Source organism: Mixophyes fleayi, chromosome 10 (genome assembly GCF_038048845.1).
Source record: "Mixophyes fleayi isolate aMixFle1 chromosome 10, aMixFle1.hap1, whole genome shotgun sequence".
Classification (NCBI taxonomy): domain Eukaryota; kingdom Metazoa; phylum Chordata; class Amphibia; order Anura; family Limnodynastidae; genus Mixophyes; species Mixophyes fleayi.
The window spans coordinates 94,920,152-94,992,240 of NC_134411.1; the positions used below are offsets into that span (position 1 = coordinate 94,920,152).

General features: G+C 42.3%; 2 protein-coding genes across 2 annotated transcripts; one reads left to right on the top strand and one right to left on the bottom strand.

Moving 5' to 3' along the window:
- Nucleotides 1-298: 298 nt before the first annotated feature.
- VPS35 (VPS35 retromer complex component) lies at nucleotides 299-45,037 on the top strand. The gene is made up of 17 exons (XM_075189220.1): nucleotides 299-408; nucleotides 7,371-7,466; nucleotides 11,420-11,516; nucleotides 12,721-12,844; nucleotides 13,046-13,228; nucleotides 13,609-13,843; nucleotides 15,078-15,161; nucleotides 15,916-16,025; nucleotides 16,567-16,663; nucleotides 17,484-17,632; nucleotides 24,108-24,315; nucleotides 24,596-24,751; nucleotides 36,479-36,601; nucleotides 38,469-38,648; nucleotides 39,126-39,365; nucleotides 42,092-42,235; nucleotides 43,940-45,037. The coding sequence occupies exons 1-17, from the start codon at nucleotides 406-408 to the stop codon at nucleotides 44,117-44,119; spliced, it is 2,409 nt and encodes an 802-aa protein (XP_075045321.1). The 5' UTR covers nucleotides 299-405; the 3' UTR covers nucleotides 44,120-45,037.
- An 11,077-nt stretch (nucleotides 45,038-56,114) lies between these two features.
- Nucleotides 56,115-64,805, bottom strand: LOC142104510 (histamine H3 receptor-like). Its single transcript, XM_075189222.1, has 4 exons — nucleotides 64,283-64,805; nucleotides 63,360-63,884; nucleotides 62,978-63,144; nucleotides 56,115-57,520 (listed from the first exon to the last, which is right to left on the bottom strand). Exons 2-4 carry the CDS (start codon nucleotides 63,646-63,648, stop codon nucleotides 56,630-56,632), a joined length of 1,347 nt encoding a protein of 448 aa, XP_075045323.1. The 5' UTR covers nucleotides 63,649-63,884; nucleotides 64,283-64,805; the 3' UTR covers nucleotides 56,115-56,629.
- Between the last annotated feature and the right edge of the window lie 7,284 nt (nucleotides 64,806-72,089).

Here is a 72,089-nt window from a genome sequence, read left to right on the forward strand (position 1 = left end):
CATCTGCTTAATTCAAATTTGCAGTTATTATAATGTATTATAATCCTATAATATATATATATAATGATTTGAATGAAGTTTTGCACTTTATGATGAGCACTTGCTGTGTAATAGGTTATATGTTAGACTATGCCAGGGTCTGTCAGCTCAGGGGGTCACCAGCCGGGTCACCAGGCCACACACACACTGATAGGCCCTCTCCTGACAGGACACTGTCAGCCTGACGTGTCACTCCTATCTGTTGCTCTGTGATTGGTGGCCGCCGCCGCTCATCATTCCGCCCCACAACCAATCGGCTTAGAGCGCCGAGAGCTGCCGGAGTCGACCAATGAGGAGCGCGGTGTGATAGAGAAGGGCGGGGCGGCGGCTGCAGGTCACATGACTGGAAGGAGAAGCTGAGACATCATGGTGAGGTCCTGGGGTCCGGGGCCCGGGGGGCCACGGGGGGAGCTGGGGTTGTGTGACCTGGGCTGTGCCTGGAGGATGGTGGGCACTGCTGTGCCAGGCGTAGGGGGGTGGAGGAAGCTGCAGGACGGTGCTGGGCCTAACCTGCTGCAGTGCTGCTGGCCTGTGGGCAACCCTGGTGCTTCCTAGTTATAGAGGGTGTGCACAGTGCTGTACTGTGTGTATATACACCTAGTGTACTGCTGGGTGTGTGTGTATATATATATATATATATATATATATATATATATATATATATATATATATACATACACACACACACACATATATACATATATACTGCTGCTGGCCTGTGGGTAACTCTGGTGCTTCCTAGTCATAGAGGGTGTACACTGCTGGGGATGGATGTAATGCAGTGTGTGTGTATACACACCTAGTACACTGTTAGAGGTGTCCTGTATGTGTTTATCCAGATACACATGCAGACCTTTTGCAGTACTGAATGTATGTACATCATGTATGTTATATATGCACACACCCATATGCTCTCTGTTTACAGCAGTGGATATCTGTATACAATTACAACTAGGGTTTGTATATAGACCCAGGCATCCTGTACAATGCTAGTAGTGTCCAGTAGGTAATATATTGTATATACACATGTTGTTGGACACTGCAGGGTTTCTGGGTAATATATTGTATTTACACACCTTGTACACTGGGGTGGTGGTGGGGTCATGTATGTTATAAGTGTATGTAGATACATTGTACACTACTGGGAGTGTCAATTATAAGATATACTGTATGTCCACATGCACACTCCCTTTCTCTGCAGCTGTGGATGTCCTGTATATAACTGCAATGAGGATTTGTATATACACCCAGGCATCCTGCACATTTCTTGTAGGTAATATATTGTATATACTCACATTATACTCTGCTCATATCTGTAATAAATGTTCATGTGGACGCACACATCCTCTCTGTTTACAGCTGGGGGTATCCTGTACATAATTTCAATAAGGATCTGTATATACACCCAGACACTTTGTCCTGTAGGTACTATACTGTATATATACAGCCCTAGGCTAGATTTACTAAACGGTGGGTTTGAATAAGTGGAGATGTTGCCTATAGCAACCAATCAGAATCTAGTTTTCATGTATTTAGTACCTTCTACAAAATTATAACTAGAATCTGATTGGTTGCTATAGGCAACATCTTCACTTTTTCGAGACCGCAGTTTAGAAAATATACCCCCTGGTGTATTGCTGGGAGTTCTGATCTAAACAGACTAATTCCAGAATATTCAGCACATTTGTTAGTGTGTTTTACAATGATTTCTAGTCCCCTCTTGTGCTTTTCCCGTATACCATTTCAATCAGGCCTGTCCAACCTGCGGTCCTCCAGATGTTGTGAAACTACAAGTCCCAGCATGCACTTCCAGCTATCAACAGGTTGTCTACTGGTAAAGCATGCTGGGGCTTGTAGTTTCACAACACCTGGAGGGCCACAGGTTGGACAGGCCTGATTTAAATAGTCCTTATCTGCTTTTGAGGGACGGAACAACAAAATAGTTTCAATTCACAATGGTGCTAGTTGAGTAAAATACACCAACATCTGAGGATCACATATAGATCAGCTTTAAATGTATCATCAAAACTGTCAGGACATGCTGGAACTTGTAGTTCAACCACACTTGGATAGGCCGCAGGTTACCTGTGATTTGTAGATCCAGTGCTAGACGTAAAGCAACACACTAACCACTCACTATTTTGTTCTCCGCCACTTATTCGTTATTATAGAATCAAAACACAATTGATACTAGGTAAGTGTAAAAAAAAACTTTAATATAAACAGATCCAGACTTTCACTCACCCACTGACATAGCCATGGTCGGTCCATTAGAATCTTCATAGCATATCACTGGTTCCAAGTGATGATACATTGTTTTATCTTTGAAGCTTCTGTACTTTACAGCAATGCATTTATATAATCGGCCAGATATTTATTGTCAATGCTGTGGGATATGACACCAATGTGGCTCTGTAAATACAGTTTGTATCCAATGCCCTAGGACAATGCACATAAAACAAACGCATTTAGTTAAAGTTGTAGGATGGCACGCACAAGCCAATAAATTAGGCAACTGAAAGTGGAAAACCTGTTATGCTAAATCAACTGCCTGCTAACTTCTAGTATAGTGCCCCATAACCTGACAATCAATTACTCCAATACAACTGCCCACCAGGTATATACAGTACCTATAACAGGCTGTGGATAGCCAGTAATGTTGCTGCCATACCTGATGACTGCAGCAGGCTTAGGCCATCATACTGACTCTGCATAGTGAATCCCATGATGCCAGGATAATGACGTGGTGGATGGTTCCCTGCACCAGCAACTTGGGGTTCCTGAACTCTGGCATGACTCGCTGAGTGGTGGTAGCACTGGGGTGCTAGAGATTGGACAAGGCATCCAAGGCCTGATTATCCAATAGGCTGACTAGGCTGCAGCCTAGGGCCTGAGGCATTTGGGGGTGCAAAATTGTGACAGGGAGAGGTATAAAGTGAAATTCATTTTAAAATATAAGAATAATTCTCCAACTTAAAAAGAAAATCTGAAAGAAAATCGTAGTAAGGTTTTAATCTTCATCATCATCATCATTTATTTATATAGCACCACTAATTCCGCAGCGCTGTACAGAGAACTCATTCACATCAGTCCCTGGCCCATTGGAGCTTACAGTCTAAATCCCCTAACATACAGACAGAGAGACTAGGGTCAATTTGATAACAGCCAATTAACCAACTAATATGTTATTGGAGTGTGGGAGGAAACTGGAGTATCCGGAGGAAACCCACGCAAACACAGGGAGAACATACAAACTCCACACAGATAAGGCCTATGACATATTCCCATGGTAAAGGCTGAAGACACTGAGCCTTCCATGGGTTGGAGCTTGAGGCTATGTTATTCGGAGAGACAAGGATGGTGGACTGACGCTGGGGGAACAGGCCCCTCTCCTGCTTCACATCGTCACCCTTCGTAACGCTCAGTCATGTCTCTGTTTTGCTATAAAGTTCTGGTTTTAACGAAAGCCGAAATGAGTGACAAAGATTGTTGTGACCCTTCTAAAAAGCCAAGTGCAACTAAGATTCTAAAAAACACAGGCACATAAACATCGGGGTGGAGGGGCCTTGTTTGGGTGGTGGTGAAGGAAGCTGGATTTTAAATTACGGACGAGTTATTTACCTACCGCATTACCTGTCATGAAAGGCGATGGAGCGCTACGAGCAAATTAGTCTAGGGCGGCTTCAACCCTGAACGTTCTGGATGCCCTTTGTATCTTTTGCTTTGCCGTACCAACTGAGTGAGGGCAACAAGCGAACTTTTAGACTCTGTTATGCATATGCTTTCTTGTATATTTCTGCTTGTGTGTGTGTATGTGTATATATATATATATATATATATATATATATATATATATATATATATATATATATATAGTGTGTGTATATATATATATGTGTATGTGTGTGTATGAAGTTTAGGGTGGATTTTGTAGACTCTGTGGCTTACTTTCATTATGATTTAGCAGTTGACTCGTGCTCTTACCCACTGCTCCATCCCTACTCGCCCTGCTTGGCATTCTTTTGACTCTGCTTTGATTCACTATTTAGTGACAAGTCTGCAATGTTTCTGAATAATGTCACAGTAATTTTGATGTCACAGATGAGACACTAGTGTTACTTATATTGAGGATAATTAGTTTAAAGGACTAAACCTTATAAATATTTTGACTGTTACTCAGTTCTAGCATTAATACATTGGATATTTGTGTTTTAATGTGGACCTGTCACCTGCCCAACATGGATATGATCATCGTTATGTGGTCTGCAGGAATATACAGACTGTGCAGTCACTAGAAACTAATGACGTTACTGAGGAATCATCATCATTTATTTATATAACGCCAACATATACAGTAGTGCTTACATAGGAATGAGACACAGGACTTCCAGTGGTCCTAAGTATTATACACAAATATATTCACGTTTTTACCCAACGCTATTTTGGTGGCCGAGGGACCATGTGAGATCTTCGTAATAGATTCTTATAAGAAATGGTATGTGTAACTATAATTATTAGCATAATTGGGGCGACCGAGCCAAGGAATTGATCTGCTCTGCCATTTTTGGGACAGGAGGTATTTTTTCCCCCTATATGGTTAAATTGGCAGCTTTTTCATTAGATCTTTTGTTTTCCTAAAGGCTGGTTACACACTACAGTGATTTCATGAAATGATCGTGCAGATCACATGATGCACAAACCATTTGGTCAGATAATGCAGGAATGTATACGCTCCCACAATCATGTTTAACCATACCAAAGCATGTCATGTCGTTTGGGTTTATAAACTTCCTAAAAAGCATGATCAACGATGGAACGATATCGTGCAAATGTGGAAGTGTGTATGCCCTCACGAACAGCATCGTAGGCAGATATCTGTAGAGGGAACAGAGTCAGGGTATTATGAGAGATGAAGATCACAGATCTGAAGGTAAATCATGAAGGTGTGTACACAGGAATCTACATGCTCATCGGGACTTTCAGTCGTTGATGAAATCACTACAGAAATCGCATCTGCAGTATTTTTCTGTAGTGTGTACCCAGATTTACGCTTGGTCAACACAGAAGTTTTTGATTTTTAAAGTCCAAAGGGACCTGTTATATCTATTTTCCAACCTCACTTATTTAACTATTAATATGGGAAAATAATGGGGTCATCTTTGTTTTTACCACGTCATCTACTGTAATAGATGAAGCAGATTTGCACCTTAAATCAGTTATTATGATATGGCAGCCTCCATGCGTATATCAAGTGCACAAAGCATAATTCTTCATATTTTTATAGTTTTATATGCATGTATTACACATTATAGTATTCATCTCTTACTTTCCTGGTACTTTAGAGTAAGATAGTGGCTCCTTATATTTGGAATATACATCAGTTATTTCATCCTTTGGTTTAGCTGGCATAGCTTCAGTTCTTTTTGTTTCCAGGTAAGTGCTCGTAGCACTTTCCAAATGGAAATAGCACCCCCATGTCCCCAGGGTCAGTGATTCACTCTAGGTCCGGTTCAGAGGAGTTTTGGTCGTGGGCAATGAGTGGCAGACTCTGCTTGTCTACATATAGCTCTGTATGTTGTATACTTGGTTGGTGAAAAAGTCTGACGATCTTTGTATTTAAACAGGTAAATCAAATGATGTCATTGTTAGCAGCCAGTCTAGCGATCTCATGAGCTAGGTACACATGTAATCTTACTGCATTGTCTGTAATAACTTCACCAACGACTGAAAGTCCTGATGAGCGCTCAGATTCCTGTGTACATACTGTTATGTGCGTATTGTCGCTAACCAATAACGATTGTCGAACCTCGATTTGTGTTTCCAATCGCACAAAGATTTATTCGCAACAAGTAGAATAATATGCTCAAGCGAAGTAATAATAAATACAGCCGTTACTTATCGCAGGCGCTCTGGATCCAGTGCAGTCATTCAATCCTGAAGTCTGGGGACAAGATGTCTGAACACTAGATGTGAAGCTGCTGCTTATATACACACAGAAATACAGTAACACAATGAAGATGGTATAGCTTGCATCTATTGGTCCAGGTCTCAGGAAGGTCCAAGGGGTTGTCAATCATTGGCTAGTTCATCCTAAGGAATCCAAAGGAGGGGGTCACCTCTGCAGGGGGTATGCTCTGCTCTTCCCGCCAAGATTCCTTAGTCTTAAGTAGTTCATAATTCCCTATCATTCATAACTTGCGTATGCACTCTGCGATTACCTCGCAGAGTGAACCAAACAGTAGGATATGTAACGAGGTTCATTATGATACCACTCATGATATGATTCCTTCAACCTGTTCCGTATATTTCACTAATATGCATGTAACTCTGATATAACATATAAATACTACTATATTTCGACATAACTGACTATTTGTTGCAACTACCATTAATGTATACTATTTTATAAGTATGCGTGTTTGTGCGAATGTATGGTAAAAGACCAATTACTGTTGCTGCCACGTGTAGTGGATGCGTACGCCCTTTCACGCCGTAGCGTGCCCTTGTACGTCGTAGCGTACCGTACGCATCTTTTCAGACAAAGACAACCAAGTTTGCTAGACTTTAATTGAAATGACTTTATCCAATTTGCTGACTTCGACAATACCTACAGGATGTACCTACAGAATGTACCTACAGATCTGTGATCTTCATCCTACAACCATCTGCTGAAAAGATCATGACTCTGTACACACTACAGATATCTGCCTACACTGCTTGTCATGAGTGCGTGCACACTTCCACACGTTGTCTCACATTGTTTCATTGCTGGTTGCGATTTTTAGGAAGTTTAGAAAACCGAATCAACAGATGCGATGTGATTTGGTAGTGTACACAATCTTGCAATATCTGACCAAACGGTGGTGAATCATGTGATCTGCACAATATTTGTGTTGATGCGTACCCAGCTTTAGTCGTGTAGTGGAGTTAAGGAGCATTTATTTTAGCTATATAGGATTGCACCATAGTTATGCTCTGGGCATAGATCCGGGACTTCCCTAGTAAACACCCATGGTGATCTTGTCTTGTGATCTCTTACCCAGCAGTTCACCATAACATGGAGATTCAGTTCTGTTTTTGTTATGCCTTTTTTTTTGGTTCATTCTCCTCTCCAGACCAGCAGATGGCACAGCCCCTTCTGGTATAAAGGAAGGGGTCATGTAACTTGTAGACGTTGGTGCCACTTCCTCCATCTTGCTGCTAGAAAGCCAACTTCCTGCCACTGCTTCCTAATGTTTCTTACAGCATTTAGTTTTCAGTAACCCAGTGAATAATGCTTTGCAGAATGTGCATTTTCATTATGTTTGTTTTCCCCCCCTCTCTCCTCCCAGCCTACAACACAGTCCCCGCAGGATGAGCAGGAGAAGCTTCTGGATGAAGCTGTCCAGGCCGTGAAAGTGCAGTCGTTCCAGATGAAGAGATGTCTGGTGAGAGACGCCCCTTGTGTCACTGTGATTATTGTCTCATGGCCCATCTAGTATCATTGTGTTATAGAGACCTTGGGGGAGATTTATCAAACCTCCTAAAAGGAAAAGTGGAGGTGTTGCCCATAGCAACCAATCAGAACCTAGCTATCATGTTCTAGTATGTACTAGATAAATGATAGCTAGAATCTGATTGGTTGCTATGGGCAACGCCTCTACTTTTCTTTGGAAGCTAAAGTTGAGTTGTTATCTTGTCTTGATACAATGTTTCAGTTTATTGTTTGGAGATCCAGCTACTATTTCTTTCCCCTTTCTTAGGGGGGTATTCAATTGTTAGCGAGATCGCTGAAATACTCGCGCTCCAAAAATATTACCGTTAATACAGTAATATCTCGCTGAAATCCAGCGAGTAAATTACCGTATTAACGGTAATATTTTTGGAGCGCGAGTATTTCAGAGATCTCGCTAACAATTGAATACCCCCCTTAGTGTCTTGTCACTTTTCACTGTGCTACAAACAATAAGTACTTAGTATTTTGTCTAATTAACAGATTGTGTTGCTATAAGGCAGTCTAGCTGTGTGAGTGTATGGAGAATGAGAGGGATTCAGTGATTCCAAACCAATAGGCAGGACAGTTTTAGGATTGGAGATTCCAGGAAACAATACTCTATATTTAAAAGTAAATAACTACATGTAGCTGTTTCCACCTCATGACAATGTCATTAACATGCTTTTGAAAAGGTAAATGTATCAGAACTTATAAACGGGAGAAGTTAAGGTGTTGCCCATAACAGCCAATCAGATTCTAGCTTTCATTTGTTGAGTACAGTCTTGAAATTGATTGCTAGAATCTGATTGGTTGCTGTGGACAACACCTCCCACTTTTCGTTTTTTTAGAAGTTTTGATATTTTAACCCCTGGGTCACCATCGGTGTAACCCACAGGCCGCCAATCCAACTTGCCTGGATTACCACAGCTTGTCATTCATATAGTGGCTGCTGTGCATTTTCTTGCAGGTGTATACTTTTTTGCCTCAAGGCTGTTAAAAGTTTAAATATATATATATAATATTTATATTTTTATCCATCAAGAGCAGTTATGCCCAGTATCTTCTCTATCTAGTGTAATTTATATGGGATTTTCCCTGAAAGTATACCTTCTTGGTATTCCCAGTTCACACAAGCCATCAGGCAACCCAGTCCATCTAGCGCTACCCAGGAAACAAGGATGCACTCAGTTTTCTGTATTAACTCCTTCTTTTCCACACGGAACTTTTAAAAACGTGGTTCTTTAGTGTAAGAACCATAATGCCCTCCCCGATTGTTGGGCTCTGTGGAGAGACAGAATTGAAACAGGGAAAACACTGTAGAACATTCCCTTACCCCCATACCCAGCGACTGTGTGTCCTGACCTTGCTGTGCCAGTATCGCCGTGTTCTCTGTTCTTGTGTAAAAAGACAGGAATGGCCTCAGTCTGGTTTCTGCTCCTCACACGGCCGTGTATAATATCAGGAACTTCCTTATTTATGTTCTTGTGCAAGACTTGACTCACGCAAGGGCCCAAAATATTCTTACATAGGCCCAATTTTAACACCGTGAAATAGCTACTGGGTTTAAAGAACCAAGTAAATTTAGGTAAAACAAGTAATTTATCTGCAGCAAGTAACATACCTCTGTTTCTAATCTGACAGTAAATGGGGGCCGCTGTATGGTGTTCAGATCTCCATAGATGAGTACAACTGGACGCTAAAAGGGATATATACACAATATTTACTTCTCTTAATGATGTGCTGGTAGATTTGTTTATTTTGTATGTGGATCTACCAGATCTGATGATTTTAAAAATCTTGATTTTTCAAGACTTAACTTAATGGGCAGCATGGTGGCTCAGTGGTTAGCACCTCTGCCTCACAGCTCTGGGGTCATGAGTTTGATTCCCGACCATGGCCTTATCTGTGTGAAGTTTGTATGTTCTCCTCGTGTTTGCGTGGGTTTCCTCCGGGTGCTCCGGTTTCCTCCCACACTACAAAAACATACTAGTAGGTTAATTGTCTGCTATCAAATTGACCTCAGTCCTCTCTGTCTCTGTCTCTGTCTCTGTCTCTGTCTTATAAAATTTAGACTGTAAGCTCCAATGGGGCAGGGACTGATGTGAGTGAGTTCTCTGTACAGCGCTGCGGAATTAGTGGCGCTATATAAATAGCTGATGATGACGATGATCTGATGGATGCTCTTTAAACATGTTCACTTCTTCCCTCACCCGCTTGGCTCAGGTGCCTCTTAGAAAGTGGTTTAAAAAGTAGAGAATAGCAGATGAGTGTCAGCTCAATGGGCTAATGAATAGGAACTTGGTAAACACCAAACTAACTTCAGTCGTGGCATAGATCTTATACCTGGAACAATTTCTATAACTTATAGCCCTTTTTATTTCTTTTCACACACATGTGGATCTTTCCTAATGGTGGCGTTTAGCCTTTTTGGTCCTTTTAGTGGCTCACCATTAAATAAGCATGTACGCCTCTATTTTGCATTGTGTGTTTCAGTTATTGTCCTGATAGGAAGCGTTCATTCTTTGTTTATCCTCCCATTTACTTTGCACAGACCTGTGGGGATAAGTGCTCCTATCATTATCTAACATAGGAGCAGGCAGAAAACCTCTGCGGGAGAATGTGTTAGTACTGCATTAATAGCTATCTCCGTGGCGTTACTCTGCGCCCCGTGCAGGACCCAGCCGGCCGTGGCTTCTGTTATTCTGTTACTCTGATCTATTATACATCCGTTATAACATGTGCACCATTTATTCCATATGTTGTAACAAGCATTTCACTGCATACAAATCAATAACCAGACCGCGCACGGCATCGTTGCTTTTGTAGGGATAGTTGCGGCAGGGAGACGACATCTGTTCTCTAGGTTTCAATTTAGAATTCACTGGACCTTTTATAACGCAGCGTAAAACAATACCCGGCCTATTTTTTTTTTTTTTAATAGAGAGCAATGAATTAAACAGCAAAACATATTGAAATTTATGCCGGTCGTATAAATCCTCATCTGCCTAATTTCCCGTGGGACAGGGCTGAAAATTGGTCCCCTAATCAATGTAAATGGCTGTTCTTGTCTGGACTCGGTGTCGTTGGCAGGCTATTAGCTGCCGCAAGATGAAGGCAGCGGACAACCCCGTCGTCGCATTCCGTTTCCTAATAGTTCTTCGTTACTTTGTTACTGTTTGATTGCAGGGAAAGTTTCATGCACCAAGTTAATGAAATTCACAAAATGAACCAGAAATATTATGTCTATGTCGATGTTTGTAATGTTCAGGTTTAGGTAGAGCTTTACATAACAAACCAGCCACGCCATGAAAACTGCAAGTAGTTTAAATTGCTTTTAGTACATTAACATTTATTTAAAAAGCGCCATCAAATTCCGGAACACTTTACAATTGGGAACAAACAGTAATAAAACAATACTGGGTGATAGTCACAGAGTTAAGAAGGTCCTGCTCGCAAGCTTACGCTCTATGGATATCATTATATTATTTTCTATCTTTATTAGTAACTCTGCAAACAATATAGCATGGAGAGATTCATCCTATGGGCTAGTAGTTAAAAAAAAAAAAGAGCTTTGTACTGCTGCTAACTGATGTAGACTAGAGTTAGGCACTACAAGTTCCAGCAGACCAGAGCCTTTTGGGGTATGTTGATTTTTTTTTTTTTAACAATAACACTTAACGGGGTTGTTTTGACCACTTGTGCTAATCTGCCTTTCCGCTTACACAAGGAATATGTTGCCATATATTATTGATGGTGTAGAACTCTTATGCAGGACTGTGTGTATAATATAATCTATAAGGCTCGGAAATACAGTTGTAAAGGCTTCAGAAATGGAAACTGGATGTAATTAAGCTATTGGGCCAGTGAGCTTATATTTGATGTTTTTGCATTTCCCTTCTTCCTTAGGACAAGAACAAACTGATGGATGCGCTGAAGCACGCCTCCAACATGTTGGGAGAACTTCGCACCTCTATGTTGTCTCCAAAGAGTTACTATGAGCTGTGTATCCTTTACATGACACCTCCTGAACGTGCGTCCTTCCTATAGTGGTCTCTGCCAGCTCTTTGTAACTCCTATATTAAGTATATGTGGGACGGGGTGGGGATCGCCCCCCTACTTGCTGAGTGGTCAGGTTTAGAAATAGGGGCGTTCTAGATAAGCAATGAGTGAGCGGACTGAATGCCACGTTTGTGTACAAGTTACTAAGGTTGCTGTAGCAGTATCTTGTACTCCTATGAAACATATGAGTTACTGTGTATGTATGATCTTGTGAGATGTTACTGTAATGCGTTTGTTTTGCTTTATTAATATTTTGTACTATTCAATAATGAAAACATATTACAGTGAAGTTTCTTTGAGATCAGCCGGTTCCACCCATGAAACTTTCCTCTCGATATCTCCTCTCTGCTGTAAGCATTTGACGCAGATCTCTTGAAAGTGGGTAATTTGTACGGTCTCTGCCTCTATCTGATGTGATTGTACATGTTGTGCTGGGAGACAAACCCTTCATGCTGATTGCAGCAGTGAGAAGAGCGCAGTGATTGCTACTTCAAGACACTAATCAATAAACTTGTTTGTGTGTCTGGTAGAAATCTGCCCGACAACAAACTATCAAGCGCCTGAAAACTGGCGTCCTACAAATCGTCCTTTTAATTTATTTTTCAGCATGTTACATCCATATAGTCCTCCTTGTGTCCGACTAGTGTATTCATTACCCTAGTATTATCTCTCTTCGTCCCATACGCTGCGCAGTACCACCAGTCGGCAATAACTGAGATTGTAGACCTCTCATAAGTATGTATATAGCTGTAGTTGGCTTCAGTGCCCATGTTACTATGCTCTTATCGATGGTGCCCCTATAATAGCAATGGAATGCATGTTAATGGCCTCTCATAACGTGGCAACAAAGTCTGCTCCATCTGTCTTGCCATTCCAGATGCTTCTTGTATAAAGTGTTACAATATTACTTGCAGAGAATATTTACCATTACTGGAGCACTGACAGGGGCAGTGATGTCCTACTTAAGTATTGAACAGCGCCACCTCATGGCCACATAACATGGAAGTTTTAGCTAAATAACAGATCACACAAACAAACTAATATATTTAAGCAAAGCATCTCGGACTTGGTACATTTATTTACTCACCATGGTCAATTTTACGAACAGTCTTTAGAATAATGGATTTCCTTAGCGTGTCCTACGACAGACATGGCAATCTCGGATGAGCTACATTACCTGGAGGTGTATCTGACTGATGAGTTTGCAAAAGGAAGGAAAGTGGCTGATCTATACGAGCTTGTTCAGTATGCTGGAAATATCATCCCCAGGCTGTAAGTAAAGCAGTTTACCTCTCTACCATTGGGGTTCTAGTTGTTTTTTTTCTGCAGACTACTCAAATCTTTGTAGCTTTAAATATATTTCTCTCCCTTTTTTTGATTTGCACAGCAGTGATTGAAGTCTTTAGCTGCTATGGGTCACTGCACAACTACACTGTTATATAAACGCCTACTGACCAATGCTTTCTCTGACAGTTACCTGCTGATCACTGTCGGCGTCGTCTACGTGAAATCCTTTTCCCAATCAAGGAAGGACATCCTAAAGGACATGGTGGAGATGTGCCGTGGTGTTCAACATCCTTTAAGGGGTCTCTTCCTCCGTAATTACCTCCTACAGTGCACACGAAATATCCTGCCGGACGAAGGAGAACAGACTAAGTAAGAATCTTTGTGGCTGAACCGTAGAGACTAATAAAAGAAATGGTATAAATGTATCCTGTGCTGGGGGCCTTTGCATTGTGTCCCTGGCTTCCAACACTATAGAGAAAGATGGCGTCTGCCACTGTAGCTTTGTACAGGGAAGTAGGGGGTTTTTAGCACCCAAAAGTGGTTGATTATTCATTATAATGGCTTGGTAATAATCGTAGTATAATTACATTTTAATATTGACTGTTGTGCAAACACCTCTGTATTATATTTAATATTCCACTCAACGTATTTGGTTTCACAGTGTGGGTGTTGGAAGTGGGGTTTCGCTGATCTGGAGGTCTGTGAAGTGTTATGGTGAAAACTGATCTATTGTTTGGTGTTTTCTGCAGTGATCTGACGGTGTCCGGCAGTGAGGAAATTACAGGAGATATCAGCGACTCCATGGATTTCGTGCTGCTGAACTTTGCCGAAATGAACAAACTGTGGGTGCGGATGCAGCACCAAGGCCACAGCCGGGATAAGGAGAAGAGGGAGCGGGAGAGGCAGGAACTCCGTATTCTGGTGGGGACCAACTTGGTCAGGCTCAGTCAGCTGGAAGGAGTCAATGTGGAGCGGTACAAGCAGGTGTGTACTGTGCCTTCTAGTTTAGTGCCACCCCAGTGTTACGGTATCTCTGCATTCATGATCGCGTGCCAATTCCCTAATAAACGACAAATCTGAATTGAAACATTGGGCCGCTAGCCACATCGATATCTCGAAACAGGATCTCCCGCCAGGTCATGGTACGATTAACTTTCTGCCAACTCCTCTTTCTTCTGTCCTAAAAACTTGAAGACTTTAGTTCTTTCCAGTTCCCCCCCCCCCCCCTCCTGTATAAGTGAGGGATGAAAGTGTAATAACAATTTTAGGGCATTGCTCTGCCTGTAGTTATAAAATCTTTATCTGTATTTCCTTGCGGTCAACCCTTGTAACATTGTCCCTTGAGTATGTCTCCATAGTGGACAATTATTCCTACTCTGCATACAGAATGAGCGCTTGAATACAGATTAAACTTACAAACCACAAACACGGAGCAAAGACTCCTATAGGCAGCCTTATAGGACTTTACCTAGTTTCTACAGTTGTGCAAATAAATTGGGGTTTGGTACAGTTTCCATTGGTTACCTTCTCTTCCCATCCTCCCTTTATCTCCCTCTAGAAGTCTTCTGTCAATCTAATTAATGTTATAATTCCCTCAATACAGCAGCAAGTGGTAATGTTACAGTTGTGCATGGAAAATGATTGATCACTCTTTATAGCAGAATGTTGTTTAGTCCTTATCACTCCCCTCCTTCCTCTTTGGCATTCCATACATATGCCTGATACAGGGCACGTTCTAATTAAAGATGACCCTGCTCTCGTAGCTTTAGGGAGATTAACGAACAGGCAATTACAAACGTTCCTTTATGTTCTTAACACTGTTGACCACACAGATTCCTTCAGCTTATATAAAGTCTCTGATGTGTTCTGTTGGGGTGATCTGTTCACTTTAAAGTTTGTGTTTTCCAGTTATTTTTCTGTTGTCTCAGTGTTAATTCCTTGTTACAATTAATTTCCTAGCAGTTAACTGTTTTCCCGAGTAGCCTAGTTAATTCTCCTTGGATAGTACCGGTAACGTTCTGCGACGCTCCTTCCGAGTCCGTCAAGTTTCCGGTGGACAGGAATATGATCTTAGTTTGGATGAATCTGGCTCCTCACTATGGGGATAGTGCTTGTGGTGTATTGACGTAATGTGTAATCAATGGTAATTGACATTCGAGCATCACAGGAGTGTGTACAAGTTACGTCTCTTTTTAACCGAGTTCTCGTCCTCTCTCAGATTGTGTTACCTGGGATCCTGGAGCAAGTTGTGAACTGCAGAGACGCGTTGGCTCAGGAGTATCTCATGGAGTGTATCATACAGGTGAGCGCAGACATTGTCTTCTACCGTCAGCCCGCTCGCAGTTCTGATCCTGGCATTATGACAGCTTGTTGGCTGCCGTTTTTATGTGGTACTCATTGCAGCGATGGTTGGCTGATTATCAGTCTGTGGCCGTGGCTTTAGTTTATTTTTATATTGTCAACGTTAATTTATATAGTACCAGCACTTAAAACAAGTCGGAGGCAAGCTTACAACCTATAGGAACATTAGAGTTTGATATATGAGGATTAGTGATACATATTACATATTGGTCCAGCCAGATTTCAAAGATAAAAAGTTGTTAGTGGGCTCTGCCCATCCCCATCTGGGTATAGAAGGAGAATAAATGCAAGTTCTCTGTGAGCTGTGCAGAGAGGCGGTAATAGGGTTGAATATTTTAGAGAGGTTAATAAGGTGGTTTGGGAATTTTATAAGATTGCCTGAAGAGGTGAGTTTTCAGAAAACGCTTGAAGGGGGAAAGATGGTGAATACAGAATGTGGATGTAGCAGGTGAAGATTGTTCTCAGATATGGTTCAGAGCTTCATAGTAAAGAGAAAAATAAAGGACATTCAAGAGGCGTAAATACACAAATAGCAAGAATTTAAGCAGAACAATATACATTAGGTATAATAGGATATATATGTAATTAACACGTGTCGTACAGAACATAAGAGGCGTGATACATAGGAGAGGGGACTCCACTCGTTACAGCGAAGTTGGAAATTCTTCCTTAGTTCCGTTTTTCCTTCTTTTCAGGTTTTTCCTGATGAATTTCATCTCCAGACACTGAACCCTTTCCTCCGGGCTTGTGCCGAACTCCACCAAAATGTCAATGTGAAAAACATCATTATCGCTTTAATCGACAGGTAAACGCGCCTGTTCCACTTGCGCCCATCACCCGCCTTCTCTGTGGGGGGTTATTTATTAACAAACGGCAAATGTGCAGCAATCCATGGCAGCCTATAGTCAGCTATGGGGCCACTAGCCGTAAAATACAAGTTGACCTGTGCAAAATCACTGCGTGTATTTGTCCAAAGACCGCAGATCCCAATCAGAGTCCTGTCCTCGGAAATTGGATAAGATTTGGATGGACTGTGTTTCATACCGTTGCTTCATTGTCTAATTCTTGTAAAGTAATCTCAATTTTCTTGTCATTATGCTCACGAGTATTGCATTGTAGCTCAGTGATGTCACTGGCTCTTAGTGAATTATTGGCTGCATTTGAATAGTGGTTCCACGAACAAAATGGCTGCCTCCATTATTGCCGCTAGTTCCATTGAATGGATGGGTTACATTGTCGTTATTGTGAAAGTTTGCGTTTTGAAGATTCATATTCAGAATGGATTCACTTCAGCTATGTACAGTGGTAGAGGCTGGATTTAGGACTGTTTCCTCTGTCCCTCACAGGTTGGCGCTGTTTGCACACCGAGAAGATGGCCCCGGGATTCCCACAGATATAAAACTCTTTGACATCTTCTCTCAGCAAGTGGCCACCGTCATACAGGTGAGGAACACGCACGACCAGAACTTCATTGCGTAGTGACGGTCCATTGTACAATAATGACTGGCCTAACTTATTAGTTCTGTATTGTCGCCATGGGAAATAGCATTGTCTTGCATTTCCTTGTATGTCAGGACCGTTGTATTTACTCTGAAATTCATTTTGAAGGTGCTCCATTCCTGCTGTCCTATTTCAGTGAAAGTCCATCCCACAGCCCAAGTCGCTGACTTGGATCCATAATTATTCTGTTCTGTTAGCTGTTCTGTTAGCTGCTTTTACATTGCAATCTATAACCTGTTTATACAACTTTTTGAATTTTTTTTTACCCCCAAAAAATATACAATCTGAGCTTCCCCTTCCCGTTATTGGGTTCGTCATCAATCTGACTTATAAGCCTTGAATCAGAATTTGCTTTTTAACGCCATCAATAGATGGCACTTTTATATACTGCATATGATGGTCATGGAGAGTCGCTCCGTTTAACACTAACATGCCTGGAAAGCTAGCTTCACGATTGAACACTCACCAAGTACTATCTAGACTAAGTAATTCAAGATCTATAGTTTATTTAACTCAGATTTTTATTTTAAATGATAAAACCTTTAAACAGTGGGCACAAACAAAAGTAACTTAGGGGGGGCAACAACAACGATGGGGGTTAAAGTTATACAGCGTTGTAGAGTATATGTGTATATGTATTTGTATGTCTGCCCAATGTATGATATTAGAGAAACCATAGACGGGTAAAGGATATGAGGCTGTGGGTATAATCGATTTGTCTCATTATTCTGACCCTGCTCTTGTTCCCTCTTGGCGCCCGCAGTCTCGGCAGGATATGCCCTCAGAAGATGTGGTGTCCTTACAAGTGTCCCTCATTAACCTGGCTATGAAGTGTTATCCTGATCGGGTGGATTATGTTGATAAAGTGCTGGAGACGACTGTGGAAATCTTTAACAAGCTTAACCTTGAACAGTGAGTAGAAATAATAGACCTCGCAGACGGAAAGCTGTTGAAGGATTTAATTGAAAGAGAAAAGAATGTGTTGTTTGTACCAGTCACTGTCTAGTGTTTGACCTTGTTATCATTACTCCAAATATCTTTCTCTATTGTCGCATCATACACAGTATTGGTCTTAAAAAGTCAATATGGTCAGTATATCTTTGGGCCGGGGGTGAGGCGGGTGAGAGCCGAATGAATCAGGGGGCAGGCGGGCGAGAGCCGTGGGGAAACCGGGGGCGGGGGGGGATTAGGTAAGCGGAGAGACATGGGGAAACCGGGGGGTGGGTGGCGGGCGAGAGCCGAAGGGAAACCAGGGGGGGGGAGGGAGGCGGGAGAGAGCCGAGGGGAAACCGGGGACGGGGGGGATCAGGCGGGCGAGAGCTGTGGGGAGACCGGCGGTGGGGGGAGAGGCGGGCGAGAGCCTTAGGGAAACCAGGGGGGAGGCGGGCGAGAGCCTTAGGGAAACCAGGGGAGAGGCGGGCGAGAGCCATGGGGAAACCTTGGGGGGGGGGGGGAGGCGGGCGAGAGCCGAGGGGAAACTGGGGGCGGGGGGGGAATCAGGCGGGCGAGAGCCGTGGGGAAACTGGCGGTGGGGGGGAGGCGGGCGAGAGCCGTGGGGAAACTGGCGGTGGGGGGGGGAGGCGGGCGAGAGCCGTGGGGAAACTGGCGGTGGGGGGGGGAGGCGGGCGAGAGCCGTGGGGAAACTGGCGGTGGGGGGGGAGGCGGGCGAGAGCCGTGGGGAAACCGGGGTGGGGGATAGGCGGGTGAGAGCCGTGGGGAAACTGGGCGGGGGAGAGCCCAGAGAAGCCAGGGGGAAGTGGGTGAGAGCCGGGGCAGAGGGTTAAGGGCCATGAGATGGGGAGGAAGTTATAATTTAGCTCCTGCATTGTTATTTACTTTACAGTCTGAGGGTCACACCTACCTAAATGTCCACTTGGTAGTAAATGGTGGCTGTTATGCCCACATGTTTTTGTGTTTTTACTATGAAAACTAAAGTGAACAGATCCTTTCAAAGTCTAGAGATAAACACGGCGGAGGAGTGGAGCCGCTCTCCTCGGTGCTCCGTTCTGTATAAACACTCTCCATAATAATACATCCTGTGGAGGAGGGAGCCGCTCTCCTCGGTGCTCCGTTCTGTATAAACACTCTCCATAATAATACATCCTGTGGAGGAGGGAGCCGCTCTCCTCGGTGCTCCGTTCTGTATAAACACTCTCCATAATAATACATCCTGTGGAGGAGGGAGCCGCTCTCCTCGGTGCTCCGTTCTGTATAAACACTCTCCATAATAATACATCCTGGGGAGGAGGGAGACGCTCTCCTCGGTGCTCCGTTCTGTATAAACACTCTCCATAATAATACATCCTGGGGAGGAGGGAGACGCACACGGTCTAGGTCCTGTGTCAGGCTGAGGATATAACATTGATACCGATCTACAGCAGCGGTTCTCACTCCACTTATTCACAAAGCAGTTTTGAAACTTATTTTAGAGCTCTCATTAGTCCTACATGTTATGGAGTATGTTACACTGACTTACATCCGTTTTATTACCTCTGTTCCTTCTGACTGGGGGCTGCTCTTATGTTGTGTCTCAGGTGTCAGCCTTGTGCTATATGTACCGAGAGCAAAGAAAACACTGTGATATATATTATATATTATCTTGGAAGAAAGACATCAGACACTCTTCAATCTAATAGAAAAATCTAATCCAACTTGTTGTTCTCTGAACATACATTTATCATGTACACTCTTCAGAGATGGAGACATTGGATTCAATTTATTCTTTTCTACTTGGAAGAGCGCTGGTCTCTCCAAGATTCTAGATGTTCCCTCCTGTTTGATTTTACACAGCTCCCATCTATTCTCCCGCTTGGGTCGTACTTTCTATTAAATGCTGCCGGTAAGAGGTATCTAGAAATCATCATGGTAACAGTCAGATTGAATTCATGTTTTTATTCGGTGTAGGACAGGACAGAAGGTGAAGACTTTGCTGTGAGTTGGTCGGCTTAGCAGAGATTGCACTATGCGGACTTAATATTCCCTGCTTCTCATACAGAGTGCAATATATATATATATATATATATTTACACCAATCAGCTGCAACGTTAAAACCTCTGACAAGTGAAGTGAATAACAGTGGTTTTCTGGTTACAATGGCACCTGTCTGGGTGGGATTTATTAGAGAACACAAGAACAGTCAGTTCTTGAGGTTGATGTGTTGGAAGCAGGAAAAGGATAAGGATCTGAGCGACTCTGACGGGCCAAATTGTGATGGTTAGACGGCTGGGTCAGACCATCTCCACAGCGGCAGGTCCTGTGGGGTGTACCCAGTATGCAGTGGTTAGTACCTACCAAAAGTGGTCTAATCCCTTAGAAGATCTGCTGTATCACACATTGCTGAAGAAGTTAATGCTGACTATGATAAAAAGGTGTCAGAACACACAGTGCATCGCAGCTTGCTGAGTATGGGGCAGCGTAGCATCAGACTCCTCAGAGAGCGCCGATTCTGACCCCTGTCCCCTGTCCACCGCCAAAAGCGCCTACAATGGGCACCTGAGCGCCACAACTGGACCATAGAGTAGTGGCCTGGTCTGATGAATCACGTTTTCTGTTAAAGCACGTGGGGCTGAGATGGCACCTGGGGCTGAGATGGCACCTGGATGCACTGTGGGAAGTAGGCAAGTTGGCAGAGGCAGTGTGATGCTCTGGGCAATATTATGCTGGGGAACCTTTGTTCCTGGTATTCATGTGGATGTTACTTTGACATGTACCACCTAGCTAAACATTGTTACAGACCAAGTACACCCCTTTATGGCAGCGGTATTCCCTGATGGCTGTGGCTTCTTTCCTGCAATAATTGATCCGGAATGGTTTGAGAAACGTGACAGAGTTCAAGGTGTTGATTTGGCCTACCAAATCTCCAGATCTCAATCTGATTGAGCATCTGTGAGATGTGCTGGAACCACAAGTCCCAGCCATGGAGGCCCCCATCTCGCTTACAGGACCTGCTGCTAAAGTCTTGGTGCCAGATACCACAGGACACCTTCAGAGATCTTGTGGAGGCCATGCCTCAACGGGTCAGAGCTGTTTTGGCAGCAAGAGGGGGACCTACACAATAGTAGGCATGTGATATTAATGTTGTGGCTGATCAGTGTGTGTACATATAGATGGATATACAGACATGTAGCATAAATTGGCAGAATGTCAGGGTATTAACCAAAGTTAGTAGCCAACTTCAGTAATGTGAGTTGTATTTTCAATGACAAAGGGCAATGTGTAACTTCTAAGTGTCTGTCTGTGTAAACAAAGTTGACACTTCAGTATAACCTGTAATTTTGTTAAAAATAGGACCATGTTGAAAGAGTTGAAATTATATTTCTTGCCCTCATCTAACCTTTGTTTGCTTGTTTATGACACAAAAAAAATAAAATAAGAGCTTGAGTCTTTCATGCTTTTAAACCATGACCCCTGTTACTGATGTGTTCTGGGGCTGCGTGTTGTGTTTATTGTTCCTCTGCAGTCGTTTGACTTTCACGTCCATCATTTTCTTGTATTGCCCAAAAGGGCGCCTGTGACTCCTCTTAATGCCACAAACAAGTAAAATAAAAACCAACAAAATAATTTGTACAATTTGTTCCCCTTTGTTGTGTTGCTAACTGAGCGAGGTTATTCTGATCCAAGGTCGGTTTCTCCTTTTCCATGTAATCCATGCAGAACAGACTTCCATAAATGTTCTCTGTGTGCGATGACTCAAGGACTAGTTGCTTAGGTAACTGTTCTGATTCCACGTTATCCCGAATCTCTTGTGCGGTGCAAGAAATACACCAATAACAACACAACGGCTGCTCTGAACCAGTGGCGGATCCAGGGGGGGGCGATCGGGGCAGACACTTGCTGCCGACGGCTGCACAGTATGTGCAGGTCCGTCCAGCCGTGACAGGCAGGGACAGTGTGCTGCCCGGCTGCTCTGACTGTGTTTAAAACACAATCGGAACAGCCGGGCAGCACACTGTCCCTGCCTGTCACGGCTGGACGGACCTGCACATAGTGTGCAGCCGTCGGCAGCTTAAGATGTTAGAAAGGGGCGGGGCCTAAATCGCGCCCCCCTTCCTAAATCGCCCCGGGTACAGCATTTTTCTAGATCCGCCCCTGCTCTGAACATCAAATGCTTTCCTAAATTTCAGCACAATGCATAAGAACAGAGCGGGCGTATCGTAACTTAACTGCGCTTTTCGAAGGGTGCATAAGGATTCATAACGAGTGACAGACACGTGAACGTTGGTCATTTAGACTTTACTGACAAAGTGAAATGAAGATGTAAAGTGTGAAAAGCCTAAATGAAAATGTTATATAAACTCCGTACAACAGACTATAAGACATTATGGGGGGTATTCAATTGTTAGCGAGATCCCCAGAAAACGAGCGCTCTAAAAATATATTAGCGTTAATACGGTAATATGTGCGTAAATACCGTTAATACGGTAGTTTACTCGCTGAATTTCATCTCGCAGCTCAGGGGGCTGCGAGATGAAATTCAGTGAGTAAACTACCGTATTAACGGTATTTACACGCATATTACAGTATTAACACTAATATATTTTGAGCGCTCGTTTTTCCGGGGATCTCGCTAACAATTGAATACCCCCCTATGAAGACAATACACAGACGTTGGCAGGATGTCAGCTGTGATCAGGGGAACAAGGAACATTAATTGAGATCGGTTGTGGGGGGCGCTATTTAAAGTATGGGGAGATACAGTGAATGCACCCATTTCATTGATCTGTATATAGCGAAACAGATAGCAACATTGGTTGTCTGGACTGTGCTAGTAATAAGACCCATAGGAGCACCGTAGTCTGTGAGCGCACCGCGATATTCTATGTGTATGTCCGCTCTATTGGATTTCTTCTGTGTCCTGTATAAGAGTAATGACTGTCATGCTCTATACAGTAATGAATGTTGTACTGACAAGCAGGATGTAGCACATTTATCATCCCAATGATATCAGTAACTCGATGTATCTCCTGCAGTACTTGCTGGTACAAGTATCATGAGAACACAGCGCTGATCTGTACATTGTCTCCCCCCCCTCACCCCTCCATGCTTTTCCTTCCATGTTGTCTACCAGCGTTTTCTAATCCATTTTCATTTGTGAATTATAGCACCCAGCACACTCCAGTATAATTACACAATGATCTCTGACATCTTCCCCATCGGACGCATAAAAGACCATTTGCGCTTAATGTGCGTCCTTTTGACTTGAAGTCCATCTGGGGCAGCATGGTGGCTCAGTGGTTAGCACTTCTGCCTCACAGCACTGGGGTCATGAGTTCAACTCCCGTTCATGGCCTAATCTGCGTGGAGTTTGTATGTTCTCCCCGTGTGTGCATGGGTTTTCTCCCACACTCCAAAATCATACTAGTAGGTTAATTGGCTGCTATCAAAAAATTGACCCTAGCATGTGTGTGTCTCCCCCCTCTCCCCCCTCTCCCCCCTCTCCCCCCTCTCCCCCCTCTCCCCCCTCTCCCCCCTCTCCCCCCTCTCCCCCCTCTCCCCCCTCTCCCCCCTCTCCCCCCTCTCCCCCCTCTCCCCCCCTCTCCCCCCCTCTCCTCCCTCTTCTCCCTCTCTCCCGTGTACTACGCCGGTGTCGCTCCGAAGAGATCAATGTTTTTATGTGACCTATCTCTCCTCTGTTCACCCCTCAAATTAGAATAAATTGCATGGCGCCCTTGTGTGCATTATCCATGTTTTATATTTCCACAGCTCTGTGTATGTGTTATATTTGGATTCACAGCATTCCCGTTTGTGCTTGCAGCAAACTTCTGCTGTAGACTCTACTTCTGTCATGTGATGGTGGAAGTAAGGTCAGAGTGCATACGTGACCGGTCATCGAACGGGCTAAAGCTCACGCATTAGTATCCAACATTTATTTCCAGCGTTGACGCATATATTTTGAGCAGAGGGTTGTTGAGCAACCCAAGAACATTGCTCAGACAATAGGACTGCCGCTAATACATGTTCTGAAATTCTATTCTATAAAGACGCACTAGGCTGAAAGTGGACTGAAATATGATTAGATATTAAGGTAGTGTAAATTTACTAATCTGTCTTTTATAAAAATGGCTTTAAAAGTTGGCTGTTCTGTCCTTTTGAGTGTTGTTAAATAGTCTTTTATGAAATAAAGTTTTTAACCACACAACGACGATTTAAACGGTTTATAATGACCTGTTCTTCCTGCATCTCTTCACCGGTGTAGCGGCCATGGGACCTTATTAAATGTCAAGTTCTACTTTTAACGAACCTCATGGGTAGACGTTGTTCTTCGTGCTAGAGGATTATAAATATATTACAGATCTCTTGTATTGCAAACTGCATCAGAGCAGCTCTTGATGTGTTGGGGAAACAAGGAATATAAACAGGACAGTGAACCATCCTCTGTTTCTTTCAGCATCGCCACCAGCAGCGCCGTCTCCAAAGAGCTGACCAGGCTTCTGAAGATCCCGGTTGACACTTACAACAATATTCTGACTGTGCTGAAACTCAAACACTTTCACCCGCTCTTCGAATACTTTGACTACGAGTCCAGGAAAAGTATGAGCTGCTACGTACTGAGCAGCGCCTTGGAGTACAACACAGAGATTGGCTCTCAAGAGCAGGTAAGACCAGCGCACCCTCCCAGCTACCGTCTCTTTTATTACGTTTCACATTCCTAACTTTTCAAAAAGTTGTGGACAAATTGTAACTGGCTGCTCGATTTTATGTGCAATATCCTTTTTAGCTTCAGTTCTCAACAGGTTCCAGCGTAGACCGTTGTCGGACTTCTTGAAGCAGTTAACCGAACCATGAACTTGTATGTTCTGTCAGCAGAGCTCCTTGCGTAGTGTTTTCAGTGGGAGCACAGAGGTGAAAGTTGTCACCCTCGTTTGTATTCCACAGGTGGACGCCATCATGAATTTGGTATCGACTCTCATCCAGGACCAGCCTGACCAACCTGCAGAAGACCCCGATCCGGAAGACTTTGCCGATGAGCAGGCGCTGGTTGGCCGTTTCATTCACCTTTTGCGGTCAGATGACCCCGATCAGCAGTACTTGGTAAGAAATGTTCTATAATTTCGAATTTGGATTGCTTGTTGTTGTTGTTTGTTTATAACCACACTCAGAGGGTTTATGCTAGAATGACAATTTATCCTACATTTTGTGTTGTTTTTTTTCTTTCTTTTTTTTCTAGATATGTAGTTTTGCTCAAAACAAGAGCACTGTCGTGCGAGATGCTTTATTTAGTGATTGCCTGTCTTAACAAAAGCAAGTGTGCTACCGGTTTTAGTCATAATTTGGCCATTTGGGGGCGCTATTCCTTTGAATTTAGAGCACGAGACTGTAGAAGGAGGAGAGTTCTTTTTTTAGACTCTAGCATTATATGGTCTGATTCCTATTGGCAATATATTTGCAGCAAGACTTAAATGCTGATCTCAAAGTCATAGATATTTCGGCATAGAAAACATATTGCTGTAATGTTCAACCCCTGACTCTCTAACTCTTCTGTAATACTCTGTGCTGCTGTAAACATTCAGATGATCTGATTGGGTAGGGAATGTTTCGTTCCTGCTTGATCCAAACCCGGGGACATCTGGGCAATCAAGGAGGTGGCATTAAAAGATGCCGTGGTCTAATTTGCTTCAGAGCCGAGAATAAATCCATACTGGTGATCAGGCCTACGCTGGGGATATACAGAATCTTATAGAGTTACTAATGTCAGCAGCTGTTTAATAAAGAATCGGCAAAACAAAATATATAAACACATCTGTGGTGTTTGCCAAAACCGGTTCTTGTGGGAGTTCATCGTGTTATTGCGCTTACTGCGAAGAACCTTTTCCACATCTGGAGAGGAAATGACTTCAAACTGCAAGAGGGAGATTGTGACCCGGTGTAAAACCATTAATTGTACAAAAATAGCGTACACCTTCAAAAAAAAAATCAGTGCTGCTTTATTCTGCCGCCTGGTGTTGAATAACGCAACACTTTTTTAGCTAGTTGGCGGTAACGGGTTGATGTTTCGGGAGACGCTGTTTCTCTGTTACGAGCGTGAAGGTGCCGGTCGTGATGTTTTCCAAACAGGATGTCTCTCGAACGACGGACGGAACGTTGCGACTTCTACTTCTAGATCTTATTAAGGCTGTGCATTCCTACCAGTTATGTCCATGCCTGAAGAGACCAGACACAGTTACAGTGCAACATAGATATGTCTTGTGTGGTCTATGTTGTAGACAGTATAAATGCACAGCCAGTTCAGCATACATTCAACTCCTAAAGGTTATAACTGGCAGAATAAGTGTAATACCCGTAAGACTGTTATACATAGTTATAGATGTTAAATGCAAAATTTTGAGGACGGTTGCTAGGTTCCAGGCTTCTGGCTGAAGTGCAATGGCGATGACAACCAGCTAGATTACAGTAAATTGGGAGTTGAATATTTAGAGATGTGGTACAAATATAAACAATAAGGGATATGAAAGCGCTTCTGGTCCCACTTTACATAAGCAGTGTAGCAGACATATAAATGCCACACAGTATCTTTTATCCTCGCCACAAGGGATTGTACTTACAAGACCCCTGTTGCTGCTTTTTCTAATCATCCTTGACTTGTGTAGAGGGGGACCAGAAGCGCTTTGATAACGCCTATCTAATATATAAATGCTTAGTGGCGTCTGTCTGTGTGTGTGTGTGAAAAAAAAAAAACAAGTTGCAGCGCCACCTGCTGGGCAGAGTTATACACTGACCTACTAAATTCTTAGTGTGTGTGGGAAAAAAAATTCAAAAAGGGCTGAAATTTGGTAGGGCTCAAACTCATTTTCATGAGGTAATTTTACCTCATGAACACACATGTGTAGAGGCGTGCGTTAGTGTGTGTGTGTGTGTGTGTGTGTAGAAAACTATTTTCTCAGAAAGGGCTCATCCAATTGACCTGAAATTTTGTATACTGACATTAATTGACAAAAAAATTAGAATATTGAAGTCAGTTAACTTCCATCATCCCCCTTTCCCCCCGTGGGAGGGGTAGTAAAGGCTAAATTTACGAGTTGAAGGGTCAAACCCATTTTCGTGAGGTAATTTTACCTCCTGAACACACATTAAAAAGAGCGCTTGCGTCGGGAACTAACGCTCTTCCCCTGAGGAGGCCTGGGCTAGGCCCAAATGCATGACAAGAACCTTTTTAAGACCTTAAGTAGCTTTATTTGACTAGAATACATGAGTATCATGCACGGGTTAACTTGTTGTTTATATTTGTTTAATATTTTAGCATTTTGGTGTATTGCTTTAGGGTGAGGTCTCGCTGCGCCTGTTGAGTCTGTTCACTTTCTTTTATTATTTAGAGATGTGCTGTCCAGTTCACTTGTTCTTTCTTGCCGATACGGACGGACATTTGCTGAGAAATGAAAGTTCTTTTCTTTTTTGAAGTTCCAAGTTGTCTCTAAAATACGGCGTCTCGAAAGTTTCCATTTTGCAAAATCAGCACCACACATCCATCAGGAATCTGTTACTACTCTGAGGACTTGTCTGGTTTCAGTATTTTACTGTCAAAGCAGTTTTGCTGGAGAGCCTACCTGGACCTCGGCTCTGCTGTCTGCCTATGTGATTATTGGGTGACGGCAGCATTGTCTACTGTCTGGCACGGAACGTGGATCGTTGTCCGGAGATCAGAGCGGGTCAGGAAGTGTAGCTGCTGTCAGCCAATGTCGCCGATTTGATTTTGGGTGGCGAAAGAGTGTAGAATTACAGAAACAAGGGGCGTAGGTAGACCTTTTCCAATGGCCATTTTAATAAAGACAGACAAAGCCCGTTGAGTTTGATCACTTTAATAATGGTTGGTTTATGTCTCAAGTCAGGATATGTTTTAAAACCTTCCTTAGTAACACTTTTATTTCCGATATAAGGCTGCACAAAATATGTATGATTTGCATATCACCTATTGCAAATTAAGCATTTGTAAAATAATGTTTTGTGTTCCCTCTCTAGTCATCTATTGTATAAATATTCCTTAATTACAGTGTTTTCTTCTATAGCTAAAGCTTTGCTGGAAACAAGTTACCTCTTGAATATAAATGGACAGGCTATTGAATGCAATGTAATTAACAAGACCATTCACTATTTAATCCAACAGATGGATCTAGATTGTTAAAGGTCTGGCCGCATTACATTGCCCAGGAATTATTGCTTTCATTGTGCATGTTTCATAGGACTGTCATGGTCTATTGAAATTGCCTTCCGAGCATCCAAATCACCCACCCTATCAATCCAGTTTTAATATCCTTTATCATTCTATGAGATCACAGCAGATGTCTGGGTATGTGTTCAGCCTATATGCCAGTCACTGGATGTCATAGGGGCCAGTCACTGGATGTCATTAGGGGCAGGACGCTTCTCCAAGTCTGAAAAGTGATGTGTTACTGACGAAGAAAAGTCCTTGAAACACCTTTTCAAAAAACCCTATATGATTTGAGCTGTAATTACTGTGTTGACCCTTTTGGGACATGGTATTTTAGGTCACTAGGCTACATTTACCTTTTCCATCGATTTTGTTTGGCTAAATGGAGAATAATTATAGTACTGTGTGCATCCAAGTTGACTTCACGTTACATTTTGGGGGGAGAAAGAGCTTTAGTTTGGTAGCATTTTACATACATAATACAGAGAAAACCCTAAGGGATGGCAAAATAGAGAAAAAATACTAGTTATGATTTGTTTTTAGACAAATAGAGCAACTGTTGACAGTTACCCCAACAAAACGGAGTCGTTTATTGTCTTACCTAGGTCCGGCATTTGGCGGGGGCTCTCGGGCCGGCATTTGGCGGGGGCTCTCGGGCCGGCATTTGGCGGGGGCTCTCGGGCCGGCATTTGGCGGGGGCTCTCGGGCCGGCATTTGGCGGGGGCTCTCGGGCCGGCATTTGGCGGGGGCTCTCGGGCCCGCATTTGGCGGGGGCTCTCGGGCCCGCATTTGGCGGGGGCTCTCGGGCCGGCATTTGGCGGGGGCTCTCGGGCCGGCATTTGGCGGGGGCTCTCGGGCCGGCATTTGGCGGGGGCTCTCGGGCTGGCATTTGGCGGGCTCTCGGGCCGGCATTTGGCGGGCCCTCGGGCCGGCATTTGGCGGGCCCTCGGGCCACATGTATGTAAATGCTCAGATTGCATGAGATCTGGTACATGGGCTGTATAATGACTCTCTTCTATCTTTATCGGGGTCTGTTGTTATGGTCATAATATGACTTCACCCACCAAAGGTCAATGGTTGTCATATTTCGACTACTTTTACCAAGAGCGTTCTCAAAGACCCTCGTTAGCATTCTGTACTATGTACCCAATGTTTGCTCCCCTAATGCTCCGTTATATTATACTGGGCGTCGCTGCTAATGAGCATGGCAGCATCAAAATTGAGGAGTAACGCTGTATACGGTACAATTCTGTTCACTTTGAGAAACCTCATCATGTTCGCTCCCCATCTGCAAATGTTGAGATTGTAGAATTGATGTAAGATTATAGGAAATTCACACTGTCCGTAGATCATAATCATTTATTTATATAGCGCCACTAATTGCGCAGCGCTGCACAGAGAACTCTCTCACATCAGTCCCGTTACTGCTGGTCTATAGAAGTGCAAATTGAGTACAGATTGCGGCACTCGGTCTTCCAAGGAGCTGTCTGTCTGTCCGTAGGCCCAGTGTACTTGGATTTCTTCTTTAGTTTTACTTTAAACAAGGTCACTGACTGTGCGTTGGCACGTCTCGTCTTAGAGCAGGAAGGTAGTCATTAAAATCGGCTCCTACGGAGACTTGTTACATTTGCAGCAGTAGTTTAGCTGTCAGTACGGAGCTAATGACACTGACAGATCTTCATTTTCATGAAAAGAAGCAATTTCTCCAAGTATCCCGTGTGTATAGAATAAATGACAAGATGTGATTTCACTGCTGTTTTTGTCCGTTTTGGACTTGGTGTTCCCTATGTTCCTTTTGCAGTGGAGAAGATCTAAAGAGACTAGAATGTAACAGTAAATAGTGACTCTTCGTCTCTATAGGCTAATAGGACCTTTGTATTTGGGCATATGGAAGAAAACTGGCAGGAAAAATGCAGTGGCACTTTTTTGCTCTCTAATCCATTTTCTCTGTGTTCTTTGTTGATCCATCCGATCGCCAAATTCTAGATCTTTGATAAGCGCATTCCGATGATTCGTTTGGGAGCATAGAAAAACAAAGGGCAATTGAACTAGATACCCTCACTGGCATCTGGTTCAGTTATAACTGGACTAAAGTCGGCCACAAGACATTTTGAAGTTATTCATTTTTACAACAGTTGTTTTCTTGGAATTTTCTGTAAATTGGTTTTATTGCATTTAGGAGCTGGCGTTAGAGCAGAGTCCATTGCAGTGGTCCTTTGTAAATGCAGACAACTAGGGTCTCTGTTCCACTGGGAGATATGACTGACAACATAAGGATACTGATCTTGACTCCTTCCCTGGGGTAGAGCAGGGGATAGAGGATTCCCCTAACTATGGAGCATTGTATAGGTCTCTCCCTGTATATACAAGGAGTATAGAACTCTGCTCTCTCCTTATATGTGTATTATTATTATTATCATTTATTTGTTAGGCGCCACAAGGTTTCCGCAGCGCCGTATCTAGAGGTTTTCCGTATCTAGAGTGGAAAGGACTCTGCTGTTTTCCCTGTAGGTGTATCTTATTAGGAAACAATTTGGTGATCCCTTTGTGTGTGTGAAGGGTGGTAAGAACGTAGGGATCTCTCTCCTGTATGTGTAAGAAGCGACAAACTCTATTCTGCCGCTCCAGAAACCACTAGTTATTCGTATATTGGCTGATGGATTTTTAGAACTACACTTATAGTGGAACAGTTGGGTAACATCTTCCTGGGCAATCATAAATCGTTTCTGATTCTGAAGAAATGCTAAATGATATCTTACGGAGATTACCTTATGTTAATACACTGGTAGGTAATCTTTTCTCTTTGAGACGTTTAACTAGGAGTCGTATTGCAGATGTATCACAACTTCGGAGTGATTGAGAATCTTGAAGACCACTCTATAGTTCTCTCATTGGAAGGTGCGACATTCATAGCCCCTCCGTTGTTTGCCCAGCTAGATAGGGGAAGAGATGAGTAGGGGACGTTCGACTCTTTTACATTTAAACCTGGTTATAGAGCTACAGCAAGTCTTTACATATCCCCTAAAAACATCCTTGAGTGACCTCCTATAGCTCTCAACAGCTGCTTGTCTAGTGAGTCCACTGAGTTCTACAGAATTGTTCGACCCCAGTGACTGCATTCATCATAACGGCTTTTTGGTAAACGTCTCTTAATTGTGAAATCAAATGCAAAATCTACATTTTAAGAAATCGAGACTCGTTAGATGACCCAATCTCTGTAAATCCTTGTCTTAAATCCAGACAGTGATTGATTTTCTTCAGTTTGTACAGCAGCCAGAATATCAAGGGTCCTCTTCTGTAAATTCTAAGTGATTCATTATCTTATTCATTACTTATTTAATTGGCTTGGATTGATCAAGCAGCCACTACAGGTGGTGATTTCTCCGCAACAGAATGAATTCTAATCCCCGGTTATTACCCTCTCGGCGCCGGAGTCCACTGTGTAATTAATTCCTACCTTTTCCTCTTCTGTTTTGTAATACTAATAATGTACGTTCTGCTTCCTATTAAGTACATGATATACCAGGACTACAGGGACGGCCGTATCCAGATGTTCGACATATGTTGTATTCAATAATCCTTCACCCCAAACTGGGCTGCTTCCATCTTCAATTTATTAAAAGTAAATATGTATATATAAGACCTATACAGCTAAGTTATGTCTTTGTTAGTGCTGCAAAGTGCACATTGTTCTCTGTGAGAGTTAAATGGAATAGATTTTAAATGCTCTGAAAGTTACTGATCTGCTCAGTACATAAAGAAACCCCAGGGGGAGATGGGGGACGGGGGACGGGGGGGGGACGTGTGTTGCCGAGGGCTTTGTATGTTTTAAGTGGTTTATTTCACACATTCTCCATACTCCTGCTCATGGGTTTAATTTCAGAGAAGCCTTGTACTTCATTGTTTCCCTATCTGGGGGCATGCATTAGTTTCATTATTCTTGTATTAATCTCTCAACCAATCCTTATTTTATTTTATTTTTCCTCCGCACCGTAAATGACATAGTGTTTACAGAGCATAATGAACAATGGAGATTTTTCTGACATTGTCGGCCAGCTTTGACGTTAAAACCATGTTCCCTTGTGAGTTTATATACTCCTGTAGCCAGATCCACCACCCCACATCCATCTTCTCCTCCATGAGAACAACCCACGTCCCTCTTCCTCTTCCCACTCAACCTATATTCCTCGACCATGTTCCCTCCCGACTCCTCTGCCTCCTTCCCCCAATGCTTGTCTGCACAGTAGCTCTCTCTTCAGTCCGCTCCCTTTGTCTCCAAACATGTGCTAACCTTTCCTATCCTCAAGAGACCATGTGTGGACCCCACCGCTCTCTCCAGCTGCAGCTCCCTCTCTTTGCTTCCAAACTTCTTCAGCGGTTTGTGTACAACCACCATACCCAGGTTCTCTCCACTCATTCCCTCCTCTCCCCTCTGCAATCAGGTTTACACCCCTTCCGCCTTCCACAGAGACTGCCCTCACTAGAGTGATCAATGATTGATTCATAGGTCCCTTCTCCCTACTCATTCTCCTTTTTGATACAGTTGACCATCCCTCTTCTCCTGGATACCAGACACTCCCTTGTTGTTTCCTGGTTCACATCCTACCTCTCTAAAATCTTCAGCATCTCTTCTTCAGGCACATCCTCATTTCCACTCCCACCAATAGGTTGGGGTCCCTCAAGGTTCTGTTGGGGTGATTGCTTTTATGGGTACCCTTTCCGCCTCCATCTCTCAATGACAACCAGCAGTAGGACCCTGGGAACCCTTTTCCCCTCTTGTAGTTTATTTTCATTCCTGTCCCCATGAAGTGAACAGAATTCTAACTGAGCACCGAGCAAATCCCAGACCCCTCTCTCCTGGTAGCTGAAAGCTGAATTACCTAACCTCCATGCAAGGTATTTCTACTAGAGCCATGCAGGATCAATGCTATTTGGATTTATTGGAAAATAAAATGGGGGACACCATTTACTCTTTTGACACTTTAAGGTTTCCCCTGGATATAAAGAAAGTGGGAATTATGAGAAAAAAACAAAACCCAACAACAAACCCTTTTCAATCCCCCTAACGCCCTTAAGAAGTCAAACATATCTTTTTCTGCCTTTTTATTGATTCACAAGATGTTATCTGAAAGTCCCCCCACTTTGTATCACTGTACTGATACAATTGAGGTTTGAGTTTTGGGAATGCTCTGAATATTTGAAATGATGGAAATGTATATTTGTTGGTTGGGTAGAAGAAGAGATTAAAAATAATTCCAGGTGAACATGATGCAGTACAAAACCATGATGATGGGTCTGTCCAAACAGGTCTATGGACACTGTTGGTTTGAAGGGGTTTATTCATATTTTTGGGTTTATTTTGTGCCAAATTTTGATTAAAAAAAAATTAGCGCACACAATTCCTTTTAGATTTTTTTTTTAAATGTCTGTGTGTGGTACATGATACCTGACATGTAAGGACGGCCTGTTCACCTGTATTATCAGTGCGGAGAACAAATTTATCCCTGTGAAGAAGTGACCCAATCTTGTTGCACTGTCTATACCAGGCCTGGCCAACCTGTGACTCTCTAGGTGTTGGGAAACTACAAGCCCCAGCATGCTTTGCCAGTAGATAGCCAGCCAATAGCTGACAGAGCATGCTGGGACATGTAGTTTCACAACAACTGAAGAGCCGCAGGTTGGCCAGGCCTGGTCTAGAAAGTGTGTGCTGTAATAAACTGCCAGAATAGATTAGTCTATTGCAGTGGTTCCCAAACTGTTTGCCATGGCTTCCTGGGGTGTCTTGGCGACTTCACAGGGGTGCCGCCGCCAGGACCGGTGGTAAGCAAGGCGGGGACTACTTGGTAATCATTTTGGCTTAGGGGTGCCTTGAAAAAATTAAGGAGAAACTAAGGGTGTCTCAAACAGAGAAAGTCTATTGGTTGGGGGTCAGGCTTTCATTCATCTGTTAGGCACAGTATAACCTCTTGGTTGGGGGTCAGGCTTTCATTCATCTGTTAGGCACAGTATAACCTCTTGGTTGGGGGTCAGGCTTTCATTCGTCTGTTAGGCACAGTATAACCTCTTGGTTGGGGGTCAGGCTTTCATTCGTCTGTTAGGCACAGTATAACCTCTTGGTTGGGGGTCAGGCTTTCATTCGTCTGTTAGGCACAGTGTAACCTCTTGGTTGGGGGTCAGGCTTTCATTCGTCTGTTAGGCACAGTATAACCTCTTGGTTGGGGGTCAGGCTTTCATTCGTCTGTTAGGCACAGTATAACCTCTTGGTTGGGGGTCAGGCTTTTATTTGTCTGGTAGGCACAGAATAACCTCTTGGTTGGGGGTCAGGCTTTCATTCGTCTGTTAGGCACAGAATAACCTCTTGGTTGGGGGTCAGGCTTTTATTTGTCTGGTAGGCACAGTATAACCTCTTGGTTGGGGGTCAGGCTTTCATTCGTCTGTTAGGCACAGTATAACCTCTTGGTTGGGGGTCAGGCTTTCATTCGTCTGTTAGGCACAGTATAACCTCTTGGTTGGGGGTCAGGCTTTCATTCGTCTGTTAGGCACAGTATAACCTCTTGGTTGGGGGTCAGGCTTTCATTCGTCTGTTAGGCACAGTATAACCTCTTGGTTAGGGGTCAGGCTTTCATTCGTCTGTTAGGCACAGTATAACCTCTTGGTTGGGGGTCAGGCTTTTATTTGTCTGGTAGGCACAGAATAACCTCTTGGTTGGGGGTCAGGCTTTCATTCGTCTGTTAGGCACAGAATAACCTCTTGGTTGGGGGTCAGGCTTTTATTTGTCTGGTAGGCACAGAATAACCTCTTGGTTGGGGGTCAGGCTTTCATTCGTCTGTTAGGCACAGTATAACCTCTTGGTTGGGGGTCAGGCTTTCATTCGTCTGTTAGGCACAGTATAACCTCTTGGTTGGGGGTCAGGCTTTCATTCGTCTGTTAGGCACAGTGTAACCTCTTGGTTGGGGGTCAGGCTTTCATTCGTCTGTTAGGCACAGTATAACCTCTTGGTTGGGGGTCAGGCTTTCATTCGTCTGTTAGGCACAGTATAACCTCTTGGTTGGGGGTCAGGCTTTTATTTGTCTGGTAGGCACAGTATAACCTCTTGGTTGGGGGTCAGGCTTTTATTTGTCTGGTAGGCACAGTATAACCTCTTGGTTGGGGGTCAGGCTTTCATTCGTCTGGTAGGCACAGAATAACCTCTTGGTTGGGGGTCAGGCTTTCATTCGTCTGTTAGGCACAGAATAACCTCTTGGTTGGGGGTCAGGCTTTTATTTGTCTGGTAGGCACAGTATAACCTCTTGGTTGGGGGTCAGGCTTTCATTCGTCTGTTAGGCACAGTATAACCTCTTGGTTGGGGGTCAGGCTTTCATTCGTCTGTTAGGCACAGTATAACCTCTTGGTTGGGGGTCAGGCTTTCATTCGTCTGTTAGGCACAGTATAACCTCTTGGTTGGGGGTCAGGCTTTCATTCGTCTGTTAGGCACAGTATAACCTCTTAGAAATATGGAAGCATGACTTCCAACCAAGAGAGGGTATACCATGCCTAACAGATAAGTGAACGCCTGACCATCAACCAAGAGAGCTTACTCCTAACAGACTAAGCTTGGCCACCAACTAAGAGATGCTATACTGTGCTAACTGACTAAGCATGACCACCAACCAACTGCGGTTATGCTCTCCCCAAGAGATTAATGAAAGCCCAACCACCAACTGTTAGGCACAGGATAACATTTCTTGGTTGGTGGTCAGGCTTTCCTTAGTCTGTTAGGCACAGTATAACCTCTTGGTTGGGGTCAGGCTTTCATTCCTCTGTTAGGCACAGTATAACCTCTTTTGGTTTGTGGCCCAGCTTAGTCTCTTTTCAGAACGGTCCAGTATAACCTCTCTTTGAAGACGTGGTGCTCATTGTACAGGTCCAATTGTTCGAGCTAACAACTGAAATCCTTCTTGAATGTAATTTCTTTCCTCCAAAGATATATATTTTTGACTGTCGAACACAAGTTTAAATCCCCATGACGCCATCTCTGGATAAACATTTAGAATAATCTAAAATGATACTGTATCCTAGCAACGCTGACCATCCATCTGTGTTTGTGCGCAGTTTAATATTGAAACTTAGCTCACAGGCGGTTGTACATCAGTCTTTGCTACCTGAGTTGAGCAGCCTTTATAGTAATCTACTGCTGCGGAGTATGATGGCACTTTATAAACAAATGATGATCTGTTGAACCCTATTAGAAAGTATTTGTTTAATAAAATAGAGCACCGTGTGTCCAGGGTGTGCCGGCTGAAGCGCAGTGATGAAACATTTATGGATGACATTTTGCGGTCCGGTTAGGTGGCGGTCAGGGCGGAGTGCCACGGTGAGATGTTTGTCGTCCAGACTTGTAAACTATTAATGGTAAATACCCGCCTTTATGGGTTTATAGTCTGTATAAAAAAGGTTGTTTAGCCAACCCTTCACCATAGCCCAAATATGAGTCGTGTCCGTGGCTGTCTGACAGTATTGAACCCGTTAGTCTTTGCTGTTTCTGGAAGGTTCATCATGGCTTTAGCACAGCTCAGAGGTTAGTGTCCCGGCAAAGACACGTTTTCTAAATTCTATTTATATTGCTTTCTCTTTAGATCCTCAACACGGCTCGAAAGCACTTTGGCGCCGGCGGAAACCAACGAATTCGCTTCACGTTGCCGCCCTTGGTGTTTGCCGCGTATCAGCTTGCTTTCCGATACAAAGAAAACTCCAAAGCGGTAAGTGACTGTTTCAAAGTCCTTTTTCAAATGTTCATAAAAATAAGGGATATTTTTTCTTTTCTTGGTCTCTTAAACGAAATCAGATATTGGGGTAAAGTGCGGACATTCGGTATCTCCGTACGCAAGAGAACGAGACCATTTCATTTGTAGAGTAAGTTTCTGGGGCTGCATTAATAATACTATAGTAACTATGAGAACAATCACTAAGCCGATACATCCTGAAAAGTGACATTTGAGCTGGTCATAAAGGGTTGAAAGTTCTCCAGTCATCAGTTAATTAGTATTATGCAGAGAAAACAGGGTTCACTCTGCAAAAAGCGCGTTTGTGTGTCGTGCAAAATTTTGATCGAATGATCAAGCAAAATTAAAATCTACTTGTTAAATAACATTTTTTAAGTGAATGTAATAGTATTTTGATGCACAGACATGGACTATTCCTGTTCTCTTAATATGTTTGAGGAATAAAGTACAGAACACTAATTGTTTTTTTCAGAATTGAAGTTACAATCTCTGTCAGAGTGAGGAAAACATTCTTGTTTACTGTGTTTGTTAGTCTGTCCCCGATCGCTGCGGTTAGAACATTCCATTAAATTTGATTCTCTGAATGAGACGCACACTTCTCTATAAAGAGAGGCACAGTGTCCTCCGTGCTCGCTCTCTGCTGGTGTCTGATTGAGATTCTGCTTGTCAAGTCTTAGGTGAATGTCTCTAGTTTACTGAGACATACTTAGCATTTTGCTGGCAATGTAAAAAGAATGCTTTATAGGCCATTTACATTTATAGCAGCTTCACGTTTAAAAATGTGTGTGTAGTATTTTATAAGGTGATGGTTTTGTACATCTGATTTGAGGTCCCCCTTAATGTTCAGTCATTAAAAGTAGGTGGGAAATAATATTTTAGTTATTTTTCCAAATTACTTCCATATAGAGAGCCTACTCTTGGGAATAATACATATTACCTCACTTCTCTCAACAGGTAATTCTATAGACTAAAAGCTAATTAAAAGAACCTCTGAGATTTACTGGTCTCTCTATTTAGATTGTCAGTTCTTGTTGCCCAGAGATGTCATAATGTCTACATCATGAGTTTGACACAGTCAAAAGGTCAACATGTAAAATGTATGCAGTGTTGTAAAGTAGACAGTGAAAATGTTGTCAGAGCACATGATTTAAAACGACAAAACATTTAAAAAGAACCCCCCCCCCCCAAACAAAACAGGAAAACAGAATAAATGTAAAAACACGAAACAAAAACTGCGTCTTCCCCTTGTCCCCCACCTCCCAAAACAGCTTTCACCAACTAGTGGAGGCAAAAACCATGGAGTTACTAGGCTTTGCCAGCCTGGGATCCCTCTGCCATAATGCTGGGTTCTCAGGAAGATCGGGTTTGCAAAAAAAAAATAAAAAAAAAAATGACTTGTTCGTGAAACAGCATTTTGTTCCTGGTGTACTACAGATCCCAGCATGCCCAGACTGCCATTAAGTGTTTAGGCCGTCTGGCAGCATTAGGGTTGGTTAAGCTGTTTAGGGGTTAAGCATTTTGACTGTCAACTTTACAACCCTGTTTACATTTTACATGTTGACCATATGGTGTAGACATTGTAACTGTCGACTTTTCATACCCAGCACCTATATCCAATGCAGACAGCTCAGTCGAGAATATAAATAACTCTGTCTGTGGTGGTCTGTAGTGGCTGTAAAACAGGACTACAAACATACAGAAAATTCCAATGTAATTTGGTAGAACGCTCAGCAGTACATGTACAACCCAACAAATTAAAATCCTTTTATAGTGGAATCTGCCCTTTAAATGATGTATACTGAGTACTAGTTTCTTAGTTTCTTTCTGCTCCCGCTTTATACAGGATGACAAGTGGGATAAGAAGTGTCAGAAGATCTTCTCCTTTGCCCACCAGACCATCAGCGCATTAATTAAAGCTGAATTGGCAGAGCTGCCCCTCAGACTGTTCCTCCAAGGCGCTCTGGCCGCTGGCGAAATTGGATTCGAGAACCACGAGACTGTGGCCTATGAATTTATGTCCCAGGTAATGACGCCTCTCGCTGTCAATTTTTTCTTGCTGTCACTGGTAACGTTGCTGTCCGGCTTTTCAATTACATACGTGTCCGTGGAAATCTCACTTGTGTAGGCGACAGATTTCTGTTCTTTGTTCATGACACACAGGCAGCTCAAAGCTTTTCTACATGACAATGGTGTATTAGCATAGCTTGTCCTTTGTCTCTCTTTACCTTGGGTGCCCCTTGGGGCAGACTGCCTTAGACATTTAAACTTATAAACCCGTGATATTGTAATTAAGACGGGAAAATTGTCAGCTTCATGCAGGGGGAAATAATTTAAAAGAAAAATAGACATTTCTACATAAAGCCGTCCACACAGTGATGTTGGCCCCACTTGCTTGATACCAGCTGGGGTTACCTCTGCGCCTGTTACCAGCAATAGACTCCGAGATAACCTTATCGACACATAACAATAATAATTTTTATTTTAATATTCTGTTGAACAGGCATTTTCTCTGTATGAAGATGAAATCAGTGACTCAAAGGCGCAGTTGGCGGCCATCACCCTGATTATCGGAACCTTTGAGAAAATGAAATGTTTCAGCGAGGAAAACCACGAGCCGCTGAGGACGCAAAGCGCGCTGGCTGCGTCCAAACTGCTGAAGAAGCCGGATCAGTGCAGAGCTGTGAGCACCTCGTCTCATCTCTTCTGGTCCGGATGTAATACGGACAAGAACGGGGAAGAGGTGAGAAAATGTGTCCCGCACTGGCCACTTCTGCCTCATTCATTCACAGGTCTATAGCCTACTTCTTGTGCTGCTCTGGGTCAGGGTCAGAGCGCATTTGTAGTCTGTCTTGTCGTTGTGCCTCTAATTTGGGATGGGCGGGGAGAGAACAACCTGTGACCAATCGGATCATTGGAATGTTCACAGCAGCAGGGGATGAGGGAGACAGTGACATGTCCAATGGTGTTGGTAACAGGGCTGCATGTGACAGGGGCAGTGACATGATGTGAGGAGGGGAATGGAGGCAGCAGGAAGCCACAGACTGAGCGCTATATAGTGGAAGGAGCAGGGTCCCCCAGCAGCACAGCGTATATCAGGAGATGAGTGATGTGTTAGTGAGGACAGGGCTGCATGTGACAGGGGCAGTGACATGATGTGAGCAGGGGAATGGGGGCAGCAGGAAGTCACAGACTGAGAGTTATATAGTGGAAGGAGCAGAGTCCACCCTATAACTTTCTAACAGTGACTGTATTATGACTCTGTCTAATCAGTGATTTTGTTACAAATGGACAAAGTAGGATTTGAGTTTAAACTGTGCACATACTTTAAGACCGGAGCAAGAGGTATTACTGTGTTGGTGGCAAGTTCTCCTGAATTATGCAGTGTCTGGCGTGGAACCTCCATAGGGATTGTTAGTTTAGAGGAGGGGGGGGGATCAAGGAAGTTCTTTCTGTCCTTTTTTTTTTAAAGAAAAATTATTTTGATGATCGATGTTGCTCCTCTTTTTAATCAAGCTTTGTATGAACAACGTTTCATATACTGTTTTACACAACCTCAAACTACAATTCTATATCTGTAATAAAAATTCAGAAAATGTTTGTTTTCACTGTAATGTAAAATTAATGTAGTATCGGTGGTTGAGAAAGAACCAGGATTTTACCTGCTTGTAGCTTTGCAGCTTAAAGCAATATTTTTTTTCAGCTTGGTACATTCAGGCCTGAGTAAAATTACCCAAAAATGATAGAAAGCTTCTCTCTGTCTGATTAGTGGTAAAAGAAGCAACAAGCTGTCTGTTTTCTTAGTTACCTCTGTGAACAACAAGATTTATCCAGCCGCCCACGAAGTCTGAGAACAAGTCGTTATTACTGCTCCGTTCATGGTAAAATGCATTAGAGGAAATCTTTTGTGATTCGCCCACCGAACTCAGACCCACTCTCTTCCTTCTCGGCCTTTAAAAAAGCTTCTGTCCTTTTTACACGGCGCAGTCATTCACACCTTCACAGTCATTATCTAAGTATCTCTCAAACGTAAGAAACCACCTTTGTAATAAACGTTTATAGTAAAACCTGCTCCATTATTTACATAGAATAAGGGTATCGGAAAATGTTTAGGTCACTTTGCCTTTAACGGGTTTTTTATTATTAATGCTTTCTTTCAATTAGATGTATTCCTATTATACTACAGTTTATCTATGGAGAACTGCGTTAATGCATTGGATTACAATTATAAAGAAAACCTTTTTAACTGGGAACTAAATAATTGATCAACTGTATTACCATCGTGAGTGTGCAGCAGTTAATCCAGTTCCACGGGCCCTTGATAAAACAAATAATTGGTTTAATGCTCTGTGTGGCAGCTTCTGAGACCAGACACGGCTACATTTAAGGAGAGTCTCCTCTAATTTACGGTGATTTGTTTCTTAATTAAAAATAGTGTAGAGCGGCAGTTCGCAAACTCTCTTTCCCCAGGCCTCGCCTAAAGGGCATGTTTTCCGGATTTCCTCAGGGGAGCCCGGCGGATATTTCAGATTGACGGGCCGCTAATTATTTAACTGAATGAATTGATTTTTTTAAAACAAGCCCATTTGGCGAGGGTGAGGGCTAGAAGCTTTGCAGAAGAATTTCCTTTCATCGTCTCTGATTGCAAATGTGATGCCTGCTTTAGATAATTAGCATCCACATAACACATTATAGTCCTTAATATCAAGAGGGAAGTGAAAAGAATATGGTTCTAAAAACTGTAATAGACCAAAAAAATGGCTTCATGTAGTCTCTAATTGTATAATTAAATACTAACTTGGAACTAATGACGCCACTGAAAATACAGTATGACCATTCACTGCCACAGTGACGCCTATGGTTAGGAGTCATGTAAGTTGGGCTAAATTTCCATTTCCTGGGCAACTAAATTACGGTCTCCCCTGTGTGTAGGTGACGTTTTAACTCTCTCACAATATAGTTGGAGAATGTCCTTTACCCTCTCGTCATTTCTTTTAGACACTGGGTAAATCACTGTAAAATGTCTTTTACTAGTTTTGGAGCTTCTTACAGAGTTGTCTTCTGCATTTAGTTTTATATTACATCGGCCTTTAAATATTTTATGGTCTGGTCCAGCAGAAAGACGCGTCTAAGAAGTTGCCGGGTTACAAGTATTTTATTAATAACCCTGCCCTTTAGTATTCATTGTGAGACAGAATTGTTGCCCTAAGTATTGTCATGCAATGCATTACACGGGACAATGGCCGTGTGGCCTTGTGTATGTCCACGGTCTAATGTCGCAGTCTCTTCTTCCTCCTTGTGCTCTGTCGTGATTACATTTTATCTCTTATACTTTATAAAGCAACCTTGGGCGGCCGCAGAAAATGTCTTGTTCCACAGAATCCTTTCATCTGCGGTTTTAATAGACACGAGCAGAACCTAGTTACACGTTGGGTCATAATTATCCTATGTCTGGTTTGTCTTATTTAGATTCACAGTGGCAAACGGGTTATGGAGTGTCTGAAAAAAGCCCTGAAGATCGCTAATCAGTGTATGGACCCTTCTCTTCAAGTGCAACTCTTCATAGAAATTCTGAACAGATACATCTACTTCTACGAGAAGGAGAACGACGCGGTACGTGAATGCCCTCATTAAATATTCTCCACCCCCCATCGTTATTTTCCAGGAGGCTGTTCTTGTAGGCTGTGTTATGCTTAGAACCAAACATTAGAGATTGGGTGATACGTGGGATGCAAATGTCTCAGCGGAAAGATGTCTAGATCAGAAGAGATATTCATTAGGTATTCCACAGCAGTGACTTCTGAGACCCATCCGTCTTGCTGGATTCATTTAATATTTCATAGATCTTTTTAGAGGTTATATTTTTTATCACATGACAAGTGACATTGAAGTCTGGTGAGAGAGATGATTTCCCCAAGCTATGTCAGACCGTGCGATTGTTAAGCGTCAGGAGAAATGACTGGGTTACAGGGTCTGCAAATTAACCTCTTCCTGAGCTTTCACAAGCCGCAAGGCCAAAGCTTTTTCATCACCTATCGATGGGGTGATAATTACATACTGATTATAGGATAATTACTCTGACATTTCTCTGACCAGCACTTAACGCTTTCATGTATTTTTTAGGTTTTGTACATTAATATGAGGTTGTTATTTTGCTTGAAGGTTCTTGTAGCTGTGTAAAAAGGCAAAACAATACCTTTAAAGCCTTTGCTGCTTTAAATTTTCACTGCAAATTCGCAGATTTCCGGCAACTTGCAGAAATCAGCACTTAATACATTTACCCCAAGGTGTTTGTTTTAGAACTGAAGTCCATTAGGCCCCAGATCCAGAGTGGGGGGGAGCCTGAAACAATATTCGTGAGAATACAGCTTATTCTCTGCTTCACTTTGTCACGGCCTCAACTAATATATAAATGTAGTGTATGAATTCACTAGGGCAGGTCTCCAACATCCATTCAGTGCGTTTGCACCTATCAAATGTATCTATTAATCAGAGAACAAGTTCAATTGTAAGTGATGAAACCTGTCTTATTCACGTGCGTGTAACACACTGTATTGGATTTCCAAATTGTACAAAGTATAAAGACTGAATGCAATATCAGAACAATTACTGGATACAATACTGTGCCCCGTTCTGTAAAAATAGGTCCATGGTCTGTAAATGCAGTTTTGTGACATAACTTTATAGCTCCTAAATACCCGTTAATGTTGGATTCTGCACCAGTAATGACTCTAGACAGTGATACGTTTCCTATAGGTACAGTGTCTGTATTGATAGACTGAACACAGTGTTACTGTTTTTAATGTTCCAAGGCTTGAACTTTGTTTTGGGATGAAAGGGACCGAAAAAATTGTATTTTTGCACCCAAATTGTTGCATGATGGATATCTTATGACAGCCAGGGTATCCGGTCAAAGGTGCCGTGAACTGTATGAACAAATAAACTGATTTTATTGACTGTCTAGAAGTAACAAAAAGCTGTATATTGAACTAGCTTCCACTTTATAGTCATGAATATTGACATAAGCTTGTAGAACAGGAGGAGAGGTCTTCACCTATAGCAGCCGCCTTTCCCGTAGAGCTTGTCGCGCTCACAGGTACTCGGATGCTTATGGATAATACCGTAGCGTGGACAAGAGGGTGATGGCAGGAGATGAGCGTAATCGGGAACAGGCCGAGGTCTCTGGGCATAAGCAGGAAACGAGGTGAGGTCAGGGCCGGCAGAAAATCAGGATATCCGAGTCACAGGCAGAGGTCAGGGTCCACCATATTGTCTCCGTTGCATTAGATCGGTGCTAACGTCACAATGTCTCCTCAGGTCACCGTTCAGGTATTGAACCAGCTCATCCAGAAGATCCGGGAAGACCTCCCGAACCTCGAGGCCAGCGAGGAGACGGAACAGATAAACAAACATTTTCATAACACTCTGGAGCATTTACGTCTACGGAAAGAGTCCACCGACGCCGAAGGACCCGTCTACGAGGGTCTTGTCCTCTAAACAAAGCCTTCTATGTTTTCGGTTGATCTTCTCTAGCCATTGACGTTTTGATTTCTAAACTGTACCATTTTTTGTTTCTTTTCTTGTTCTTTATAGATTGTGCCTTTGGAAATGGCAAGATTTAGAACCATTAATTCCCAAATTATTCTAAGCACCTCAAAAGACACATTGAGCTGTGTGATCGTGAAGGCACCTGGACCCAATTCTTTATTTGACACTAAATATTTTTGTTGTCCCTTACTCTCATTTGAAGCCTCATTGGTGATTGCGGTTTTAATGCACAAAGCTATTAACCGTTTCTAGAGCCGTGCGGGATATGTAACCTGATTGGTTTTCCAGGTCAAATGCCTTTTGTCATTCTCGGGTAAGCAGTGAACGTGGGTGACCGGAGGTTTTGTCCAGGAGTGTGTCCCCAAAATCCGTTTGCAAATGTATGCCGCCGAGTGTAGGCTTTTGGTGGTATTTCTGTATGCCTGGTCTAGCAGTGCTTTATCTGTAAAGCCTCTCCCACTAAGCTTACAATCTCTATGCGATCCTTCTTACGGGCTGGGTGACTTTAACCATCACCGCACAGTTAATGACTGTGTAACTTGCCCCCACCCACTTTCTCCTCTCTCCCTCCAGCTTGTATGGGCGCATGCTTAGAGACTTTTAAAATTCCAGATTTATGAAGTTCTATTTTTAGTTGACAAAGGTTCTGTGGTGTCCAGAGGGGGCCAGTACTGTGCACAGATCTTATTTATCAAATGCGCGGTCATGTTTTCGAGATAGTATGAAATAAATATACAGCTAAGAGCGTTTGTGATCTATTTAGTGTATGTATAACCATTATTGTAAATTTAGGTATAAATGCGTTATGCACAATTATTCTGTCTCTTGATTTGCACCTGTGGTATAATAAAATGATTATTAACAGCTTGGGAGTGTGAATCTTCTGTGATCCAGCCTTTACTGATTTGATGGAGACTAATTATTTTTAAAGGAAACGAGCTAAAATAAAAGTGCGTGAAACGCCGCAAAGTGTAAGTAGGCAGCCAGAGGAGGCGTGGCATCCCATGTAGTGGGTGTGGTCATTTGGGGGGCCACACCCACATGGGAAGGCATGGCCATCCCATGTGGGTGTGGTCACTTAGGGAGCAAGCCAAGCCCCTCCTCTATAGCAACATCCCGCCATCCCCACCCCCACCCTCCTAATGCAGTAGGAATATAGAGTTGAACAGCAAGGGTCCATGAAGACATTCTAATTAAAGTTTTAAGTGGAATCTTCTTATTTCAACTGTGGAGAACGTAAAGTAAATTGAGTTCATTGCAAGGTTGTCGATGGATTTGATTGGGCAGCGTTTGCTTGGAGAAGCATTAGGAGGATGTCTGAGGGGCTCCCCACAGAAAGAAAACCCCCTGACTGTTTAGTTATTCTAGGTCTCCTTTAAACACTTACGTACTGTCCCTTTTAACCTGGTTCTTTGTGTGTAGAAAGCATTAAGAAGAAGGAATTTACAGCACCACACAAAAGGTTAATTTACATGTCACACACATGTGCCCGCGCCTCTACGGTGAAAACCCGCTGACATTTTCAGTATATCCTCCAGGTCAATTTTTTTTTTATGATTAAGCAAAGAGAAAAATATATATTGCTACCGGTACTCTTAGACTCTGAATCAATTTGTTTCATCTGTGTTGTTTCAAAAGAAGAATGGGAAAAAAAGCGTTTGATTTCACGCTGCTATACGCAAGGGCCGACTTCAGATCAGCCGAAGGAAATTGAAACCTTGCCGTATCTCCGATCTCATCTGAACGTGTCTTGTTAGCTGACGTAGTTTGTACCGGACCAGGCTGCTGCTGCTGGAATATTAAGGCGTTTTCGAGGTCCAGTGCAGATGAATCCTTGATCTGCTCTATAACTGCTGCTAGTGTCCAGCTTTTATGGGGCTGAATTAAACCTGGCTTCGGTTTGTGCACGACAGTTATCTGAAGCAGAGTTGTCTCGCCGTCCAGGAGGGTTATATGGGCATTGCCATAGTTCTGTTCCAAGCATAGTCACGAGTTCTCTTAAGATCATTTAGAATAAACTTAAGTGATTTATTATGACGTATAATGTATCTGTAGGATCTGCCATGATATCCATCCAAAATAATATCGATATCCGCTGTGGAGCTCAAACAGACCTAATAATTGTTTTTCACAGTCCTCCCCTGCACCCTTCCTACAATAAACAGCTGTGCTGTGCAAATCCACAGCTCTCTATAGTGTGTCACATACTGAGTGACAGGTCCCCTCGTATTAGTCTTGCAGCTGTTACAATGGACGTCTTACCCCCTCCCCCCCACCCCCCAATCAATAATGCAGCAAGTGATGCTCTGTATTGTATAAGACCAGTTTGCTTCATGCGGCTGTGGCTGACGAGATTTATCCAGTGGTTTTCTCTGGATAAAGTACAGCAATATAATTACATGGAAGCGCAGGGATGACAGCTACATGTACCTCATCATATGCCGTCTGCTACAGACACTGCAGATAGAATGGGAATGAATTTATGCATTCGTCTTGCATGATGTTTCATGTTTTCCTGTTATAAAAAAAAAAAATCACAAAGAATAATTTTAATGAGCAATTAATGTCGTCGTCTTTTTTTCTTTTTTACATCGGAGTGTCTGACATAGGTCATTGGAGTGAGATTGTTCTAGTAATGGACCAGCAGTGACATGTATGGGAGATAGATAAAAAGTTAAAGAAATCTGGACTCCAATTATTTGTTATTACAAGACCAGAAAATGAAAAATGCCTCCACTAGAACTATGGCTCCAGACTAATCTATGTTCACCTGTCATATGTTAGTTGTGATCCGCTCACCTCATTATATCGTTCCTTCCCCAGCGTGACGTTTAGTAAACCAGGTTAACACAAGGGTTACATATACACAGATTTACCGATCCAAAGAGAGGAGTGTGTGGGTGGATATATTTTGTAAGCAATTCCAAACCTCTTATTTTAAGCTATTAACTCCCCCCTACAGTTTCCCCCCCATTCTTGACTACCCATCACTGTTTCCTCTATACTAATTTGTCAACTTATATTTACACAAAGGCCAAGACACTTTTCTACCCAGGAGGGATGCGACTAGTGTCATTTTGGAATTACATCACCCCACCACTCTAAAATATGGGTTATACCATACAGACCCCCCCACACACACTTTGTTTCTTTCATTTAAAGGCCTAACCTGGGGCCTGATTCATTAAGGATCTTAACTTGAGAAACTTCTTATTTCAGTCTCCTGAACAAAACCATGTTACAATGCAAGGGGTGCAAATTAGTATTCTGTTTTGCACATAAGTTAAATACGGACTGTTTTTCATGTAGCACACAAATATCAACTTTAAATGTCGGTGTACAAATAAGCTATCAAGTATTTGTGTGCTACATGAAAACACAGTCAGTATTTAACTTATGTGCAAAACAGAATACTAATTTGCACCCCTTGCATTGTAACATGGTTTTGTTCAGGAGACTGAAATAAGAAGTTTCTCAAGTTAAGATCCTTAATGAATCAGGCCCCTTGTCTTTAATTCTTCTTGTTTCGGATTGTGGGAATGGGGATCTGACACCACCGAATCATTTTTCTCTGCAGAAGAATTGAACAGGGTGTTGTACAGGGTGAACTACAAACTGTTTTATATTTAGGGCTATAAACGATTATAATTATCCGATGTATACAGTTTTCCTCCTCACTCTATGAAGTCTAAATAGTAGAATTTCCTCCTTGCCTTACAAGTCTAAGTGCACTTTTTAGACAGCTGATTCAGGTCTTGATTCCTCTTGTGTTGTGGTCTTGACTTTGAAAATAGCAGTCAGATTATAATTTGACAGCAGCTTTTCTAAAAAAAATAAAAGAATATGCAGCGTATGTGATGAATGGAGAGGAGATGAAGGTTTCACCGTGCATGTTCTGGTGGATCGTGTCCGAATGCCAAATTCCCTGTCATGTACGAGATCCTTAAATCCTCAGCTGAGATGAGTTATTTCCAAGGAAAAAGAAATCTCAGGATAAAAACTGAGAGCGCAGCAGTTATTTATATAGTGCTGACATATTATGCAGTGAATGCAGACTCATTCACATCAGTCCAGAACCCATGGAGCTTGCAATCAATATTTCCTACCACACGTATAAACACACACATTAGGTTTCATTAACCTACCGTTAAGTCTGGAGTGTGGCAAGAAATTGGAGCACCCAGACAAACACGGAGAGAACATACAAGGTCCACACAGACCCATTGATTGGAATTGGACCCATGACACCACTGTGCTAACCATCCTGGTCTGTCCACATTTTGCAGAGACCATGCCCCAAAATATTAAGCCTTACCCTTATGGCTGCATAAACTAACGTCTGATTGTCCCAAAAGCAGGTCTGTTGTGTATTCCCTAAATACAGAGTCCTGACGTTTCCTAGATCTATGGTTTTGTTTTTTTTGCGCCTGCGCACAGACCAGTTTTATAGAGGCAGTAATATTCTGTGGTGGCGTATTAAGTTGGTCTCACACGGTATCTCTGGAGCCTGTTCGTGCGGATGCAAGATGACCTCACACTAGCTGAAAAAGATCATCCATAGACCCTATTTGTCTACTCTCCCGGAATGTTCGGGAGACTCTTGAATTGCAGCCAGTTCTACCGGACGCCCGGGAGACCAGGCCTTTCTCCAGGATGCTGCCACCTTCCTAGTGAACGTTTGGGGGCAGCTGTAAGTAAACCCAGAGTTTCCTGTCTTGTCAAGGTCACTTGAGACAAGAATCATCACTTCTGACTTGTATTTAACATGATTAAATTCACCAGTCGTGGAACATTTTATTAGAAACAGTAATATAATTTCACTGGGTTAGACCCAGACAGCAGACCCGCTACAGATGGCTCCTAACCTCAGATTAATTTTATGGCTACTTTTAATAACAATCTGTCATAATCTCCTTCTAAACAAGACATTAATTACCAACGGCAACAGCGAACTCCCACTCACTGACAGCAAAATAGTCTGGGGAAACGTCATTTTACATATTTTATTGTGAGCAACACGCTGGTACAATATCAATTATCCCCATGTTGCCGAGAGTACAAACTCCAAGTTACAGAAACATTTTGTTCTAAAGAAAATAAGAAGACATATATATATATATAATTTTTTTTGCAGATTTAGAATGTAAGCTCCCATAGTGCAGGGACTGATGTCAGTGACGATATATGCTTTGTACAGCAATGTGTAATATGATTGATGCTTTATAAATAAGCAATAATAAATATTGCCAACCAATTGCCAATATTGCCCTGCGGAGCTTACCATTAGTTTTGAAAAAAAATGTTTTTAACCTAAGAGGGATTCCTGCGACCCCCTTCAATTGTTTGAGACGAAATAAGGTTAAATCCAACCACTAAACGATGTCAATAGTTCCCGGGAAATTGATAGGCTGTATATCAGGAATATTGGTTCAGTCCACAGAATGGATGATCTCACTCCCGTGTAGGTTGTGGAGAGACTTAAATTATTTTCACTGCTCTTGAAGGATTTGCATACAGCATTGGTTTATATCAGGCCTGGCCAACCTGGAGCTCTCCCAGTGTTGTGAAACTACAAGTCCCAGCATGCCCTTCCAGCTGTCCACTGGCTATTTGCTGACAGAGCATGCTGGGACTTGTAGTTTCACAACAGCTGGAGAGCTACAGGTTTGGCCAGGCCAGGTCTATATAAGTTGCCTATTGCTCAGTTTTTTTAAATAATAAACCAGAAAGGTCATTTTGTTAAATTTACGTAATTAATGCATTGCCAAAATTGTTCAATCGTGTATTTTAGATTCGACAAACAATCTGCACAGAAGGATCCCAATAGCTAATAAAGCAATGTATGGTGTGTTTTGTTTCACAAAAAGGTGCATGAGAAAGGGGCGTGGCCAAGTGTTATGGGGGAGTGGCCACGTAGTAATATTTATTTTTAGGGCAGCGGTATGGAAGATTCTTAGATCATTCTTCATATCGCTTCATGCTGCTAACAAGATATTTCTGCTACCAATCATTTTCATAATTAACACACAATTGCCCAGTATTACAGAACACTTATCATATTCATTACAGCCGACCTTCCTTATAACACATCTGGAATTACAGTTGTGGACTCAGACATATCGATCCTGACTCTTGTTCGTACGTATTTCCGTTCGTGTGCCGTTATCTTGCACAAGATTTATCTGCGCATGCTCCGAAATGGACATAACACCAATGAGCGCAAATGCAGGTAATTATCTGAACGCAAATGACACTTTCGACTGTCTATGACTTGAGAGGCGGAACAAGGAGAGAGAAGGGGCGGACTAACGTCGGCCATGTACAGTGAGGGCAGACTAACGTCGGCCATGTACAGTGAGGACAGACTAATGTCGGCCATGTACAGTGAGGGCGTGCCAATGCAGTTGCGGCCAATTCAAGTCCTGGGTTTCTCGTAAGAGCGCCTAGTTTCAGCCGTATCACTTGCACCAAGACGTGTATGCAAAGAAGATTGCATTGTATGTACAGTATGCATTAAAAGCATCTTGAATTAGTATATATTGTAAAAAGTAAATATAACAATATTTTTTTTTCAAATCTTTTTATTACTGAGTATACAGATAAGTGTTGTGTATTTATTTTAGAATATACACTTCTTTTATTGTGTTCTTCTTCTGTGCTAACATGAGTCAGGCCCATTATCCCCATGTGGTAGTACCAGGACAAGTCTTTTCCCAAGATACATAAATGAACAATTGTCCACCCTACATGCTCATACTGCTCTGACCACCACGGGGCTCCCTGTTGCTATTAATAACAAGGGCTATTACCCACCTTCTATAAGTTCTGTTCATCCTGTTCCATCTAAGAGCTAGATCAAACCTTCTTTACAGTGGAGAGGTTGCCCATAGCAACCAAGCAGCTTCTAGCTGTCATTTCTCTAATACATTATAGAACATGATAGCTAGAATCTGATTGGTTGCTATGGGCAACACCTCCACTTTTCCTATTTAGATAGTTTGATGAATGTCCCTCTACATCACTCTGTGAATGAGCCTGGTCAGGCATGGGAGGGCTGGTAAAGGGAGGTATGAGGGCACCTGATGTAGAAAGATGGCGAGGGGTCTCTTCCATGCTGCACCAGGTGAATTCAGCAGTGCACAGTCACTATATATATATATATATATATATATATATATATATATTCCCTATATGACCGTGTAGCTATTTGTCCTCACTTGTCCATAGCAGCAGCAGCAGCACATTTGTCTATAATGCTTTTTTACTCATCCAAACCTCCCCATATCAGTTTATTATTAAAAAAAAAGTACCATCTCCGGATGTTAATGCATTGTCACGGGCCATTTACTTGTGTTGCTTCTCCAGTCATATGTTGCCAGCTCCTTGAGACACCAAATGAACAACACACGAGACACCTAATGGATTCATAATATAATAGCTGCACTAGTAATCATCATCAGCTATTTATATAGCGCCACTGATTCCGCAGCGCTGTACAGAGAACTCACTCACATCAGTCCCTGCCCCATTAGAGCTTACAGTCTAAATTCCCTTACATACATACACACACAGACACAGACAGAGACTAAGGTCAATTTGATAGCAGCCAATTAACATATTAATATGTTTTTGGAGTGTGGGAGGAAACCGGAGCACTGGGAGGAAACCCACACAAAGTTCATACAGGCCATGGTTGGAAATCAAACTCATGACCCCAGCGCTGTGAGGCAGAAGTGCTAACCACTGAGCCACCGTGCTGCTCCAATCAAGGTTAATGCACTATAAATGCACAGAGCAGATGAACAGTAAGTGTATTAGATAAATGCCATTGACACGACTTCAATAAGTAACATTTAATTGTAACCACATATTTGCTGACGGTAAACATCATGTTTAGATCTGTGCATTATGTTCTCGATAGAGTTGCTGTGGATAGAATGGAATCATGTCAGACAGGTGCCTGAAGTCCATTAATAAGGTACAATAAATGGGGAACAGAACACAAACATACCCAGTCAGATCGATCACTTATCCAATGTACCAGATGATCTCTCTACAAGTTCCCACTCAGATAATGTTCTAATACAGTCGTATTGGATGTACAGCTGGTACATAAATGATGGACACAGGAAAAATAGTCTCACAAAGGGGAAAAATAACCCCAAAATCCCAAATGTAGAGGATAATCACCAAGTGTCCCGTTTGGAATAAGCATAGTCTGATATAATGATGAATCATGTGAGACCTTTTGGCACCTATAATGTGACCTTGTAACCAACAACATTCAAGTAAAAATGAAATAGACCATTCTTGAGAAAATAAGAATACCCCAGTTGCATTAGTGTGCACACCCCTTCATAATGGGGCTATGTTCAAAAATAATTAGCCTACACCTGCCAGCAATGAAAGTGATTGTGATTAATCCCAAATAAAGATAAGCTGTTCATGTAGGACAGAGGTGCCCAAACTCAGTCCTCAAGGGCTTCTAACAGGTCATGTTTTCAGGATGTCTCTCTGTAGAAACAGGTGGGATAATTACTGACCCAGCCAAATAGATTAACTCACCTGTGGATGACTAAAGGAAATCCTGAAAACATGTCCTGTTGGTAGCTCTTGAGGACTGAGTACCTTTGCTGCTGGATTTCCTTACAGTTTATTGGTTGGGATAGGCAAAGTAGGCAATTACTGTGTGCATTGTGCATGTTTATTGTGTCTCCTTAACTGTGTCTCTACAAGAACCGTCAATTTGTCCAGTCAATCTTTATTCTATTAACCTGAATATTGTAAAAAAATTGGCTTATTAGGGATAAGCAGCTAGGTATTGCTTGCGGCACTTTGAAAATATGATATGCTTCCAATTTGGCCCACCACACAGGCAATCAAATTGGTCAGATCTGGTTGATTGGTGGGTTGCACAATTTCCCAGTGTGCAATAACTGTGCATATAGGCTGGTGGTCATGGGGTGACAGGACTAATGGCTTGTCCCTACCTCAACCCACACTGACAGGATTCTAAATGGGTGATGATTTTGAGCACTTACTTTTGGTAATTTGGGGCCAGTTTGGGCTTTTGTGACTAAATTGGTCCTCAACATTGCAGAGTGTGTGTTTTTCTCACATTTATGTCCCAGTTTGGTGCTTACAGAAGCGGTAAAATATTATATAAAATTTTTGGGGATATATTATAGTATGTACAAGTGTGTATAATTTATATTTACAGGATATTATGTGCAATAAATGGTCTATAGTACAAATAAATAGTGATGCATACAATGCAGAGCTTACAATCTAAGTGGATAACTGCAGACATGCAGCAGGAGAGGAATAATTGCTGTGAAGCTCAGTGTCTGTCAGTGTCTGTCATATTTTTTTAAATTCTATTTCTAAAAGTAAGAGGGGTGCTATGGTAACAATTAAAAGAACCATTTCACTTGAAAGTATGCTTCATTTGTGGAGGAGTATCAGATCAAGCAGCCTACACATTACATTACCCTATAGTAAAACATCATCATCCAATCAGAAACTAACCTGCTACATAGACTGTGTGACATCATCATCCAATCACACACTAACCTGCTACATACACTGTGTGACTGCGCTCACTGTGTGACATCACCATCCAATCACACACTAACCTGCTACATACACTGTGTGACTGCGCTCACTGTGTGACATCACCATCCAATCACACACTAACCTGCTACATAGACTGTGTGACTGCGCTGTGACATCACCATCCAATCACACACTAACCTGCTACATAGACTGTGTGACTGCGCTCACTGTGTGACATCACCATCCAATCACACACTAACCTGCTACATAGACTGTGTGACTGCACTTTCCCCATTTTCTGAAATGAAAAAACACAAAAAGGAGGTCCAAGAAGAACTCAGGAATTACATGTTTGTTTTGTTGGCTACCAGCTGACTACCATGACCATGCTATCCAATTGGATTCCAAACATGAATGGACAGGAAGGAAAATTTGCAAGGAATGTCCTTGCTCCAGATGGCAGATGACGGCATAAATGCACCAATGTGCGTCATTAGCCACCTGGAAGAAGGAAATGTCTGGCAACAATATCTGAACCACCAGAAATGCGGCATATTTGGCTGTACATATTGTGGCCAAATCTACCACATATTTGGCTCTTTAGCAATTGGGCAAAACATCTGGATCTGACAGTGCATGGGCAGGGTATATTATATATTTTTTTAAATATGGTGATGGCGCATGCCATAACTTCAGAATCTCTTTCATCCACAGCTGATGTTCCACGTGGATCCATAGATCCATGTGGAACTTCAGCAGGTTGAGCAGACATTCTAATATCACCTCAAACATAGATCCACGTGGAACATCAACCGGTTGAGCAGACATTCTAATATCACCTCACCCTTAGATCCACGTGGAACATCAACCGGTTGAGCAGACATTCTAATATCACCTCACCCATAGATCCACCTGGAACATCAACCAGTTGAGCAGACATTCTAATATCACCTCACCCTTAGATCCACGTGGAACATCAACCGGTTGAGCAGACATTCTAATATCACCTCACCCTTAGATCTACGTGGAAGATCAACCGGTTGAGCAGACATTTTAATATCACCTCACCCATAGATCCACGTGACACATCAGCAGATTGAGCAGACATTCTAATATCACCTCACCCATAGATCCACGTGAAACATCAGCAGATTGTTCAGACATTCTAATATCATCTCACCCATAGATCCACGTGGAACATCAGCAGATTGTTCAGACATTCTAATATCATCTCACCCATAGATCCACGTGGAACATCAGCAGATTGTTCAGACATTCTAATATCACCTCACCCATAGATCCACGTGAAACATCAGCAGATTGTTCAGACATTCTAATATCATCTCACCCATAGATCCACGTGGAACATCAGCAGATTGTTCAGACATTCTAATATCACCTCACCCATAGATCAATGTGGAACATCAGCAGATTGAACAGACATTCTAATATCACCTCACTCATAGATCCACGTGGAACATCAGCAGATTGAACAGACACCCCACCCATAGATCCACGTGGCACATCAGCAGGTTGAGCAGACATTCTAATATCACCCCACCCATAGATCCACGTGGAACATCAGCAGGTTGAGCAGACATTCTAATACCACCTCACCCATAGATCCACGTGGAACATCAGCAGATTGAACAGACATTCTAATACCACCTCACCCATAGATCCACGTGGAACATCAGCAGATTGAACAGACATTCTAATATCACCTCACCCATAGATCCACATGGAACATCAGCAGATTGAGCAGTAGTTGACACTTTTAGCTCTAGCCCACTAATCAGCCCTCTCTCAGTGTCACAGAAGCCCCTTTCTCTAGTCATGAAAGAAAAAAATGTATTGGGTTGGGTGTGCCTAGCACCAGCCTGGCCAACCTGTGGCTCTCCAGGTGTTGTGAAACTACAAACCCCAGCATTATCAGTAAATAGCCAGCTGATAGCTGACAGCGCATGCTGGGACTTGTAGTTTTACAACATCTGGAGAGCCACAGGTTGGCCAGGCCCAATCCCCACTGCTCTAAACACAGATACACGTCCAGACAGGCACACAAGATGCACCTGGAGGATCTTCTCTGTCATCAAATTCTATATTAATATGTTTATACCTAACACTAAGCATGACAGGATATTAATTAGTTTGGTAACCACAGCATTGAGTAAGCTCTGACGTACCCTTTACTTTGTATCACTCATTTACTCAGTGTTTTCTTTAATTACTGACTTTTGATCAGTGTTGAGTAAGTGAGACAAATTTCTGGATGAGTTGCCACGGGTAACACCATCAATCTGCTACTACCACCTACCCCTTAATGTAGATTTAAGGCATTTGGAACTTACAGGATGTACGGATGAGGTTCGGAGAATGTGCCCTCTGCAGCTGTAATTGAAAGCAGGGTGGTGGTGGATGTGTTTAAGGTTAAAACACTTAACGATACCTTCAGTTCCTCTTTAATTACAACCCAAAACACATACATTTCTCTGCATACAATGTCTGAAAATAAAAAGTCTTTATTCTATTGTGCTACAAAAAATCCCAATGTACCCCCCCCCCCCCCCTCAAACCCCCCACAATAGATAACTTGCTTAGGTAGGGTAAAAAATAAAAATATATTCCAGGTGTATCCGACACATTGACAAATGTTTTCGTTATCTGAGCTGTAAAGTGCCTCAGATCTCCGAAGCGTCATTTTACAGTATATACTCCTATCGTATCAGTAACGTTTCAGGTGGATTTCACACAAATGTGTCCTATTATCTGTTTATTACTTCACTGACAGCTCCTTCCATCGCTGAACTGATTGATCGCATAAACAAAATAGATGTGAAGATGTTTCTATAGCCCAAGGTGTTTACTGCAATCCGGTCTACGATGAGTTAGTTTCCGGCTGATTTACATAAAAATATGGGGATGTATTTTCACTTTTCCTGGACATAGAAGCTTCATAAAGGCTTTTCTGAAACTCATATGGCAGAGAGGGTAAAGTATAGGATTAATGGCAGAATTTAGCCAGAGGAGCCAAAAGGAGATCTCATAAAGATAATGTTGGACGCAACGACCATGACAAGCCGCCCTGATGATCATCAACAGAGTGTAAGGTGCCCAACAAAGGCCGAAGACACATACGATAATGGCCAAGGATTTAGCCACTCTCTTGTCTCTCGATAGCCTAAACCGATTGGCGATACTACTGGCCATGTCTGTCCGGACATTACTACAAGCGTTTTCTACCGCTTTGTAAAAGCAGTCTTGATGTTTTTTGGTTTGGACCTCGACTTGCAGAGGGGGTAGATCCTGGCTTATGTTGAAGTCCAGCGTGTGATCTTTGATCCTCTGTGACCTGTGTCCTGCAGGACAAGTCTCTGTAGGCGTCCCGCAGGGGGCTTGTTTTTTGGGGTCAGCGTGAGGCCTCTCGGCTGGTTTAACGAAAAAGATCAAGTGTTTTTTTCTCTTCTTCTGGAAACTCATCTCGCAATGTTCCTGACCTTGGGCCAGCTCTTCGTTCCTCATCTTGGTTCTCTTCTTGATGTTGATGTAGATGCTCAAGTTAAAATAGGTGACACTGATGAAAGGTGTGAAGAATTCTACCGTGGATGCGATCATTAGAAAATACCAGTTGTAGTAAAACTCCACATAACATTCCCCGTCTGGTAAGATGGTTGCTCTCGCGATGTATTCCCAACTGATGATAGCCGGACCGTAGAGGAGAAAAGCTGCCACCCACACGGTTATCATTTTTAAGACTGCGTTCCTGGTCATTCCTTTTTGAGCCCTGTAGGACACCTAATGCATGAAAATAAAAGGTTACAACACCAGTGAAATATCTAGTAGATAATATATACTGTAATATACATTATAGCAAGGGCATAACTAGGAATAAAAGAGCACCACAACATCTTCAACCTGGTAATACTAGGGTTGGATCTGGTGTTGGGACTTGCAATTCTAATGCCTCTCCCTTGAGGATACTGCGGGAAATATCCCAGAACCCCCCCAGGCTCCATCTCTGACCATGCTCAAAGGCGCCCCCTCTCTGCAGACCAGAGAGGAGACGGCTATAGTGCCAGGCTCCTACCCAAATTTTGCTATTTCGTCCAGCAAAGCTGAGTTCTTTCTGTTATCTATAATGCATTATATGAACATACACACAGTACTGCTTCTGGGCAGCTAGTTAGCGCATTCCTGGTTTAATGTGTTCGGAATGTTCAGCTATTAGAGTTCTAAATCCCTGTTGCTACAATGTTACTAATATAAGTGCATGACTGCGCTAGCCAATCACATTGTTTCATTTCTTCTAATGCTATAATTTACTTAAATATAGACTCCAGCACTTTTGCTGGCAAAGGCAACACGCTTTTAATTATAGAGGTTTTTCTTATAAGGCTATTTAGTCCTTAATGTAACTCTACTTATAAAGAGATGTTTTACGTACTCGTTGTATTAAAAGGGCTTAAATTGCTCACAGGAAATATCTCCTGGGTATGTTCCAGTAATTATGGGTTTGGAATGGATGCATTCCGTAAGTGCAACAGACATTGTTTCTGTATAAGGAACGACAGGGGACTTATTGAGCGCTTGTGGCAGTATTCTGTCTGACCGCCGTTGGACCTCTGACACAACAGGTAGAAAAGCTGTTTGCAGACGGTGTTAAGTGCAATCATTTTATGCTATCTTATTTGATGATTAAAAAAAAAACCATATGCATTAATAATAACTAGAGATTGTTTCACATACTGTGAAATTTATGTATATTGTGCATAAATAGCGAATATTGCAAATAATGTGTCACTACAAATGTAGAGTGGCCAACGACACGAACATTACACATCGTGAAATGTCAGGAGATCAACGTTGATGTATGATTTCGAAGTGGCTTATTCAATAAAATATCTATTAGAATAAAGTTGTATAATGTCACATCAATGGTTTAATAATCAGAAAACAGTGTAAAAAGTCTACCGGTGTCAATAAAATATTTGCATAACGTAATGTTTTCTTAGCCTTTCGGTATATTTACTAAACTGTGGGTTTGAAAAGTGGAGATGTTGCCTATAGCAACCAATCAGATTCTAGCTGTCATTTTGTAGAATGCACTAAATAAATGATAACTAGAATCTGATTGGTTGTTATAGGCAACATCTCCACTTTTTCAAACCCGCAGTTTAGTAAATATACCCCCTGGTGTTTTCCAAATATTGCTCTATGTATCTAAAATATCATATATTTGTTTATATATTTGTATAACCAGTTTGGAAGAATGAATGTAGCACTCTAAATATCTAACAAAAACAGTCCATTTAGCAATTATATTAAAACAGCTCCATTATAATACATAAAAAGTGGAGAAAGCAATTTATTTTTAAATCCCATCCTAATTAGTGGATGAAAGGGATCCACTGACAGACACATATACTGGTTGTAAATTGCAACAGACAATGACATGTAAATGTATTTCTGAGTGCACAGATTTTGCTGCCTGAACTGCTGAAGTGGTGCCATGATTGTTCTTTATAGAAACCAATATAGACACATGATGCATACACTATAAAAGCAAATATTGCCAGTCACAACATTGTTTTATCTAGCACTATGGTATTGAATTACTTTCATTTACATTTTTAAAACAATAACTAAAAAATATTGAATATAGGAAAATAGTTTTTCTCTTATACTTTTCAAAGGACGTAAATGACTACAGTCTGATGCCTGTGACTATCGTGAAATGACAGTAATTTGGGATATTACTGGTACAGTGAAGGGGCAGGTGGCCACATGGCTATTTTGAGAACCGCCGGTGAATTATAGTAATTATGGTCAGAGCAGCACAAGTCTGTTCTGGGAATTACAGGTGAAGTGTATTTACTAATGTCCAAGGGACCACAGGTCTATAGTGAGAATTACAGGGGAAGTTCAGTAGTGATGTGCACACGTTCTCTGTGATTAATGGATGCAGAGTTTTGGGACATTCCCAACAGTTGATGTCATTGGTAAGAGTGCGGCAGTGTTGTTTATAAATAACTTATGGGAGGTTAGAGAGGAAAGGAAAAGGGGAAGAGAGGGAGAGAAAAGAGAGAGGGGGAGGGAAAGATGGGGAGAGAGAGAGAAGGGGAGAGAGAGAGGGAAAGATGGGGGGGAGAGAGAGAAGGGGAGAGAAAGAGAGAGAGACAGAGAGAGAGAGAGAGAGAGAGAGAGGGGGGGAAAGAGGGAAAGATGGGGGGAGAGAGAGAGAGAGAGAGGGAGGGAAAGATGGGGGGGAGAGAGAAGGGTAGAGAAATGGAGAGAGAGAGAGAGGGTTAGGGAAAGATGGGGGGAGAGAGAGAGAAGGGGAGAGAAAGAGAGAGAGAGAGAGGGTTAGGGAAAGATGGGGGGGGGAGAAAGAGAGAGGGAAAGATGGGGAGAGAGAGGAAGAAGGGGAGAGAAAGAGAGAGAGAGAAAGGGAACGATGGGGGAGAGAGAGGGAGAAGGGTAGAGAAAGAGAGAGAGAAAGGGAACGATGGGGGAGAGAGAGGGAACGATGGGGGAGAGAGAGAGAAGGTGAGAGATAGAGGGAAAGAAAAGAGAGAGAGAAGGGGGAGATGGAGATAGGAGAGAGAGAGTAGAGAAAGAGATGGGGAGAGGAGAGAGTAGAGAAAGAGAGGAAGAGAGAGGGGGAGGAAGAGAAAGATGGGGAGGGGGGAGAGAGAGGGAATTGAAAGATGGGGAGAGAGAGAGAGAGAGAGAGAGAGAAGGGGGGAGAGCCAGGGAGAGGAAAGAGAGAGAGAAGGGGGAGATAGAGAGATGGGGGAGAGAGAGGGGGGGAGAAAGATGGGGAGAGAGAGAAAGAGGAGAGAGAAGAGACAGAGATCAGGAGAGAGGAGAAAGAGGGGGAGAGAGAGAGTAGAGTAGAGAGAGAAGTGGGGAGAGAGGAGAGAGAGAAGGGGGATAGAAAGAGGAGAGAGAAAAGGGGGGAGAGAAGAGAGAGAAGGGGGAGAGAGGGGAGAGAAAGAGAGGGAGTGAAAGAGGAGAGAGAGAAGGGTGAAAGAGAGCGGAGAGAGAAGAGAAGGGGGAGTGAGTGGGAGAGAGGGAATAAAAAAAAGACAATAAGAGTGAAAGGGCGAGGGACAGATTTATAGAGACAGAACGAAAAACAACCATGAGAAAAAAATGACTAAGACCCTGGACTGGATCACAGTCTTCCTCAGGGTGCTAAACAAACACACAAACAAAATAAACAGTGATATTCAGCCACCAACCAAGTTAAAAACCTAGACATGCAACGTGTTAGTGGAAAAGCATCAGGACAGTGAACAGTTTTAGAGGAGAGAGATCTGGGGATAAATGTATCAAGCTGAGAGTTTTCCGACGGGTTTGAAAAACCAATCAGATTCTAGCTATCATTTATTTAGTGCATTCTACAAAATGACAGCTAGAATCTGATTGGTTCCTATAGGCAACATCTCCACTTTTCAAACCCACCGGAAAACTCTCAGCTTGATACATTTACCCCCTGATCTATATGTGAAAGAGAAACAGAGAGATGGAACGGGAGAGTTAGGGGTGAGATATAGGGTGGAAAAGAAAAGGTAAAGGACTAAGTTATGGAGGAGGGGTTACAAGTGAACCTTGTAGAAATGCCAAAATTTTGGAAATCTAATAGATCATTTGCCTTATAGTTTATTAGAAAATCTTTAAATAGTTTTAAATATAATCAATATTTATATTGTTTTGCTATGATACTACTCTTCTTTAATATATTGCTAGTAAAAATACTTTTCATGAAACAGAGGTGAAAAAGGGAGAGTGGGTTTTAATTATAAGATAAATTAATGGCACATAACTATGTCTGTGTGACATGTGATAGTGTGTAATGAGGTGGATGCTGTACAGTAGATGGTGAGGACGGCTGACTTAGTGCTTTGCTTGGCTTAATGCTTTATCTCTTCCTCTCGTTACCCTCATGTATCTTGTCTCAGTTCATAATCACTGAATGAGAGCAGCTTCTTGGTGCAGTAAACAGGTAGCAGGACCAGCTCCAGTGGAAGTCATCTCTGGCACTAAAACTAACTGGCAGAGCTATTATCCAGTGCCAAGATTAATGTGCAGATCCCTATGTGATGTCATGGCACACTGCCACCTATATGTTCGGGAGATCACAGCTATTTGTAGAGCTTGCTGTGATTAAGGGCTCCCCGCAGTTATTTTAGTATCTCCCCCCACCCAGAGCCATAACATAAAATTTTAGCGCCTGAGACGAGAAAGAAGAATTCCGCCCCTCGAGCCATCGATTTTAACCAAATGAACCTATAATATTCATAAACTGCGGCCCCCTTCAGCATTGCGCTCTAGGCGGTCGCACTTATTGAACAAAGATAGGTACGGCCACCAGCAATCCCTGAAAATAATAGTGATAATGGAACTTGGAAGTGTCTGACAGTAACGGCTCAGTATACCCACCTTGTGCCAGGTAGATGTTGGTAGACTTCAGAGCACGCAATGATCCGCCAGTTGGCAACGCATAGGACATACAGAACAGCATAGCCATGACAATACCCATTACAGAACTAGAGCTGAACTGGCTACAGTTTTTGCCAAAACCTTTTAACTGAAAGGAGGAACATGGTTTAAATGAATACATAATGGAAAAAAATAATTGTTAAAAATAGCAACTTCCATTTAATTCTACGCAGCACTAAAATCTCAATCTTGCTCAATTCAAAAAATAAAAAATAATACATGAGCCACCTTTTCTATCATCTTTTCCTTTGTCAGTTGATCATTAATTCATATTTTCCAGTTGGTGTATGAGATTCCATTAGGAACGAGGAATGATTGATGAACCGGTCAGAGAGAATGGGGGATATGATTGTCTCATATGTGAATTTAACCCCTTGCATTGGTTATTTTCCTGTCTGCATGAATTAAATATTTGTTCTTACACACAGGAATGTAAAGGTCTTAGTGGTACAGGCAGCCTGTACTGTTTGGGGCACAAGCTGGAACTTGTAGTTCCCCAACATCTGGAGAATCATGGGTTGCCTGCCTCTTTTCTATAACAAAGAGTTATGTAGATGGGGCATTCTGGGACCTGTAGTTCCACACAAATTAGAGAATCTAATGCACTCTACCCCTTTTCTGTAACAATACTTAGTGTAGTTCCACAACAATTGAAGAGCCACAGGTTAGCCCAGACAGGTATATACAGTGACTAGGAGAGGAGTGTACAGGTATATAAACATTAATTAGTCACAAAACACCTCTTACCGCTTTAGTGACAGAGATGAATCTGTCATAGCTGATTAGGACGATGTTGAAGACAGAAGCTGTGCACAGGAGATAGTCCATAACCAGCCACAACTTGCACAGTCCTCTCCCAAATGTCCATTGTCCTGTCAGGACGTAGGGGATATAGAGAGGGATGCAGAACCCACCTGGGGAGCAGAAACAGTTATCCTATTACACTCCCATCACTATTATATCCATCATATAATAAGAATGCATATATATTAATGGTTCTATATGAGTCATCGGTGATGCACTATTAAAGTATAACTAGCGGCTGTATGCTATAACAAATGAAAAGACTAATATATATTAAACAATATATATTACTGGTACAAGTAACCTTGGTGTGCAATACACTCACCCACTAGGAAATCAGCAATTGCCAGGTTAAGGAAGAAGAAATTGCCTTGAGTTCGGAGCCCTTTGTCAACTACAAACGCCAGTATGACCAAAGCGTTGCCCAGGACCGTTGCCAGAACCATAAGAATCATCAGCACAGCCAGCAGGATAGAGACGCTGGGGGTGAACTGTCCATAGTGCTGAAACTCTTCTCCGGCGCCCTCCAGACACTTATCCCCGAGCTGGGTGTCCACTGTGGAGCTGTTCACTCCTGACATTGCTACTGACAAGTAAGTGGGTGCAACATGCATTAAAAACACTGCAATGATCCAAAAAAAAAAAAAGTCACATTATTCAAAGCCTGGACTTGCTGCCCAGGGCGGTGGGGTACTGAGAGGGGTCTGCTGCATCTGTAGGTAGAGAAGTTAAACTCCGATCCCTTGTGCTACCATGGATGCAGTGTAATAATGGGAGCCCATTGCACAGCAACAAATCCATTAAAGAAATTTTGAGGACTGATCTGAGTAGAGCAGCTCAGCTGCGCCACCTGTGGGCAGAAAGGTGTATTAGCGAGCTCAAGACATTTGCAAGTGACACATTGTGTAAGACATTGCACATTTGCTATAGCAGATAAACATCGGCATGCAATGGTAACTCTAAAAATGCAATGCAATGTAACACGCTGGATTTACAACAAGCGTCATTGATAATGTAGGATTCCGGCACTTGCCATTGTGCATTTAAAAAAAAATGCATTAAACCATTCACACGTTCTTTATATGTATATATAAAACTAGAATTTATTACAAAGCCTTTTCCTTCTTCGTCCTACATCTCCAGGCGCAGACAGGCGTAAGTACCAGATGCAGGCAATTTTGCATAGGAGCATATGCGTGCGCCCTCTGGGTTTTACGCAATATATGCAACACAATCTGGAGTATTTACCACTCTGCGGAATCCCCTGGGGTTTATAATCTGTCTTCTGCTGAATTCCCATAGTGTATTAATCAGATGAAACATATATTAATCACAGTCTCTAGCTTGAGTTTCCAAGACAAATCTATCAATATCTATACTACATGAAGGTTGCATATGTTATATATTAGACAGGTGTTATGTGTCTATAATGGATTCACTTAATATTCATTTATTCATGTAGCCATGAAGTGTTGTTATAACTATTTTCTTGCCTTAACGTTTTCCTTGTACTAAGTTATAGTCCTTCTGTTTTCTCCCTGTAATTGAGTATACGATTTAAATAAATATTTATTAACCCTATCCTTACTATTCCGAGAGTGTTCTTCATAGTAGAGCTAAAATATATTTATTCAAAAAATGTTTTTATTAGATACACAGTGACAGGGAGAAAACTGCCATAATATTATTAAGTAAAAAATGTAATGAAAAGACAAGCAGAGGAGATGAGATATAGAGAGGGATCGAAAGAGAGTGAGAGAGAGAATGAATGAGGGGAAAAAGAGAGAAGGATCATTATAGAAGGAAAGAGAGAGAATGATAGAGAGAATGAGAGAGTAAAGATAAGAGAGAAAGTATTATAGAGGGAATTAGAGAGTAAGAAAAAGAGCAAGAATTATAGAGGGGATAAGAGAGTGAGAACAAGAGAGAATGATAATGACAATTATATTGGGAGAATAATAGAGGGATTGATAGAGAGAGAGGGGGGGAGAGGAGGAGAGAGAGAGAGGAAGGGAGAGGGAGAGAGAGAGAGAGAGAGGAAGGGAGAGGGAGAGGAAGGGAGAGAGAGGAAGGGAGAGAGAGAATGAGAGAGGGAGAGAGAGAATGAGAGAGGGAGAGAGGGAGGGATAGAGAGAATGAGAGAGAGAGAGAGGGAGAGAGAGAATGAGTGAGGGAGGGATAAAGGGAGGGAGAGAGAGAGCGAGAGAGAGAAAGGGAGGGAGAGAGGGAGAGAGAGAATGATAATGACAGTGATATTGGGAGAATAATAGGGGGATTGATAGAGTGAGAGAGGGAGGGAGAGAGAGGGAGAGAGAGAGAGAGAATGAGAGAGGGAGGGAGAGAGAGAGGGAGGGAGGGAGAGAGAGAGAGGGAGAGAGAGAGAGGGAGAGAGAATGAGGGAGAGAGAGAGGGAGGGGGAGAGAGAATGATCAAGACATTGAACATGGAAGAATAATAGAGGGGTTGATAGATTGAGTGTGAGAGAGGAGAAAGATGATAATAGAGCATAATAAAATGAGGGACACTTACGTGCATGTATGGTATATATAGACCACCAAACTGGGCATCAACAAATGTAGGTGGGGGGGGGGGGGATTGTACAAATAAAAGCTTAATGGAGAAACAAACATTTCTCAAGCTGTGTAGAACACACAGGATATCAGAACAATCAGTAAACGTCTAGTCAGAGATTAGACTATATCCAGATCCTGATTAGACTATAGCAACATCCTATTAAAAGGACAGTATAAGAAAATAAAATTCTTTTGTGAGGATAAAGAAGCTGTGTGTCCTAGTGCAAAGCAGGGGAGCCCTAAACATTTGCTCTGTGCACATATATTGCATTCAACCAATCTAGGTTCACAAAACGATATCTAGTCTCTGCATGTAGGTACACTCATGCATTTAATCCATTCTCTGCAATAAACTCCAACTCTCCATTTATCTTGGCCAACAAATCCTCACTCTTATTTTTTCTGGTTTTTTTTCAGCAAGGTTTTTATATAATGTAGACAAAGCATTTTATTTACATTCCCTAAGATATGACACTGAACTGTCCTTTAGATTGTTGTACCTAAGCAAAGCAGATTTGTGCCATACTCAAGGGCAGTGCAAGAAAACAATTTTGTCTAGACTGTATAATGAGCTTGCTGAGGAACACTGAAGGAAGCCAGAAGGATAAGTCAATGTATTTAGTAAAAGTTGTAAGAGGGTATGGGAAAAACATTACATTAAATAATGATGCAAATTGATGTTAATTGGGGAGAGAAAATATATGGAAGTGACTGTTAATGTACCATCTGGGGATCCAAGTTACCGCCTCTGTTTCTATCATGTTGGGTAGAATTAAAATAGCAATTGCTATAGGAATTCAGACAGTTACAGATTTGCATATAATTCACATTACAGCTGCTGTTGCAAATTTGCAGCGAGTTCAGCAATTATATTTCATTTTAGTAAACTGGTATGAAAAATATTTGAGCAATTGCACAAACTTGCAAACATAATTCGGTATATGCATCAGGAATCACACAGTTGACATGACAATAAAACATTTTAATATACAGTATGTCACTCTTGTCTTGTACATTTAACTAATCATTTCTCATGTTGTTGATCAAACACCAACAGATTGTCCCTACTAGTAAGAGTAGGGATGCTGACCGCAGATGACATATTGTCAATGCTTGTATACATCTGTACATATACACAATGCAGTCATGTTTGTCTGTGTGCTTGTTTTTGGCAGCCAGTAATACACTGACGACTTGGTTAGATGACAGTGTTAGGAGCCTAATTAGGCAACAGATTGTGAAAACGTTCCAAAAAAGTGTACGTTAAGTAATTGCTGATCTGTGATATGTTTCAAGCTAAATAGTATTTGTAAAATATCTTGTGCTTATTTAAACCTGTCCATTGTACATATGTTTTATCCTGTTGGTGAAAGCTGAATTTTGTAAAGAGGAGGTATGAGAGAAGACAATTCTTTTGTTGCAGGCACTGAATAGTCCCTGTACTTAACAAAAGAGTCCTCCGTCATAGAGGTGAAGGTCCCTCCTCTTCATTAAATTACATGGGGGCAGTAATTATCTTATAACATCATTCTGTGAAGGGGAAAGAGAGAATGGTCAGCCCACAGAAACCTTTCCATTCCTCTCCTTTTATGGATAATATCAGTTACATTGTTTTAGATTGTTCTGCTGTCTTGTGTTTAAAAAAACAACGTTAAAATGTATCTGCATCGCTAGTTCTATTAAGGCTCATACAGACAGGACCTCTGTGTAGACAGGACCTTGCAGTTAGTCTTCACTTGTTACAGAGTATTAGAAGTGAGTTCTCAAAGTCTCCCTGCAGCATAGTGTAGTAGGTTCTTAATGCGCACTCCTGTATAACTCCATTACATTGCACTGAACTTTAATTGTAGTCAACCCTGCAGGCACCATTGACCAAAGCTAAGTGAATGCTTGTCAGAAAGTGTGTGTGTGCAGGTCTATTCGCTGACACTATTTTTTGGATTATTAGCCTTAAGGTGCCTTCACCAGGTTTTAAGAACATGTCTTGAATGTGTACAAGTCTTTAGGGTTAATTGTATTGCAGAAAGATACAATATTGTTGGAACACAGTATAAAATAATATATATGCAAGGTTTGAACAGCCCGTAGAGTGCAATAAGGTAGACGGAGGTGTTGGCACTTGTTAAACAGCGAGTAGCATGCATAAGAACATGGATACAACAGAGTATAGTACAGGGACACTGTAGGTCAGAGCAAGACAGTGAGTCTAGTGGAATGCACACATACAGAGGACAATAACTAGCAGGTGGTATTGGCGCTCCCAAATACACTGGCGGGGAGTCTAAGACCCTCACCTGGACTTCACCAAAATTCCCGCAAGTGGATATGGACTTCGCTCAGTGAGGACCCAGTGTACTGGGTACCCTCAGTGAAACCAGCAGAGTACTTAGCTAGTATAAGGACTCTGCTAAAGACACCACAGACAGAGATGCGGCTATGGGTGTCCTCCTGTCTGGTAGACAGGACACAGGTGTTAAAAAGACACAAAAAACTGCTATAGCCCTGGAGCTGGAGAATCGATGTTGGATACAGTTGATACTCAGGCACCGAGTAGGTTCTTATAGTGGATGGTTGATTGGCGATTCCGCTTGTGATCAGTACTGGAGGGTAGTGGTAAGACCTGAGAGGGGTAGTATATCATCTCTAGCCTGAGGCTGCACCCAGCTGGGTTCTGAGAAGGATTCTAATCGGGAAGGCCAGCAATTAGTGGCTGCTGAATGTTGGAGACCAATCAGTGATATCTAAGACTGCTGGTACCGACAGAGACATTTACAATAATTTGCAAATCCTCTTGTTATCAATTGTTGGATATGAATTAACAAAATGTGTGGATGTCCACTTAAGGCCAATGTTCCTTTAAAAATCAGTCGTTACGGACGTAAGACTCCGTGCACAGTTCAAATCCCATCAGAGGAATTAAATTGCAAATTTTAATCATTTGAGAAGTGCTAGATCAGGAGTTTGTGTACTGAGGCTCAAACACAGTAATGTTCTGCAGAATTATTTTACTATAAGAGTATATAACTATAAGAGTGCATCAAAGCTTTCTGCAGCAATAGAATCTAAGGGCTGGTTCTCAATATTCCAATTTTCCAACTGTTCTTAATTCATTGACACACATTAAATATTAAACCAATAGATCCCATTAGAGGACTGGAGAATCAGACATTTATGGTGGCTTTTGAAGTTGAAACCATCCATTAATTTATTTTTATATTGAAGTGTGGAAAAGCATCAGAACATTGTGTTAAAAAATCTGCATTTTTAGTGCTGTTCCTGTACATTGAGACAAAATATTGTGACAAAATTGATCCAATATGTGAATCTTTTGAACTATGGGCAACTTAATGATGGTCCACTATAGCACAGATTATATTGTTCCTGTTTATCCCTACAGATCTACACACCTAAAAGATGAGACAATTTTTAAGCAATCAGTAAATGTCCAACTTTTTACTTTTTATTATGGAGCCACAATTATCTTTGTGCCATTATCCTGGGATTTCCCACCAGTCACTGTGCCCTTGTTATGAGACCCTAAGTGTCATTGTTCCATTGTTCTAGGACCCAAGTGTCAGTGTGCCATTATGAGACCCTAAGTGTCATTGTTCTGGGACACCAAGTGTCAGTGTGCCGTTGTCCTGGGACCCCAAGTGTCAGTGTGTCATTGTTCTGTGACCCAAGTGTCAGTGTTCTATTGTTCCTTGACACCAAGTGTCAGTGTGTCATTGTTATGAGACCCTAAGTGTCATTGTTCCATTGTTCTAGGACCCAAGTGTCAGTATGCCATTATGAGACCCTAAGTGTCATTGTTCTGGGACACCAAGTGTCAATGTGCCTTTGTTCTGGGACACCAAGTGTCAGTGTGCCGTTGTCCTGGGACCCCAAGTGTCAGTGTGTCATTGTTCTGTGACCCAAGTGTCAGTGTTCCATTGTTCCTTGACACCAAGTGTCAGTGTGCCATTATGAGACCCTAAGTGTCATTGTTCTGGGACACCAAGGGCTAGATTTACTAAGCTACGGGTTTGAAAAAGTGGGGATGTTGCCTATAGTAACCAATCAGATTTTAGCTTTCATTTATTTAGTACTTTCTACAAAATGACAGCTGGAATCTGATTGGTTGCCATAGGCAACATCCCCACTTTTTCAAACCCGCAGCTTAGTAAATCTAGCCCCAAGTGTCAGTGTGCCGTTGTCCTGAGACCAGAAGTGTCAGTGTGCCATTATGAGACCCTAAGTGTCATTGTTCTGGGACACCAAGTGTCAGTGTGCCGTTGTCCTGGGACCCCAAGTGTCAGTGTGTCATTGTTCTGTGACCCAAGTGTCAGTGTTCTATTGTTCCTTGACACCAAGTGTCAGTGTGTCATTGTTATGAGACCCTTAGTGTCATTGTTCCATTGTTCTAGGACCCAAGTGTCAGTGTGTTATTGTTCTTTGACATCAAGTGTCAGTGTGCCGTTGTCCTGGGACCCCAAGTGTTATTGTACCATTGTTCTGGGACCCCAAATGTTATTGTTCTGGGACTGCACATGCAGTGTCGGACTGGGGCATGAAGGGCCCACCGGGAATGCAACACTAGGGGCCCACCAGAGGTGGTGTGGTCAGCCATCATAGAGGCGGGACCAGACACTAGAGGGGGAGTGGTCAGCCCACAAAGGACAGCTAGCACCTTAGTGAAGTATATAAAGAATGCAGTGTGTGTATAAAGAATACACAGTCTTGACCTGCCTCTTAGATTGGGCAGAACAGTCACCAAAAATCAGGATTGTCCCACTAGACCAGGTTTGGCTAACCTGTGGCACTCCAGGTGTTGTGAAACTACATGTCCCAGCATGCTTTGCCAATATATAGCAGCTTATTGCTGGAAGGGTATGCTGGGACTTGTAGTTTCACAACACCTAGAGTACCACAGGTTAGCCAAGCCTACACTAGACTCAGAACATTTGACAGACTGTCCTACCTGTTGTTGTCACTTTTACCACCTGTGGCTGCTGGTTTCTTTAGTTGCGGCTTGTCTGCATCCTGGAATGTTGAGGGCCCTATTTGGAAAAAATAATGGGTACATTTAGAAACGCCAACCATCCCTGCCATTAAATCAACAGCACCCACATTTAATAATTAGGCCTCTCTCCAGCCTCAACATTAAAGTAATAGCACTCACATTTGATAAATAGATCTATTTCCGTCCAACCAACTCCAACATTAAATTAATAGTATTCCCATTTAATAAATAAACCTATTACCCTCCCTCCAAACGGCCCCAGCAATAAATCAATAGCATTTACGTTTAATACAGCCATTTCCCACTACCATTGCTAGCATTAAATAATTAATATTCACATTTAATAGATAGCCCCCCTCCCCACACTCAGCCCCACATTCAACTATAGACCTAAACCAACTCAGCATTTAGTGTTCTCTGTGCAGCTATAGTACTCTCAATTCACACTTATATATATATATATATATTCTTTATTGTTTCCCAGGAGTTGTGGTGTTTTTAACAGTGTATAGAACCAAAGCAGGGGAACTCTCTTGCTAAGCCTTGTGACAATACCGTTTGGCTAAACCATCTACAGAATTTTACAATGATAATGTTTCCGTGATGTATAAAACAAAAGTTTTTCATTAATTGTGTACACTGGTATTTTCACATCCAGGCAAACATCTGAATAATGAAAACTTAAGTTTATTTAACACAACGGAGCTATAGTACTTTTTATTAAAAGGTTAAACAATTATACCATAACAAATGAATACGTTATAATTATCAGTCTCTCTTTAGCCAACCCCTGGGCACAGTCCTGTGGTAACTAGCATTCTCCCCCTCTTACAGCCAGCAAGGCAGTCCTGCTCCAATGACAGCCTGTTTTTGGGGCACACGCTTATACAAGGCTCACAGGCAATGAGGAAAAAGATATCTGGTCCTTGCAGCCTCTGCATCTTGTTGGTACATTATGAGTCGTAACCTCTTGCTAGTACTGGTTAACCTGGGTCCCCCTCCTGTGGAGGCTTCTGGGTACAGGTTGGGCACTCCCAATTCTGGCTCCTCGATTGGCAGGGAGTGAGGTGCTACGCATTACTTCTGGACCTCACATTGGTTGTTGCTCCATAAATTCTGAATGTAATAGACTCCCACAATAAATGTCAACAAAGGAGTCTAATCACTGCTGATTTTACTTAACCCTTTATAGCTTTTTCCTAAGATCCAGAGCATTGTACACACTTATGGTGAATGCTAGTCAGCTATCTGTGTGCATTTTAACAGTACCTGCAGTACAAAGAGGGGGCAAAAAAAGAGGTGAAAAGTATCCCTCATTCACTGTGGGAAACGAGTAGTAATAGTAACCCCTCGTTTTGCCACTTACCTTACCTTGAAAAGCTCCGGCATCCTGCTCCTCTGGGCGGCGCGGCTAGTGACAAGAAGACAGCCGCGGTAGAAACTCCATCCTCTTCCCCTGCTGAAGTTCACAAAACACTAC

Excerpts from the sequence above, each read along its gene's own strand:
- VPS35 (XM_075189220.1), top strand. Across the intron at positions 16,664-17,483 it reads AAGTGGCCACCGTCATACAG|TCTCGGCAGGATATGCCCTC; the intron begins GTGAGGAACACG and ends TGGCGCCCGCAG. Across the intron at positions 42,236-43,939 it reads ACGAGAAGGAGAACGACGCG|GTCACCGTTCAGGTATTGAA; the intron begins GTACGTGAATGC and ends ATGTCTCCTCAG.
- LOC142104510 (XM_075189222.1), bottom strand. The coding sequence starts at position 63,648 with ATGCATGTTGCACCCACTTACTTGTCAGTAGCAATGTCAGGAGTGAAC. Across the intron at positions 63,145-63,359 it reads AATTGCTGATTTCCTAGTGG|GTGGGTTCTGCATCCCTCTC; the intron begins GTGAGTGTATTG and ends TCTGCTCCCCAG. Across the intron at positions 57,521-62,977 it reads TCATCTCTGTCACTAAAGCG|GTGTCCTACAGGGCTCAAAA; the intron begins GTAAGAGGTGTT and ends TTCATGCATTAG.